The sequence below is a fragment of the Solanum lycopersicum genome, chromosome 9 (genome assembly GCF_036512215.1).
Source record: "Solanum lycopersicum chromosome 9, SLM_r2.1".
In the NCBI taxonomy this organism is placed as follows: domain Eukaryota; kingdom Viridiplantae; phylum Streptophyta; class Magnoliopsida; order Solanales; family Solanaceae; genus Solanum; species Solanum lycopersicum.
Window position 1 is genome coordinate 54,135,888 of NC_090808.1, and position 72,089 is coordinate 54,207,976.

The 72,089-nt window shown below is 33.4% G+C and overlaps 1 protein-coding gene and 2 long non-coding RNA genes across 3 annotated transcripts; all 3 read left to right on the forward strand.

Moving 5' to 3' along the window:
• Window positions 1-30,681: 30,681 nt before the first annotated feature.
• Window positions 30,682-42,923, forward strand: LOC138338221 (uncharacterized). The gene is made up of 2 exons (XR_011211654.1): window positions 30,682-31,056; window positions 33,842-42,923. It is a non-coding gene; the product is annotated as an uncharacterized lncRNA (long non-coding RNA).
• Window positions 42,924-49,447: 6,524 nt separating this feature from the next.
• LOC138338584 (uncharacterized) lies at window positions 49,448-50,130 on the forward strand. Its single transcript, XM_069289561.1, has 2 exons — window positions 49,448-49,686; window positions 49,791-50,130. The coding sequence occupies exons 1-2, from the start codon at window positions 49,448-49,450 to the stop codon at window positions 50,128-50,130; spliced, it is 579 nt and encodes a 192-aa protein (XP_069145662.1).
• Window positions 50,131-54,558: 4,428 nt separating this feature from the next.
• On the forward strand, window positions 54,559-56,654 carry LOC138338323 (uncharacterized). The gene is made up of 2 exons (XR_011211768.1): window positions 54,559-54,816; window positions 56,390-56,654. It is a non-coding gene; the product is annotated as an uncharacterized lncRNA (long non-coding RNA).
• Window positions 56,655-72,089: the final 15,435 nt, after the last annotated feature.

Here is a 72,089-nt window from a genome sequence, read left to right on the forward strand (position 1 = left end):
CAAGGACTTAAAGGTATCTTCAATGGGATTGAGATTCGGTTCAGAGATGTGGGATTTCATCTGCTTTGGGTATAGTAATAGTGTCATGTGTGTTGTTCATCTTGCATTCCAAACATACTTAGAATAAAACTTTGAACATCTTTGTAAGAAAACAAAGTTTAAGAACATTTTCACAACTAGAAAATTAAAAGTAGTAGCGAAACTAGAATCAGAAACAGATTTTAAAAAAAATTATACGAAACATTTTTCTTAAAGAAGAATTGTTATTAATATGTGTATAAAGAATATTACTGATTACAACAAACTTTGCAGAAACACGAAGTTACCAAGTTTAATGAACCAGTGAAGAACAATAGAATAGAAGAACTGGAATTAATTCACAAATCTAAATTTTGTAAAACATGTACCAAAATCTGGAAAAGTTTTAATAGGAAAAAGATCAAGTCCACTGAATTCACAGTGTCCCCTTAAGGAAATTATTCCCCTCTAGTATCCGAGGTTTGATTTGGAATATGACCTCCCAGGGTAAAATGATCTCAATCACCAAAGTATAGATATCAAAAACACCAGTGTCAGCGAACCACTCAACGGCAGTAAAATACACTCAGAATACTAGATTTAGTAGTTGAAGAAGAAGTCCATTAATTCTATTTAAAATGAGAGGAAATCCCTCAATATATAGAAAACAAAGGATAGTGCGAAAAGGTTCTTATTGTGCCTTACCAGAAAGGTCACAAACCTTTGGAAAAGTCACAATCTTTCAGAAAGGTCGTCACCTTTCAGAAAGGTCGTCACCTTTCATAAAAGTCACAACTTTCCATTAAAGTCACAACTTTTCATAAAAGTCACAACTTTTCATAAAAGTCACAACTTTTCATAAAAGTCGCAACAGTTCATAAAAGTCAAAACTCTTCATAAAAGTCGCAACTCTTCATTTTCCATTCACACCTTTTTAAAATCCAACAATCCCCGCATGAATGGGGAATGACTCAAATACAAAGAAACGAAAAAGTATATGTACTTTACAAGCAAGAATTAATTGCATCTGGATAAGTAGGTTTCTCCTTGGACTTTCCGAAGTGAACATATGTCGGATATACTCGGTCAATCGGTAGATGCGATATCTTTGAACCGTCGAACTTTTGTGTATACGTAGACAACCATATATCACACAATAAACCCTTTACCATTTATGGTTCTTACGGTTTTGTTCGTTTTAGCCATGAACATCTCCTGAATTCATGAGTGTGTAGAGAAATGGGCTTTTGACAGTCATCTTCTTTGAAGCGGCTTACACTTCACACTCACATAGGTGATTTCTAACCGTGTTATCGCGTAGATACACTATTTGGTCAACTCTGTCAAACTTAGCAAATCATTAAAACCATTAAGCTTTATTGACTCATTAACAAGCCTTAAAGTTGTATCTTTGTCCCTGAGCATTGTCTTCATCATGAGAATGGATTGAGTTTATTGACAACGCCAAACCGTCATTCACAACTTTGTTTTTCTCCTTGAATCTAGCTCTTGGGATCTCCAGTCTGCTAGATAGAGTTACCTCCATGATGACTTGTCCTAAGCCGTAAATTCATTCCCTTAGATGATTTTCTAACTTTCTCTCTAGTTAGGCCTTTTTGTAAGTGGATCCGATACATTATCCTTTGACATTACATGGTCAATTCTAATAATTCCACTAGAGAGTAGTTTTCTAACGGTATCATGTCAATGTCGTAAATGATGAGACTTTCTGTTATACGTCATGCTCCATGCCCTACCTATTGCATCTTGACTGTGAAAGTGTATGCATACTAATGCCAATGGTTTGAGCCAAAATAGAATATCTATCAAAAAATTACGGAGTCTTTGAACTTATTCACCGACCTTATCTAGAGCACCTAGCTCAAAGATCATTGTAGAGCTAGAGATACATGTCTCTTTTGAAATATTTCTAAGAGACTGCTCCTCTACCAATAGTAAAGACATATCCACTCGTGAATTTTACTTCATTCTTCAGATGATTCAATTTGTGTCACTATATCTTTCAAAATTGTTGGATATTGTTATAATGCAAGACATAGTTTTAAGTATTATTTTAAATACTCCAAAACTCTATTTATTGTCATCTGATGAATTTATTTGGCATCACTTGTGAATGGACTCAGTTTAAAATAGCAAATGCTATATCTGATCGCACACACTATATGATAAACATCATGCTTCCCAAAAATCTATCACAATCCAATTGTGGGTCACTTTTGTTTTCACTCTTTTGAAATGCAAAGCTCACATTTATTGGACACTTGGAAATATTGACATTCAAATATTTGAACTAGTTTATTACCTTTTCAATGCAATGAGACCGTGAAAATGCTAAACATTTATGGAGTTCTACGAATTCTTATATCTAAGATCGCATTAGCAACTCCAATAATTTTCATTCCACTTGCTTTATAGCATACGTTTAGTAGCATATATGTCATTAGTGTCTCTATTGATGATCAACATATCACCAATATACAAACAAACAATGACCTTATGAATTTAATGTGAACACATTTATCACTTCCATCATTCTTCAATCCATTTTCGACATGGTTTGATTAAATTATGTCATTGTTTTGGTGCTTCCATAATGTGACTTATCAAGTTCACATACTTTCTTTTATTTACCAGGTACCACAAAATCCTCGGGTTGTTCCATGTAAATTTCATCCTCCAATTCTACATTTAAGAAAGTTCTTTTCACATTCATTTGATGAATTTGGAGGTCATATACCACAGTAATAATTTTTGCATCCGAATGGATGTAATTCTAATTACTAACGAGTATATATATCGACAAGATCAAAATCTTATTTTTTTTTCTAAAGCCTTTGACACAAAGTCTTGCTTTATATTTTTCAACAGTTCCATCAACCGTTATTTTTCCTTCTAAAGATTCATTTTGAACCCAAAGGTTTATTTTCTTGAAGAAGATCAATTAACTTCCAATATTGTTTATTGACATCATCTTTCCAAAGGATGAGTCTACAAAAGACACAGAAAATGTTACAAAATCTTATTCGAAGGAAGTAAATGTCCTTTAACATTTTACTAAGCCTCTGAATCTCTTTATTAAGTACATTATCCTTTTCATTTTCTAGGACTTTTAGACCCTTCTCTAGACTACTCAAGTCTAATTTCTTACAGTCCACAGTCATAGGTCATATTTTAATTATTTTAGGAATAGGATCTTGGACTTTGACTAGATACCCCACACTTTTAAATATTTCAAGTTGGATTTCCTTTCTTTCCGTTTCTCGTATGGAAAAGATTGTATCCTGATCAAACAAAATTGTTTTCTTTCTAAAAGGACAAAACTTTTTGTTGATCCCTTTTGCAGTAAGGATAGTTCCTCCACACAAGTTTTGTGTAAACCCAAACTTATAAATAATGCATCCCTCATTTCTTTCAACGTTTGGTTTTTCATTAGATTGAGGTGAATATGGCAGTAGTTTGATATTTCAATTTCCAAACATATTTCTGCACAATGAGATTTATACTCTCCATTCTAATCACTTGTTATATATTTTTTCACACTGATTTTCAACTTTGATATTACATTGTCTAGAAATTTCTATTGCTTAATCCTTACCATTTAGCAAATAGACATGGTCATTTCTAATACAATTCTCAATAAAAGTAACAAATACATTTTACCAAATAAGATGATGTTAACTTCATATCATAAATGTCAGTGTAAATCAATTCTAAGGGATTAGAATTCCTTTCAACAGATTTATAAGAATACTCAACATACTTAGATTCCACAAAAACATGACATTTTTATTTATTGAACTCAAAGTTAGGCAAAACTTCTAAGTTGATCAGTTTTTCTTACAAGGTTTTGTATTTGACATGCCCCAAGTGTTCATGTCAGAAACATTGACTCAAGCAAGTTAGAACAAATAAAAACATTGAGTTTTAAAAGTTCTTCTCGAGGTAGCTTTTTCCTTAATAATATTTTGTTCCTATTTCTTACAATTTTGTGTGATACAATCATTGTTTAGATTGTCAAATATCCTTTTCAGAAGGACATTTTCATAACTTTCAATGTGATTGTTATAGAACTACCAATGAACAAAGTTTCATCGGGTTCAATAAAGACAATATAGTCCAACTGTTATTTTTTCAAAAACATAACAAATGACTATTCACCAATATTCATGCCTATGCAAATACTTTTATTATAATAGACATATCTTTTCATGAAAAATCACAACATTTGAAGTGGTTTTTTTTTCATAAAAGAACACAATTATTTTGAACAAGTATATATATTATTTGGATGTTTCATACTAGTCACACTATATACTAGTAATAGAGAAACTCAACAACCACAATACCAATATACCCCAAGAATTTTGTGGGTATAACATTATACAAGAGTATCATTGAATTATATATCTTTTGCTCCAAAGTTAAATTAGACACCAAGTCTAATCATAAGCAATAAACCCCCATATTCCAAATGTGATATCAAAAATATTTTTCAAGTATTTGAAAATATTTTTTCCACATATTTTAATGTTGGAAACATTATTCTACGAAAGAATTATAGTTCTACAATTCTCTTTGACAATGTTTACAGAATGTCAAAGTTCATTCCATAGAGACACAAAATCACAAATTCTAAGTCACCGGTATTTTTCCTCTATCATAAATAGACATACCACATATTATTTTAAATACTACAATAAAAATGTACAATTTATTTCTATATTATATTGAAGTTTATAGAAAATCAAAAGTACAACACTGACTTATTATGTGAAGTTTTCATATTCTTCAAACCTATTGCATACTCCAATTTATACAGAGTATAAAACTACAAAAGTTTTTAGCCTACAAAAATCAGACACATTAACATTTCTCATGGAGTACAAAACAGCAAAAGTTTTTTTTTTCTCCAAACAAAACAACACATATTCTTTATCACATCGAAATGTTTTTCTTATCAAATAGTCTTCCAACAATAACATTTTGACATACTATTTTATGAAACAAAAATATGCATCTCTCATTTTTACAAACTAAAGAATTTTAAAAGCAACAATATTTGTGAAGTAAAATTCATTCCACAACATATGGTTTGCAATTTTTTTTTCAAAGGTACACATAATAAAAAATAATCAAAGATGATTACTCTTAGAAACTATTTTCCTCCTTAGATAATTTAATAAGAAGGTTACCTGGTAATCTTTAAACGAAATACCATAAAAAAATTTGTTACATTCTCACTTCGACTTTGCTAAAACAAAGCAACGAATTATTGAGAAGTAATGCATTTATCTTCTACTTCCATGATCAGATTCTCTCAATCAGTACAATAAAAAAAATACTAACAGTATAATAATTTCCTTAAGATTGTTTCTCATCTTGCATTCCAAACATACTTAGAACAAAACTTTGAACATCTTTGTAAGAAAACAATGTTTAAGAATATTTTCTCAACTAGAAAATTAAAACTAGTAGAGAAACTAGAATCAGAAATAGATTTTTTAAAAAAAATTATACGAAACATTTTTCTTAAAGAAGAATTGTTGTTAATATGTGTATAAAGAATCTTACTGATCCAACAAACTTTGCAGAAACACGAAGTTACCAAGTTTAATGAACGAGTGAAGAACAAAAGAATAGAAGAACTGAAATTAATTCACAAATCTAAATTTTGTAAAACATGGACCAGAATCTGGAAAATTTTTAATAGGAAAAAGATCAAGTCCACTGAATTCATAGTGTCCCCTTAAGGAAATTATTCCCCTCTAGTATCCGAGGTTTGATTTGGACTATGACCTCCCATGGTAAAATGATCTCAATCACCAAAGTATAGGTACCAAAAACTCTGGTGTCAGCGAACCACTCAACAGCAATAAAATATAATTAGAATACTAGATTTAGTAGATGAAGAAGAAGTCCATTAATTCTATTTAAAATGAGAGGAAATCCCTCAATTTATAGAAAACAAAGGATAGTGCGAAAAGGTTCTTATTGAGCCTTACCGGAAAGGTCACAAACCTTTGGAAAAGTCACAGTCTTTCAGAAAGGTCGTCACCTTTCATAAAAATCACAACTTTCTATAAAAGTCACAACTTTTCATAAAAGTCGCAACTTTTCATAAAAGTCGCAACTTTTCATAAAAGTCACAACTTTTCATAAAAGTCGCAACATTTCATAAAAGTCACAACTCTTCATAAAAGTCGCAACTCTTATTTTCCATTCACACCTTTTTAAAATCCAACAATGTGTTCATCATATTGGTTAAAAACTAGTGGATAAGACTCGATATAAAAGTGTACACACGTCTAACTCAACTTTGATGATAAGTTCCTTTGTGATTTGAGTTTGGTAATGAGTACATTTTGATTTCTTGTGAAGGATATGGTAAGATCGATGGACAGGGTATTAATAATATGTCAAGATACATGAATACATAAAAGTTTTAAAGCTATGACCAAATATTTATATATAAGGGGATAGAATTACACAGTTTAATTCACAATTCAATTTTTGTTTATTTTTTATGTCTACATTAGCAATGGTATATTTTGTCAAGACATAAATTGGAAGATAAGCAATGATTTTTCAATTAGGTATTGAGTTTTGAAAGGACTTATGCATAGTTTTGGTCATGAATAAGTTTGTTACTTTTGATTTTTTAGGGACACAAGGAAAGGTTTCACTTTAATTTTGATTTAGAGTATAAAGTAAAATGTCATGGGGTTGTTTGTTAAAGGATGAGATCTGTAAGAGAGCTAGAGAAATTAACAAGATTCTAATACATAGATGGTCAAGATATTCAAAATTTTATGATGCATTACATAAACATTTGATGGACAACAAAGGTTATAAGCTTATAGTATATTGTATAGTTTGAGTGACCAAGAATTTCGCTTAGTGTTGGCATGATGTATGTGATGGTTTACAATGGTAGCTAAAGCATGATATATGGAAGTGGTGTGAAGTTGACTTTGGGTGTGATTTAATAGTTTTATCTTGACGGAAAAGTACTATAATGTTTTTAAATATTGCTATTAGCCTTGTTTGAAACCCATGTTTGTCATGAAATGCCTAAATAGAAAGAGAGATAGCTATAGTTTGAACATGTGTTTGATAAAAGAAACTTTTACACTAATGGTGGTTGGGGGTAAGGTCGATGATCGGTGTGGTTATTATGTTTTTTTAGTATTAAGATTGTTGACTTCAGTGGATGTGGAGTTCAATTAACTAAGTATGTGTGCACTTATAATAGAGACTATATCGGTGGGTGTGGGTAGTTAAAAGAATAAATCAAAGAGATAGAGTCAGATGAATAAAAATGTTTCATATGGTCAATATAAAAGGAGTATCTAGAGCTATTTGACCCTTATTATGTACATTGTTATGTGAACAACTACTTCATCTTTGTCATGATTTTTAGTATCTTTCACTTTCTCCATCCGTGTGTGTTTTTGCTTTTATGGTGAGTCCCTAGTAGTGGATCGGGTGTACCTATCTTGTGATGTTCTCTTAATTGGGTAGGATGTTAGGCATACTTTGTTATCTCAAATGACATATTTGATGTTGTACTGGAACTATTAACCATTCTATACGTAAAAATTTTCTTATGAGAATTTATAGGAGAGCTACCATGAAAATTTACTGTTATTTAGACTTAAGATTTATCTCATCATAATTATGATGTTTTGAAAACGTGTAGATCTCCAATTGAGTCGTTTATACTTTTCATCTAGGACCTTGGATTCTAATATTTGAAGGAATCATTGACAAACTACCCTTTCTGAGCCTCACCTTTTTTTTATCCTTCAAGGATGAATGTATGTACATTAGTATCTAATGTAACGACGCATTTGGTCGTTTTGAGTAGTACAATTTTGTATTTTATAAAATACTTTTCAATAGACTCTAAGTGGATATTTTGTACCATTCGTATCTACGTTTGTGAATTTAATGGGGCAATTTTTATAATTTATTTGGTTGTGGTTAAGAAAAATAAATGTAAACTTAATATTTGGGTAATTTCACAATTTTATAAGTTGTCTTATAAAATAATTAGTGAGAAAATATTTTGTAAAAAGAATGAGGGTTTGAGAACAGAAAGCAACTACATCAAAATCAATCGTGTGTCTTTCTGCTGATATGTTTCTTTGTAGATTACAATCTAATTCTGGAAAGAATATTGTACTACTATAGAATTAAATGGATGGAATAGATGTGTTGTGTATAGTTGGTACTTGGTCATTTTTTTAATTTAATAAGGGAGGGAAATTTGGCAATTTTGAAATTGAAATTTGGAATTTGACACTTAAGTTGGACGTTCTTTGACAATTTGAGGGGACATATGTTCGGACATTATTTGCTAATGATGGATAATGTTTGAGGTTAATGTTTAGATTAGCATGACTTTATTATATAGATATATGTTGTTGGCTAGATATTGATTAAAATTTGTTTCAATTTTATTTCTTAAAAGCTTAAGGACGTCCTATTATTCTCTGTTGCAGAGTTTGATTATTATGGGAACAAGATTGTGAGTAGATAATAATTGAATAACGATGATTAATTGAGGGTTATGGGCAATTATTAATTAGTATTTAGAGTATAGAGTATATCTTGCATCTGCAATTGTACTTTGGGATTGATAATAGTTAAAGAGTTCTAGTTAATTATTATGTGTTGTATTTTTATTATGGTGCTAGATTTTGATACAAGTATTGATATATTGGTATAGGTAATTAAATTTTAGATTTATTCATGTATTATATAAATATAATAAGCTTTAGTTATTTACATGAATTAAGACTTCACTCTAGAATTGCAATTTGAGAAATACTTACTTGATACATTAGTTGGTATCAAATTTTAGGAATTTGGTTATAGTAATATGAGTTTCTACTGACTGGTTTGCCTATATTTTATGCATACTTGATATTTGAAACATTCTGAGGCATTGAGGAAAGGAACGCGCTAGGGATGTTGCTTGATTGAGATTATGTTTTCGGTGGAGGTAGGTTATGATTTATTTTATTTGATAAATAGACTCTTAGTAGCCATTCATATGCATTGGGTGATATTTTCAAGTTCCCTATGAACTTGATTGTGCTGTTGTGTGTTCTGTTTCTAAAATCCTAAGACGGTGAAATTTATAATCTTGACATCTGTCGCTCGAAGTGATGCATTGAATAAAGAAGACTTGATAAAATATTGTTAATGCACTGAAAAGTGTAGTGATAATAAATGGTACATTAGCAGTATTAATGGATCGGAGTTTCACATTCCGTACAATATTATGGATAAGAGTGTAACTTTTCAACACAACATTATGGATTAGAGGGTCACGTTCCGACATGGTATTATGGATCAGAGTGTCACTTTTGACACAGTATTATTTAATTGGAGTGTCACATTCCAACATGGTATAATTGGATCGGAGTGTCACACTCCGACACGGTAGTATAAAAGGAAAAACATATTTTAATTAACTTAATGTATTCAATCTCAAAGAACCCACTTTTCAAATGAGTGTTGTGTAGACGCATGAGTCCCTATATGTGTGCTTGATATTATGATTGATTGTGTGCTTACTTTAGTGTTGTTGTCACTGGTTCATGCTGTTTTTTACTAGTCACCTGCTAAGTCTCATAATTGATTTTATATTATTTTTCACTAGTAAAATTACGCTCGCTTCACGCGGATATTAAGTATGACTGAATTAAGTATCACAAAATTTATAAAGTATTACTTATAACATATCCGACACTATAACTAAAATACCATATTATCTTACATGCAAGATTACATAGTAACAAACAATAATAATGTAAAGGAAAATAAAAATTATTACGTCTTATCATTTTTCCTTAATAACATAAGCATAAATTAATATTTATTAAAAGAGATACCAGGATTTGTAACATAAGCAATGGTGTTAGTAAGTCATTCAACAGGAGCAAAGTAAATAAATATTTAATTGTGAAGGAGGAGGAGGAGAAGAAGAAGAAGAGGTTTAGAATTTTCATTGTTTCAGATTGAGAGGAAATCCTTTTATTTATAGACAACAAAGGCTAGTGTAAAAAATATTCATTGTGCTTTATCAGAAAAGTCGCAACTATTTGAAAAAGTTGCTACCCTTTGGAAAGGTCACAACCTTTCATAAAAGTTTCAAATTTTCATAAAAGTTGCAACTCTTCGTCAAAGTCGCAACTTTTCATTAAAGTCGCAACTTTTCATAATAGTCTCAACTCTTCATTAAAGTTGCTACTTTTCATAAAAGTCACTACTTATCATAAAAGTCACAAATTTTTATCAAAGTCACAACTCTTTATTAAAGTCATAATTTTTCATAAAAGTCATATCTTTTCACGAAAGGGGAATGCTACTGTTGATAATAAAATAGATTAAAAAGGATTCTTGATTTGCGGTGGCGCCACATAGGCGGGCTTAAGATTATTTCTTTTATACATACATACATATATATATATATATATATATATATATATATATATATATATATATATATATATATATATCAAAGTCACAACTCTTTATTAAAGTCATAATTTTTCATAAAATTCATATCTTTTCACAAAAGGGGAATGCTACTTTTGATAATAAAATAGATTAAAAAGGATTCTTGATTTGCGGTGGCGCCACATAGGCGGGCTTAAGATTTTTTCTTATATATATATATATATATATATATATATATATATATATATATATATATATATATATATATATATGATTGTATATTAGTTTCTATTTTGGGTTGACCGATGATACCTATTCATTACATTTTTCTTCGTACTGATCCCTACTTGTGTTTCCTCTTATGGAGTGCAGCGAATGTACCAATGACATTGACTTGCTCTCAACTCTAGCTAGTCACCAGCATATTAGGTTCCAAGTTGAGCTACTCCTTCAAGCTCATTTTGGATTTTCTCGGTCATGAAATGATGTCATTAGATTTGGGATATAAACTATTTTTTTATTTATTTTTGTGTCATTAATACTCTTAGACTTAGTATTTGAAAATTAGATGTCCTTAATGTGATGACTTTTAGATTTTAAAAATTACATATAATACACTTTCATGGATTTGTGTTTCTTACACTAATAAGATTTAAACTTCCTTATTATGACTAGTATTTCATAAGTTGAATGGTAAATATAAGTTTGGGTTGGACTCATTGGTTCTTTCACGTAGGAGTTTAAGCGTGGGTTTCACTCATGATTCATTTTGGGTCGTGACACTAAGTAACATTTCTATAAAATAGGGGTGAATTAAATTCAAAACATACCATTAATGGGTTTAAACAAAAAAAGAGCTCTATAATTTTTGACAGAGATTGTTTGTGCATTTCAGAAAGGAGAATTCTTTTTTTTTTTAATTCTTCTTCCTAAACTGGTGAAAACCTTAATTTTTTACCAACTAAAAGGATTTGAGACCCATATTAGGATTGGATTGTTGTAGGATATACTAAAAAGAACCCTTGAAGGACACAACTTATTTCATGGCATTATTAATTGTTTTGTTTAAAAGATGTGAATGAAATTGAAGAGTTCTGACTTTTATAAATAGTTTGGACGTTCCTGAAGAGTTGAATTTTTTTGAAGAGTTTCCACTTTTCTGAAGATTTGATACTTTGATGAAAAGTTATGACTTTTTCATAAGGTTGTGAAAGTTTTGAAAGGTCGTGCTATTTCTGACAAGTCACAACAAGAAGCCGCTTACACTACCATCTATTCTCTATAAACAAATGGTTTTCCCTTATTTTTCAATAACAATTTGTTGAACTTCTTTCTTTTCTATAGAATATAGTATTCTAAGTGAATTTTACTGTTGTTGACTGGTTTGCTGACCGTGGTTTTAAGTATTAATATACCAGTGAGTAACATTATTATATTAAGAGAGGATATATTACATCAACCTTTAGTACTTGAGGGGACTAATTTTCATAAGAAAACCTTTTGCATTCAGTGGGGTCAATTTTTTTTTTTGATAAAATATTTTTTTTATTATTTTTCGTTTGTTTCAGATTCTATTTTCTTTATTTGTTTCAAGTTTCTAGTTTTGAAACTATTCTTTAAATTTTGTTGTTCCTTACAAAGTTCTTCTAAAAGTATTTTTTTTAAGTATCTTAGTCATATTTTCACAACAAAGGTAGATTTGATGTTTAGGTGTTTATGTCAAGCTTATACACAAACATTCTACTGATTAGCTTTGATGTCTCCTTGGGAGGATAGTGTTTTTGTAGCTCATGCCGACAGTTCTAGCATTTATCTTCATTTGAGCATAACTTCTTCAGACCAAACATTAGCTATCTTGTTTTCCTGGAGAATACGGCCAACTTTTTTTCTCTTCTCCTTTAGCTATTTTTTTCTCCGATATTTTATAGCAAAAATTGTTTGCTTTCTACTATGGACTTCAGACTTTTCCTTATTTTTATGGTTTCATTCTTATATTTAAATCAATAGAGTTAGAGTTTTCTAAGTAAATATCTGTCAAGGAGGAGGTTGGGGAGAGTCATGCACATGTTGTATATAATGGGATTGCTTCTAGAATTAGTGAAATTGGCTTTAACTTTATCATGTTGATGAGTCTGACTCTAGGGAAGGCTTACCATGTGCTCCTGTAGATTTTCCAAATGTTGGTGATAAGTGGGGTTGGCGGGCGGGGAGAAGAGTTTCAAGTTCAGGCAACTTTAGAGATAGATATTTGTATCATCCGAACAATTCTAAGGCTCCAAAGATGGAATGAAAAATGCTTTTCGAAGTAAGAATTTCGGTTGAAAAGTATCTCCAGTCTGAGTTTCATGACATGGATATAAACATATTTTTTGCCTCATTTAGTTAAATGATTCATTCGAAGAAGTCCCCAAGCTCAAAAGGTTAGCTTTTCTTTATATAGAATGTAGATATTTATTCGGTTGTTTGTGTCAATTAAAAAAGACACTTAACACATCCTTTTATTGACTTGATGCCAAATTTGTTTTCTTTTTAATTAGATTTTGATATTGACTCAGATATGATCGAGAGGACTATATCTTTAGGGATAGAATTGCAGTCCTTAATGTCTGATTCTCCTATAAGAGCCATTACTTGTAAGGCTAGTAACATAATTTGTAGCAGTTTATCAATAGAAAATCCTTTTCCGGCCATGGTTTGTGATATCTATTAGAGTGAGCCTGGTTTTTTTCCGAGGATGTTGTATCCTCTGCTGCAAAACGATCAGTTCGGACTATGATTGGTACAATTATGTTCCATGTGAAGCAACAATAGATGGATAAATATGTGGACATATGTCCCATCTAGAAGATGCTCTACGATCTTACATGGCTAAGAAAGTTGGAGGAAGCATCAATTTGGATGCACATTATTTATGTCGACACTGTGATTCAAGGATGGATTTGGTTCGACATGCTTTGAAGCTTATAAACACCTGCACATATGTTTCTTCTCGTGCTGACATTGAAAAGATTTTGAATATTGGCATTTGTATTTTGAGTAGCTCACAAAGAGGAAGTTGAAAAGAGCTATTGCATCATATTGAATCAATCAAGGCAATGTTATAGCTAATTGATGAATTGCACTTTTTTTCCTTATGATGCTATCTGTTTTCATTTTGAGGTTTAGAATTACTAGAATGACTAATTTGATAAACATATCATCTTACGAAAGGAGTCTGCATTCAAAAAGGAAGGTTGTGTGGATAGCACTTGTAACTTCTCCCCCTCTCATCATCTTAGTTGTGTTGATCAGTTACTTTGACTTGAATATTTGTATCTGGGAACGATATATTAGTTTGTGCAAATATTGTTCTGTTTCTATAAGTATTGTTTATTTCAGGACATAAATATATACATTTGTTAATTTTTTTCAAGTTAACTACTGTACAATTTAGAGGATTAGATTAATAAAACTTATTATATAAGGTGTAAATATATAAAAGACACAATTGATACAAATATTGTTTTAATTGTTCAATCACCAATGTCAGCATTATCAAGTCTCCTTGTTTTTCTTAGAGCTTAAATGTTTCAAATTAGATAAATAGCCTATTTTGAACTCCTTGACATGAAAGATTACAGTTCCCTTATTGGTAACATCCTCTACTCGTGTAATTTTCTAATCTATCCTTTTCTTTTGTTTTCACTAGTTAGATCTATTAAATTCAATGTTTTTCCAAGATGAAATAGTGAAGCTAGGATAAGTGTGTGATAACTTGTTTCCATCATTGGAAAAGTCATTCTTCTATGATGAAAATCAATCTTCCTTGATTTTTATGGGATGTGCTTTCCTTCTAGTAGGTTGCTGGCTCGTCTAGATTTCATGTTTACACCATTCAATCTCCTCGATTCTAATACATTCGTTTATCAATCTTCCTTCATTCTGGTAGTGTGTGACTTCCACCCGTGTTTAGATTTATGCTTTCTTTTCACAAATTTTTGATGTATCTCTTTTTTTTCTTGCAGAGATCATTTAGTATTAGTGTCATCATTACAAAATAGAGTTAATAGAGCTATCAATATGTATTATTTGGTTCTGCCTTAAGCTATACTACTCAGATTAATTGGAGAGTATCCATTAGGCTTTTATATCAAGATATTGTTGTTATTGTGCCTGTGATTCTTCTTACTAGGCTTGAAGTACAACCATATTTTATAAGGAGGGCGGCAGGGGAAGGGGGGGAGGCCCGTTTAAACTGATCAATGGTGAGAAATAACTATGTTGTATGCAAAACTCTTCCTCTTTCATTAGGTTCCTTTTGCATTTACTTTACTCGCGCCTTTCATTATAAATTTGCAGAACTAATGCCAGAGTGGGACTTTTTTGTATGCAGGTAGAAGCATTCCTTAGTTAATTAATAAGTTGAGTAATTCCTTTTACTCAGTTGGCTAACTTGTGGATTGTTAGAAACGTAGATTTTAGCTAGGATACTCCTAACGGTGGCTGATCATTTCTATTTTTGAATATCTTTTCGGAGTAATGGTGAGATCCTGTTTTTGGATCACCATTAGTTCCATCTAATATTTTCAGTCCTTATTTCTTATCAAAGATTTATGATGTGTTTCATACTCTAAAGTTGTATTAGAATTATCTTTATACATATGCCACCTGGTTTTTGGATATTCTGTGTTGTTCTTTTCCATCATTTGTGGCCTTCAACCCTTTTGGAGTCTCGTATATATGGGTGTTATTTTCGGCTAATACATTTTTTAGGGGGGGAGGGGTTGGAGTCTGTGCCATCATAACCTCGATTTTTGATAATGAAACTATGTGTTTAAGTTTTATAGGGGACATATTTTAAGAGACTAGAACAGTCTTATCTCCAATACCAACTTTCATTATTCGTTGAGAAGAGCAAATATTATATTGTTTATTTAAAGTAGAACAAATACGAAAACTCCATTCAACTATAGGATTTCTTTTAGTTCTCATATCCAACTATATTTCACTTTCATTAGGATGCAAATAGCATCAATAAATATAGAATATTAAATGTTGAATAACTGCATGTAGAGGTGTACATGGGTCGGTTATTATTTAAAAGACATAGAACCAAATTAATCAACTTTAAAATTAGTAAAACCAAACCAAATTCATATCCATCACCCTTCGTGTCCACAGTTTCATGAAGGCGCTGACCACCAAACTCCAAAAGGGATACCTCAAAAAAAAAGTTGCCTACCTACGGTAGAGTGAATACTACCTATTCTGGAGACTTCGAGGCTCTACCACATTAATAGCTAGCTTTTGCAGTGTGAAAGAATGAATATTAGAGTCCCCAAAATTTGTATAAGAAATAAATTGTTGTTGTGGGGAAATGGATAACTTTTGAGTCGGCTTAAGTGTGAATTCTCATTAATTTTCTTGTATATTAAAATGTAACATGGAAGCACAATGTATCGATTGCTATTTACAAATAGTTAATCTAGAGTTGGCAAATGGTTTAAACAGGGCGTTTAGTAAAATTATAGTAGGGGCAGAAAGATATTCAAAATATAAATTTTGAGATAAATACTACAATGTATACCTAAGATTTACATATATGATAAAACATATTTTGAACTCCATTTGCCTCTACACTTGTATCTTCCCTTACGTCAAAGGGGATTTAACAATTTTCATATAACTAGGAAGGTCATGTTTGCCTAATTATACACTATAATTTTTTAACTTAGGGGATCAAACTAACAACATTGTCAATACTTAGTTACACCTGATGCTAACTACTGCTAAGAACTTATTCTAAATGGAATTGTCTTCTGTAAATAGTACTTAATAGGTTTTATAAAATATGTAGGCTAAGTTGATTGTTTTCTTCTAAAATTAGGGCAGAAGTACGTTCAATAATAGTGCTAACTACTAACAGTGACGACCCATTTAGGCGTTTTGAGTATTAAAGCTTTTTATTCTCATAAAATACTTTTTGATAGACTCTAAATGAGTATTTTGGACTATTCATAACTATATTTATGAATTTAATGGGTTGTTTTTATAAATTTTTTAGTAGGTGGTTAAGGAAAATAAATGTAACTTAATAGTGGGTTACTTTCACACTTTTATAATTTGTCTTATATAATAATTAGGGAATAAATATCCTGTAGAAAAAACAAAGGTTTGAGAAAAGAGAGTGGCTACATCAAAATCAATTATGGGTCTTTCTACTGGTATGTTTCTTTGTAAATTACAATATAATTTTTGAACCAATATTGTACTACTATAGCATCGAATGGATGTATTTTTTAGTTGGTACTTGGTCGTTATAATTAAATTAGGATGGAAAATTTTTTAATGTTGAAATCTAAATTTGGAATTTGAAACTTTGGCATTACGTTCTTTGACAACATTAGCTCATACCTAAAAAAAAATTACTTAATGTATTTTAGCTTATCTTTGATCGCCTCTTCATTGACCCTATCATATCTTTTTCTAAAAATCTTATCGTACTCCTTACCAAATCAAAACCACAAAAGAACTAATCATCATACTCGAATTGAACGTCCGTACACTCCTTTCTCAAGTTTTATCCAATAGTTTATTTTTTTAATCAATCTATTGATCTTGAGACACTATATTATATCATAATCTGGAAGAAACAGGTAAAATCACTTGTCTCTGAGTCCAATTGTCCAAATTCCTGTGAAGATACATCCTCAACCCGTGCAAACAAAGTAAAATAGCCTAGTTTTATCCTCGCTCTGAAAGTTAAACTATTTACCACTAATTCTTTCCATTATGGCTCTAGCTCCTTTCAATTTTATTCGATCACATCCTAACTCCTTATAAAAGTTACCATAAAACCACACTACTTATGAAATAGAAACAACCATAACCTTAGATACTCAAAATTCATCATTACCAAAAAAAATTCTTTTTAACCAACACCCCTATCATATAGTTGCAATTCAATCATAATGCTTCATAAAATCTTATAATCATCATACTTAGTTCGTCATTTCCCTCACTACGAATTTAGCCTCGCCATTAACATGACAATACAAACCTAGCTATGCCAACCATCCAAGGTACTTACTCAATTTATATGCACTTTCTTACTAAAATTCTCAATTACATTCACACAAGTATACTTTTTGAGATTTCCTTTACTTATAAGTTTATCATCCATATTTCCACTTCCACGGAATGTAAGATGAAATCAACACTCATTTAAAATCCACAAAATACATTTCACAACCTGAACATATCAATACATACCAAAGATCCACCACTAAAAGCTTCCTTATAAATAATGCTTAACACATCCACTCGTACTAACAAGCTAGTTGGTATCTCGAATATGAATTTAACACCAAATCTTATCATATGAGCATATAATACAATAGATAACTCCTAAAGTAGTTAGAATTTTCACTTAACAATCAACATGTCCGTTTTCATGTACCACTAGTAACACATCGTGAAAATTCGTTACATCTACCACTAGAACATATCATATCTATTGAGAAAATCATTTCCAAATAGGTCACACAATTTATCCATCAAATAGCTGTAAAATATTACCAGATTAGTTTTGTATCTAACCCAAGCTATATGTATTCTTTCGTAAGCAAGGTCAATATCAAAAGTAACACACTCCATAATTCTAACTAAGTACCCATCAGTACCATTATAATAGTCGTATCATGACCTTCTTTGGTATACACTCAATTTGTGAAACCACATAAGGGATTATGACCTGAATTGGTGCAACATCATTTGCTAAGCAACACATTAATGGTATGACAACTATATCAATTGTATTTTTCAAGGTTACACAATTTATTATCTAGTTAATTCTTCAAACATTTAACTTCTAATTGTCGAACCACTCCATATTTTTCTTATACCAGATAATTACTATATTTATTATTATTATTTTACAATGATAACTAACCTTACTCAACTCTTTCAAATATGATCACGCATTCGTTCCATAAGTATATCATTTCCACCTTAATACCAGATCTAACATCAAACCAATACACGACATGCCAATGATTCACAAAAGTAACTACGCACGAGTCATCACATAAACGAGAGCGAATAGAGTGAAGCGATAAGAATCAAAATGGGACCAAGTATGCACTATAGTGATCCAAGAAGTGAAGATATTTCCTAAAAGTCACTATAGCCTCTCGAAGATAGGTACAGACGTCTCCGTACCGATCATCGAGACTCTATTTAGACTCGACTTGTACACACGTGAGACCTATAAACCTGGGACTCTGATACCATTTTGTCACGACCCAGAAATGGACGTGATGACACTCGTCTTATCCCACCAGGACAAGTCAGCATAAAATTCAACCATTACAATAAGTGCGGAAATAAAATATAAGTAACTTAATAAAAACCCCAAAACCTGATAGTGACGTGTACAAGCCTCTAAAATATTACAATTGATTCAATTGAAAACTCAAGTCTCAAATGAACTTGTTCCTAGAATAGAACAAGATCATAATTAAGGAGAAGAAAGTCTGCTGAGATGGAAACAGCTACCTCATAAATCTCCAAGAATCCTGGGAAAATAAGAGAATGACAAGTACAACAAAAATCCAGACTCATAACCAACAAAAAAATTTGTAGAAGCAAGGGGTGAGTACCAAACCACACGGTACTCAGCAAGTAAACCTCTAAACACAGGCTAAGGGGATGAAATACAGGTACTCCTACCACCCCCAACCGAACCTCCACAACTACAACCTACATTAAAATCAACCCAACCTAACAGCTCACAATTTACATAGCACGTATCTCAATAACAACAGTAAGACAAATTACATATCCTCAACAACAACACTTTAACAAATTACATATCCTCAATAATAATACTTCAACAAACTACATATCCGCAATAAGAAGCTCAATATTGAACAATCACAAGTTCCGTAGAAAGGCAATCAGAAGATCAGCAAAACACGATACAAAATTCACTAATGATAAGTATGTGCAATGCAATGGAATGCAATGTCAAGTATAATGATGCATGTCTGACCTAGTGATACACACCCGATGTCTCTCAGTCCGGGACCCATGGGGGACATATCTGTCCATGCATCTGTCGCGGCGCTTAACACGAACCTCGATATTAGTAACCATCGCGGTGCGCGATACTCCCTCGAAATATAGTATCCATCGCGGCGTGCGATACGTCCCTCGAAGTGGTACATCCTCATAAGTACCCATTCTTTCTGAATGCACATAACACTTGTCACAACCAATGCCTTAGAATAATGCAAATGACAAGTTCACACAAATAATAAGGAGATGACCATTTTCATAACATCGCACAATTCACAACCACACAAACATTAAGTTACATCAACAATGATTCAACAAGCCTTCAACCCTTTCTCAACACAACACACATAAACAATTAATCACATTGCCTTTTTGTTATCCCCATTTTTTTTCATCATTAGAATGAATCAATGTGGACAAGTCAACCCATCACCAATTCCATTACTCCCAAACATATACCACAAGGAAATACACACATTTCATACACTTAACCAGAGTTTAGAAATCCACTTGCCTCAAATAATCGAACAATGACTCCAAAACTTGAGCCTTCCTCTTTTGGTTGACTTCCAAACCAATAAAATCTATTCAAATAAATAACCACGATATGATTTCGAAACTAACAACATTCATATTGCTATATCTCTAGCTTAGAGCCAAAACTCATCCAAATTTATAATAAAATTTCTAAATCTTTATTCCAACCAATTGATCAAATCTCATATTTTCTGAATTTCAAGTTTATGGTTAAATCTTAATTCTCCGAATAACATAATTCTAATGATATTATTATAATATACTATACCTAATATTTAATTACCTATATCAATATGCCAAAACTTAAATTATGATAGAATATCTATAAGAATAATTCCAACCCAACATGAATTCAACTAGCAGTAACCCAGAACATAATCCTTATTTTAACATATAAATATAAAATTGATTTAATTAACGCATCAATAATGTAGTTGCTATAATCGATTTTTGTACCTATTTCGTCTAAATCAGTTAGTGGCACAGGCCATAAAGTCTGTATGCCAAAGAATTTAGAAACATCAAGTGCATTAAATTTTAAAATGCTAATTTTCTTTTGTTAAAAACATCAAAATCCTTACCTGAATCGATCCTTCTTCTTTGCAGGTTACGCCCAACCTTCAAACGCTCTTTTCTTTCCATTATTACTGATTCAATATTAGTAACCCTCACTACTTATATTACTTAATATAGGTTAAGTGTTATGGGCTTGACCCACTAAAGATCAATTAAATAAATTAATTATTAATAAAATATATATCAACTAAATAATCGTAGTTATCGAATAGTTTTAAATTCCAAACTAACTTTACAAACTAATCAAAAGTGACTAGGGATAACTATCGAGATGGGTAAACGATAATTTTGTAAAAAAAAAATAATCTAAAAATGACTTTCCTGGTCATTACAGGTTTGAGGTTATTGCTTAGGTTAGTATGAATCACTATATAGATATATGTTGTTTGCTAGAGAATGATCAGAAATTATTTAAATTTTGTTTCTTAAATGCTTAAGGGCAGTATGATTTTATGTTGTGAAGATTGATTATTATTTGAACAAAATCGTGAGTAAATAATTTAATAGCAATGATTAATTGAGGGTTATGGGAAATTATTAATTAGTATGTAGAGTAGAGAGTCGATCTTACTTATGCAATTTTACATACGGGTGGCTTGAAGTTAATGAGTTCTTAGTTAGTTTCGATGTAATAGATTTTTATTATGGTCCTAGGTCTTTATAGAAGTTTTTATATATTGGTATATGTTATTAAATTTTATGTGTATTAATGTATTATCATATATATATATATATATATATATATATATATATATATATATATATATATATATATATATATATATATATGTATGTATGTATATAAGAGAATCTTAGACCCACCTACGTGGCGCTACCACAAGCATTAATATTCTTCAAAATTTATTTATTTTTAATACTAGCCTTCGTCTTCATAAAAAGATGTGGTTTTTATGAAAAATTATGACTTCAATGAAGAGTTGCGATTTTATAAAAAGTAGCGACTTTTATGACGAGTTGGAACTTTATCAAAAGTCGTAACTTTTATAATATTTGCAACTTTAATGAAGAGTTGCAACTCTATGAAAAGTTACGACTTTAGGAAAGGTTGTGAGCTTTTCGAAGGGTTGCAACTTTTCCAATTAGTTGTAATCTTTCTCATAAGGCAGAATAAACATTTGTTCACACTACACTTAGTTGTCTGTAGATAGAGGGATTTCCTCTCATGTTAAAACAACAAAAGTTTTTATTTTCTTGTTCTACTGCTGCAAAATTGACTATTGATGTACTTTGATCGTGTTGAGTGACATATTGACACCACTCTTTTGTATCAATAAGTTGGACAGTAAAATCGATCCATCCTAAGAGGATATAATTTTTAAAATCTCTGGTATTTGAGGGGAATAGTTTTTTAAGGGGACATAGTTCATTCAGTGGACTCAATTTTTTTCTTTCTAATTCATTCTATTTTTACATATCCTGGTACGTTTTTTACTCAATAATTTATGCTTATCATATTAATTGTTGTTTTTGAGTGGATGTTTTAAACTCTCCAACTATGTTAAACATGTACACATATAGAATGTATATTCATTGTGCAGAAAATAATTTTTGTACTCCGTTCCAAGAATTCATGTTTTTATATTCTCTATGAAATTCTATAACTAAAAAGTACTATATATATGCTTACATATTATCTATTTTTACATAGATAAAAATTTCTTACTTACCAATTTATGAAACTTATTATGCAAGTTAAAAAGTTATAATTGAATCATGTTCAAGCGCAATATTTTTTAATATGTTAACAATTTTTTGAATTTTTACCAAAGACATATATCATAAGAGTATAATCTATGCAACTTAAATGTTTCGATTATTAAAAAATATCTTTATATATATATATATATATATATATATATATATATATATATATATTCTTATATTTTATTTATTTTCCTTATGATGTTTGTTAAAGAACCAATGATTTATTATTTTGTGAATAATTCATTCATTAGAGGTTCTTGAGCTATGTGATAATGACAAATAATCAAATTCATGTTAGAATATTATTTATATTTTCTAAAAAAATATTTTTTTCATTATTTTTAATGTATTGATATTAGTGCAAAATTATTTGCATGTTAACTGCATTTATTATTTATGAGAGCACGAAGCGCGAGCAAATTAACTAGTATATATATATATATATATATATATATATATATATATATATATATATATATATAAATATATATAAGAGAACCCAGTCCCTCCTACATGACGTCTCCATATACATGAATTTCCTTTTATTTTTTTATTTAAAAAACTATGCTTCTTTTTTCATGAAAAGTTTTGACTTTTATGAGAAGTTCTAACTTTTATGAAAAGATGTGACTACAGGTTTCTTCGTATAAATAAAGAAAATGAATTTTTGTTGCAATGTCACGTTACTACTTTTTCACCTCTCATTCCACAACTCATAACTTTATTGAAAAGGTTGAATTCATTAAATTTTCTTCTTTAGTAAGTAAAACGTTTATTTTTGTCACTACTATGTTAAGGTTTTTTTGCTATAGGGAAGTTGAATTGAAATCCATTAATTAAAATTATTATAAAGTATGTTTCATTCAACATATTTCATGAAGCTTAATCATTTACTGTAAGTCATAGTTATTCCTGTATTTACTTCAATTCCTATTTGCTATTTTGGTAACTTTTTTTTAACTCTATGAAAAATTACAGTGACGATGACTGACAATTTATTTTCACTTTTATCACTTTCTAAAAAATTTTGCATAGAATTTTTTGACAAATTGCTTTTCTATTGTGCTAAATTTGATAGCACACAACAACAAATATGTGATAACTAATCCGGAACCAATCATGAGGTTCTGTTAAATGCCTTGAATTGGACCTGTTACAACAGAAAGAACGGGGGTCTCGCACTATATATAGACGATATGGCAATTCTGTATTGGGCCCTTAATTATCTGACAATTTTGTATTTTGGGCCCAAGCCTGTAAGGGCATAGCTTAGCACTATATATAGACGCTATGGCAAATCCTATTCTATATTATGTTCTTGCCTCTCCATAATAAAACTGCTCCCCCTCTTCCCGTGGACGTAGCCAATTTATTGGTGAACCACGTAAATCTGTTGTCTTGTTTTTCGCATTTATATTTTCTTGTATTATCTCGAATTCCGCATAACAAATTGGTATCAGAGCCTCTCGGTTAATCGGTGTTCTTGAAGAATTCGAGATATCTGCTTTGAACGTGAAAATTGACAAATTCATAGGGAGGAACAGTTTCAGTTTATGGCAGATCAAGATGCGGGCTTTGTTGAAACAGCAAGACTTCTGGGCGCCGTTGTCGAAAGGAAAGAATGCTGTCGTTACTCCTGAGATGGCGATTCTTGAGGAAAAGGCGCACTCGACGATCATGATGTGTCTCGCGGATGACATCATCACGGAGGTCTCGGATGAAGAGACTGTTGCTGGTCTGTGGTTGAAGCTGGAGCGTTTGTACATTACAAAATCTCTAACCAACAAGCTGCTTCCGAAACAACGTCTATTCGGTTTACGAATGGCTGAAGGTACACAACTCAGGGAACATTTAGAGCAATTGAATACTTTGTTATTAGAATTGCGTAATATCGATGTGAAGATCGAGGATGAAGATGCTGCCCTGATTCAGTTAGTATCTCTCCCAATGTCGTTTGAGAATTTTGTTCAATCGTTCAATGTTGGGAAAGATATTGTGCCGCTGGAAGAAGTCAGATCGGCCCTTCGTAGCAGGGAATTATGGCATAAGGCTAACGGCACAAGTACGGACATACAGCCTTCCGGTTTGTTCACCAGTAGCGGAAAGGGAAGGAAAAACGGCGGAAAGAAAAATAAGTCGATGTCGAAGGGTGCAAAGCCGGATGATGTTTGTAATTACTGCAAGGAGAAGGGACATTGGAAATTTGATTGTCCGAAAAAGAAGAAGCAATCGGAAAAACAATCAGTTTCTGCTGCTGTTGCTGAAGAAGACACCAATTCTGAAGAAGACATTGCCCTAGTTGCGGATGAGCACACTCATCATTCAGATGTGTGGGTTCTCGATTCTGGGGCATCCTATCACATCTGTCCTAGGAGAGAGTGGTTCACGACTTATGAGTAAATACATGGAGGCAGCATCTCGATGGCCAACAGTTCTGTCTGCAAGGTGGTTGGGACAGGCTCGATCAAGATAAGGACACATGACGATAGCTTCTGCACATTGAACGAGGTCAGGCACGTTCCATTGATGACGAAAAATCTGATATCTCTCAGTTTTTTGGACAGCAAGGATTCAGCTAGTCAGGAAAAGATGGAGTCTTGCGGGTCAAGAAGGGTTCAAATCTGATTCTGAAAGGTGTCATGCGTGGTACTTTGTATTTTCTACAAGGTTCCACGGTTACAGGTTCAGCCCATGTTGCATCGTTAGAATTTCACCAGGAGGATATGAATAAGTTATGGCACATGAGACTTGGTCATATGGGTGAAAAAGGGATGCAAATTCTGTCAAAGGAGGATCTTCTTGCTGGTCATAAGGTTAAGAGCCTAGAGTTTTGTGAACATTGTGTCTTTGGAAAACTACATCGCAACAAGTTTCCAAAGGCCATTCACAGAACAAAAGGAACACTTGATTACATCCATTCTGATTGCTGGGGTCCATGCCGTGTTGAGTCTTTGGGAGGCAGCAGATTTTTTGTGTTCATTATTGATGACTACTCAAGGATGAGTTGGGTGTACATGATGAAGCATAAAAGTGAAGCTTTCCAGAAGTTCAAGGAGTGGAAAATTTTGATGGAAAATCAAACAGGGAAGAAGATCAAGAGGTTGTGAACTGATAATGGGCTGGAATTCTGCTGGTCTGAATGTGATCAATTTTGTAAAGATGAAGGGATTGATCGACATCGTACAGTCAGAAATACACCACAGCAGAACGGTGTAGCTGAGCGGATGAATCAAACACTTCTGGAGACAGCAAGGTGCATGCTCTCTAATGCTGGGCTAGATAGAAGATTCTGGGCAGAAGCGGTTAGTACAGTTTGCTACTTGATTAACCGCGGACCACATACAGGCATATAGTGTAAGACACCTATGGAGATGTGGTCAGGAAAAGCTGCTGATTATTCAAATCTGAAAGATTTTGGTTGTACGGCTTACTATCACATCAGTGAAGGTAAGTTAGAACCAAGAGCTAAAAAGGGAGTATTTGTAGGCTACGGAGATGGAGTGAAAGGTTTTAGAATCTGGTCTCCAGCAGAAAAGAGGGTTATTATGAGCAGGAACGTTGTCTTTGATGAAAGTTCTCTGCTTAGAACCATTGTGAAGCCTACAACTACGTCAGAAACTGGGAGTCTTGATAAACAGTTGGAGTTTCAAGTCATTCAGAACGAGAGCGATTTGAAAGAACCTGACAAGGAGGATCTAGAGCCACTGCCAGAAACTGATATTCCCGAATCTATGCCATCAGATATCCATCATAGTATAGCTCAAGATTGGCCAAGGAGGCTTGGAGTTCGGCCACCTATGAGGTATGGTTTTGAGGACATGGTGGGTTATGCACTGCAGGTTGCTGAAGAGGTAGATACATCTGAGCCGTCTACTTACAAAGAAGCCATTTTAAGTCCTGATTCTGAAAAATGGTTTGCTGCTATGGGAGATTAGATATGGGTTCTGGTCATACGCCCTTCGGGGAGAAAGATTATTACTTGCAAATGGGTTTTCAAGAAGAAGGAAGGAATATCACCAGCAGAAGGAGTCAAGTATAAAGCCAGGGTTGTTGCCAGAGGTTTCAACCAAAGAGAGGGAGTGGACTACAATGAGATCTTCTCACCAGTGGTCAGACACTTCCATCCGAGTGTTACTAGCGATAGTTACACATCAGAACCTGGAGCTTGAACAACTTGATGTGAAGACAACGTTTCTACATGGAGAGTTGGAGGAAGAGATATACATGACTCAGCTGGATGGTTTCCAAGTTCCAGGGAAGGAAAATCACGTCTGCAAGTTGAAGAAGCCCTTATATGGACTTAAGCAGTCTCCAAGGCAGTGGTACAAAAGGTTTGACAACTATATGGTGAAGTTGGGCTATACTCGGAGCTCATATGATTGTTGTGTCTACTACAATAGGCTCAAGGATGATTCATTCATCTATCTGGTGCTTTATGTAGATGATATGCTGATAGCTGCAAAGAAGAAGTATGACATTCAGAAGCTGAAGGGTTTACTTAGTGCTGAGTTTGAGATAAAGGATCTGGGAGCCGCTCGGAAGATTCTAGGGATGGAGATCATTAGAGACAGAGAGAGAAGGAAACTTTTCTTGTCACAGAGAAGCTACACTCAGAAGGTCTTGGCGAGGTTTGACATGTCTTCAGCTAAGCCTATTGATACCCCCAGTGCTGCCAATATCCATCTCACTGCCATGTTCGCTCCACAGTCAGAAGAAGAGAAGGAGTATATGTCACGAGTCCCTAATGTCAGTGCCGTAGGAAGTTTGATGTATGCTATGGTCTGTACAAGGCCAGATTTATCACATGCAGTCAGTGTAGTGAGAAGATTCATGGGAAAACCAGGGAGAGAACATTGGCAGGCTGTGAAGAGAATTTTTCGGTACCTTAGAGGTACATCTGACATTGGTCTCATTTATGGAGGTGATACTCAGTGCTTGGTTACTGGCTATTCTGATTCTGACTATGCTTGAGATGTTGACACAAGAAGATCGATGACTGGCTATGTGTTTAACCTTGGAGGATCTGTCGTCAGTTGGAAGGCAACTTTGAAACCTGCAGTGACTTTGTCTACTACGGAAGCGGAGTACATGGCCTTGACAGAGGCTGCAAAAGAAGGGATTTGGCTGAAAGGGCTGGTTAGTGATCTTGGTCTACATCATGATCAGGCTACGGTGTATTGTGACAGTTTGAGCGCAATTTGTCTAGCCAAGGATCAAGTCCATCATGAGAAAACCAAGCATATTGACGTGAGGTATCATTTTCTGAGAAGTGAGAAGAGAATCAAGGTGAAGAAAGTAGGAATTGCTGATAATCCTGCTGATATGTTCACAAAGCCGGTTCCACAGAGCAAGTTTCAACACTGTTTTGACTTGCTCAACATCAGAAGCTGTTAATTGCCCTGCGGGGCAATTCTGAGGAAGAGGGGGAGGCCTGGGACTATCATAGTGCGTCTAAAGAATCTATTTGGAGAATTCAAGTCAAGGTGGAGATTTGTTGAATGCCTTGAATCGGACTCGTTACAACAGAAAGAACGGGGGTCAATTCTGTATTTTGGGCCCTTAGTTATCTGTCAATTCTGTATTTTTGGGCCCAAGCCTGTTAGGGCGTACCTTAGCACTATATATAGACGCTATGACAAACCCTATTCTGTATTCTGTTCTTGCCTCTCCATAATAAAACTGCTCCCCCTCTTCCCGTGGACGTAGCCAATTTATTGGTGAACCACGTAAATCTGTTGTCTTGTTTTTCGCATTTATATTTTCTTGTATTATCTCGAATTCTGCATAACAGGTTCATTAAAAAAACGGATTGTTCTCATTAATTTGTTGCCACGATTAGTATATTATTTAACGACATATTTAGATGCTATGAATACGATCATGTGAACAGAGTATGCTAAACAGTGGATTCTGCGTCATGACACTTTGTTAATAAGGCCCTCTCTACTCTCGAGTACATGAAAGTGAATTTGTGTCTTATGTTATTTCAAAAAAAAGGTTCCTTCTAGACTGTTATTATCGTGTTCCTTAATAGAGTGGGAAAATATTATTTAAGTTGAAATTCTTAAACAATTCTATTACATTCTGGTTGATCTTCAAGATATTTGAACTTCACAAAGAACCAGGTGGAATGGTTATGTATCACCGAGTCAGATAAAAATCCATCTCTTATGTCGTTTCAAATGAAACTCTATTTGACTCAAGTATCAAGTCAATGTAGCAAGGCAAATACAGATAAATAAAAACTGATAATCCATGAAAAAAAAAACAATGTGATAAATCTTACTCTTCATAAAAAAAAAACAATGTCATCACATAACATGTAGTATTAACTAATGTTGTTGTTTTAGACTATATTATTTTTATTGATATTTGAACAATCACAACATCATTCATAATTGAATTATTTGTAATCTTCAACAATAATATTTATTAAGGGTAAATGGGAAATTTTTTTTTGGGATAATGCACAAATACGCCCTCAATGTATGCCCGAAATTTCAGTGACATACTTATATTATAATACGGTCTTATTATCTCCTGAACTTACTTAATAAATAATTTTCTACCCTTTTCGGCCTACGTGACACTATCTTGTGGGCCCAATGTGTGTTGACATCTTTTTTCTAGTGCCACGTAGGTCGAAAAGGGATAGAAAATTATTTATAAAATATGTTTAAGGGTAATAGGACCTTAGTATGATATAAGTGTGTCTCTGAAATTTAGGTACTTATGCATTTTTCCTTAATTTTTGCCTTGAACTTCTAAGACAATTCATTTTAGTTGTCATGTTTTTTTACGTCCCTTACAAAATCATTATCTAAAAAGTTAACTTAAATAAATATCATTATTTTGATCTCAACTTAATATATTACTGCTCTTTTCTTCTCACCACGTTAATCTCTCTCCGTAATACTTTAATGTGTTTTCTAAAAGAGTTTGATGGTCAAAAATACACTTAAAATATTTTTATTTTTTTGTTTCCATATTAGTAATTAATTCTTTTGATAAACTATGAAAAAATAATTGTCTCTTCTTGATAGGGAAAAGGGTTAAAAATGCCCTTAACGTATTGAAAATGGCTCAAAAATGCCCTTCTTCCATCTATTGGATCAAAAATGCCCTCTCATCCACCTATTTGGATCAAAAATGCCCTTAGAGTCAAATTTAAGCCTAAAATTACCCTTATCTTTAACAAATGCTGATGTGACAAATATATATCTTTTAGTTAAATGTGTGACATTATTTTATTGGTCCACATATATTAGACCCACTTTCATTCATAATCATACCCATTAACCCAAACCCAAATCCAAACCCATTTCCCCCACTTTCTTCATCTTTCTTCTAAAAATCATTTGGAATATTAATAAAATAATATTAAAACAATCAATACAAGAACATGATGTTCCAAGCATTTCTCTAAAAAAGTTCAAAGTCTTTCGTGAGCTAATTGAAGATTGAACTCCTCCTCAACTGTTAGAGGCTCCATTTTTTTTAAAAATGTGATAAACAACATGGCTTGATTTGATGAGTGTCTTGCTTCCATGGGAGATTGAATGTATGATTTTTTTTGTTCCCATTTCATCAAATCCACTCATTCTTTTGATACGTTTTGGGATACAAATTAAATTGCACTTATCTTCACTACCATAAAATTAGTAGGTCAATTAATATTTTTTTCGAGAGAATGATGATATATAAAAAATTTTATAACCTTTTTTTAAAGATTTGAATTTACCGAAAGAATTTGATAGTATTTTATTAATCCTCCAAATAATTTTATAGAAGAAAGATGAAGAAAGAAAAAGTAGGATCTTTTAGAAATGGGTTTGAATTGATGGATATGATTGAGAATGAAATTGGGTCTAATTACATGTGGACCAATAATCATAATGCCAACACATGAAATTTTAAATATTATTTTTGCCACATCAGCTTCTGTTAAAGGGATGGGTATTTTAGGTTGAAATTTTACTCCAAGGGCATTTTTGATCCAAATAGTTGGATGGGAGGGCATTTTTAATTGAATAGATGGAAGAAGGACATTTTTGAGCTATTTGTAATACCTTAAAGGCATTTTTTATCCTTTTCCCCTTCTTGATATGTTAAAAGTAACAAACAAAAATGAAAATTTATATTGCAAATGTGAACAAATAAAAGTGAATGAGGAAAAAAAATTTAAAATCGCTAGAGATATTTTAAGATTGAGTATTATTGGAGGTTTAAATACGAAAAAATCCATGGTAGATTTAGTACAATTTGTGGGAAATTCACTAAACGGGTAAAAATGTGTAGGAAACCTAAGAATTTTCCACAAATACAAAACAGGACAATCAAACCTTATTCTCCAAAAGCTAAAAAAGTTTGCAACCAAAATGGAGTCAGGGGAAAATGAAAAGACTTATCAAACCCAAATTGGAGCAAACTCATTAACCACCATTCTCAATTTCCGTCAACTTCGGTGCAAGATTTTTAATACCCAAATATCTGAAGCCTTGTATCCACCACCGCATGGGAGAAAACCGTCAAACTTCGCTGAATTTTCATCAACTTCAGTGAGCAATTTAATCTTGAAAATCTGTGTTCTGCCGGCAGAACCCGTCATTTAAATCTCTCAAGGCTTCCAGTTGAATCTCTCTTGAAATTTAGGTATTTTTTAAAATCTTGGCTTTCATTTCTAGCCCTAAATTTATAAAAAAAAAATCATCTTAGGGTATATATCGATAACAAGGAATGTACTCACCATAGGCTCTTGATGAAATTATATCGAGCTAATAGCAATCTTATGGACTGTTCTTTAGCTCTTTACTTTACAATGAAACTGTTATTGAGGCAAATGACTTAAATTGTCCCATTGAAAATTCCGGTGTATCTTTTTTCCTTGTGGGTTGAATCAATGGATTGATTTGTTTTACCGACAGGACATGAGACTTGTTCTTATGGAATCCAACAATTAAAAATTACAACAAATTGTCTCATCATAGATTGATACCAATTTCATATATGGTTCTCAATATGATGAGTTATGTGATGATTATAACGTAGTATGTATTGTTGAAGTTTACCAACATGGCGGTTATTCCACTTTTGAGGTCAAAATATATAGTTTAAAGAGTGATTCTTGGAGAAATATGGATGAATTAGGGGATAAGGTGCGTTCCAAGACTTCATCTATATTCGTACAATTGGAATCTTCATTGGACCATCTCTTGTGGTCTTGGTGAGCTTAGAGGTTGGGGGACCTAGAGCATCATTTCTATGGATATGCCTGATGAGAAATGAAGAAAGATAGAGTCGCCTTGCTTTAGAGAAGCAGATTTTGGTTTTAAACTATGAATGTTGGGAAATAACCTTTTTGTACTTGGTATGAATGTCCTCCTCACTCGCGTAAATATATGGGATAAGGAAGAGTATGGGGTTAAAGAGTCCTGCATAAAAATGTATGTCATCAAGTGTCTTAATGATCTTGACAGGCTCTGCTTGTTTATGTATTACCTGGGATGATACAGAATCAAGAGGATACACCATTAGTTATAAAAAAAAAAAGATATGCGATGAAGCGATTAAATATGCAGAGGGTACTAACTTTGGTCCCTGTTTGTCGAATAAAATCAACATTGAAAACCTTGTTTGTCCGCTTTCACAAAAACCAACAAGGGTTAAGCAACAATGAAGATTGCATATGCTAAGATCATCAACTATAATTGTCTAACTTATGATTTGTAAGTTTATACTCAATACATATCTTGCAAATGCAGTTCAATTCTTCTTCTATTGTCAAATATAGAAAAATACATTGCATGTTTATGGTTCTTTTGGATATAGCCTCTACCTTCTTAAAGGCATGGGTAAAGTCTGCATACATATTTCTCTCCCGAGATTCCACTTGTGAGAATACACTGTGCTTGTTGTTCCAACATTGCATGTTTAAGGGACATCATCACACAAGGTCTAGTTGAGATCTTCTCTTTTGCTTTTTTCTTTTTGCATATTCTACGAGACAACCTTTTTTAGAACATTAATTTAGTTGTAGAATTTGGTGTCTTCAAAACTTAAAAAATAAATAAAGTTGGAAATTGATTCTCTTTTAAAGCTACATTTTAAGGGAATGAGACATATCTTTAGTGTGAGTGACATGAAAATCATGCCAGGTGAATGCTCCAATAAAACTAGGCATAGCCATTGTCATTATGGTTTGATGTAGGATCTTCATTACTAGTACTCTTTAAAACACCATTAATAGGGAAAAGGAAACATGAAATAAGAGTCTGTGTCTAGTATAATATCTAATTTTAGTGGTTTCCTTCTGCTAATAGCTTAATACTTTTTTTCATTTTATTTATTTGGTTTAACAGTAAGTTGAATTTGCAAACTTTGTTTGATGGAAAAAGAAATTGAGTAAATATTTGGATGTTATGAATTATGGTCATGAGACTACTATGGGAGGTTATGTACCAGTATTTGGATGGCAGTGAAATGTTATTTTTTTTTTAAAAAAGGTTCCTACTATATTTTGTTGTTCTCTTGTTCCTTAGTTTTTTGTTTTGTTTTTTATTTTACTAGACAGGAACACGTGTGTTGAACGTGTGAGTCATGTTAAGTTATATCATTCTCTGTGCAGAGACATTTGTAAGGCAGTGTTGTCATGAGTGGGTGCATTATTATTGATGTAGTAGAAGCGTACATTGTGTTTATCAGTCTTCTGATGATTACATGAGCTCTTAGTGATCTCATATAGCGAAAAAGATTTCCCTTATGCATTTAATAATAAGTAGGAACGATAACATGCATTTAACATGAAGTGTCAAAACAGAAGTACTAAAATACTGTTAATTAATAATAATAATAATAATAAAACATTAGGATAGAATACAATATTAAGAAAGTTTATAATAGTACTCAAAGAACTATTTTGAATATGACATTAATGCATTGAAAAGTATGGGTCACTGAAAAATTCATTATATTTAAATAGGTTTGTTTGCGTCTTCTAAACCTGAAATTTAAAGCAATGTAATGTTGTTAGTATATGCTATTTGTAAATAGTTAATTATCTATGTTAGAATGTCCATATATGTATATGGGGTTATCGTACCTAAAAATTCCTTATAGACGATGTTCTTTGTGTATGTTCCCTTTTGATATTTGGGTTGCTCTATTAGGACAAGTACTTTTGTTGTGGACATAGATATCTCTATTGAGAGCGCCACGTACAATTGACCATGTGAGAAAACATGTTGGGGCAAATACAAACCAAAATTGTGAATTGTTTGACTTTGAGCTTTATTTATAGTCATTGCAAAGCAAAGGCGTATCGGGAATGGCTTTCGAATGAATTTAAATGGATATCTTTCATTTTCTGGTGTGATAGTTGTATTCTAGGAAGAAACACATGTTTTATTGCAGAATGATCACTTGATATTTTTGCATGTAGGACATTTTAGGAGAAGCCTCGACATATTATTCGTATGTCATTACATAAGCCACTTGAAGGGTCTAAATTCCTTAGCAACATGATAGGTATATTTTCCTTCAATTTTAACCTGCAATTAATAAGATATGTCAAAATCTAACCATTTTTATATTTTTACTACTTCTTGTAACTTGGAATGTATTATCATCGATACCTATGTGGCGGGAGATCGTTTGGTGTTAAAGTATTTAGATATTTTTCTTGGTAATAGTTGTTGGTGTCATCTTCTGCTGAGTCAAAGTTATTGAATATCTTGCTTTCACCTGGGAACTGGGATATTAACTTATCATTAATTTTATCCACATGGTCATTTCTGCTTGCTAAAATAGCTCTTTCAATGACATATTTTGTTCTAGCAGCGTTTTCTTGTAGATTTTGAAATATCTTTTTTTATTATGGATTCTTCTGGAATTCCCTCTTGAGAATGTTTGATAGTCAACTGTTCTGGGAGAAGGATTAAATTATCTCTTATTCTTGGTTCATCACCGTTACCTACTCGAAGTAAGAACTCACTGAATGTTGGATTTGTTCTTGCTCTCATATTTCTTGTAAATTGAAGCTTCTCCATCAAAGGCCAGAGATATGATTTTACCAAGCTTGCATTTATAATTTCTGCTCTTGTTGATTTTGGAACTACTGGTAACACCTGCCGAAAATCTCCTCCAAAAACCATGACTTTTCCACCGAATGGTTTATCGATGTCCATTATGTCCTGTCGACTATTTCTATTGTTTGTCGTCTGGCCATTGGTGCTTCATCCTATATAATCGTTTTTTCTTTTCTAATCAATTTGGAATCACCACTTTTCATTGACATGTTTGTCATAGTTGATTCATTTGTTTGAAGAAAGATCTCAAACCTCGAGTTTGTTGTACATCCTCCTAGTAAGATTGAAGCTGCTACGCCACTGGTTGTTGTTTCCAAACCTATCATACCTCTTGATCTAACTTTGGCACGTAATGCACGGTATATGTATGTTTTTCCAATTCCCCCAAGTCCATCCACAAAGAATATTCCAGTTGTTCTTGTTTTTCCAGTTCCCTCAGGTCCATCCACAAAGAATATTCCAGTTGTTCCAGCATCAATTGTTTTTATTTTATTTATGAAAGCATAGTGTTGTTATGGATTTATTTGTGATTGTGCATCAAAATCTTTTGTAGGTATTTGGATAGACATTTCTTCATTTATTTCTCTACGTTCTGATGAATTATCTTCGAGGAAGTTCTGATCTAGTTGAGGAAGGTCATATATGCATATGCTCTTGCCCATACTTTGCAAACAATTATTAATACTATTCATAGTAGACTTGAATATAGTATTGTGTGAGTTGCCATATAGCTTGTTGAAGTCCTCAGATTTATCCTCATAATATGTATCCCAGAGTTTTATAATATCTGTTGGGTTACAATGAACCAAAATTGTAGCAAACAAACTTTTCGGAGAGCTAATGGCATTTTTGAAGACCACAACCTCTCTTAAACATTCTGATATGTTGTTGTCGGACTCGAGCAACCCTTTTTTTGTTCGCTGCTTCTTTGAAGGTCTGACATTGCTTGCCATTGACCGTGAGTAAGTCATTGAATGGCAATGGTCCCCTTACATGGTTTAGTAACAACCGCCCATAATACCTATCCCCTTCTCAAGGATTAGCTATATAATATAATCAATATGTACTAATGAATAAGTTTAACAATTATCGATGTGTATGAATTTATAGTTTACTATATCTGGCTTACCAATTACAATGTGACCAATTACATATCTTGTGTTCCTTTTTGTCCAACTCTTTATGTTTGAATTCCAAACATAATACTTTGGGAATTCTCTATAAATGTATGTTTGTGCTTCAGTATCAATTGAGCACATTCTGAAATACTCGGTCAAAATTGTATGCTTGACACCATCCTATGCGATGACATTTTTTGAATTTTAATTTTTCCAGTAAAACACTATAATCTTGCTTTGAGTTAGTATTTTTATTTTGACTATTATAATTATTCTTAAAAAGAAAATGTATATTGTTATGCCTTAATATGTGTACCTGAATGTTTTCCTGGCAGATGTAGTTGAAGGTTGATGACTGTAGGTTGCATTTTAGGCAAGTTGAATTCATATATTCTCCATAGTGCTTCAGGCGGTGAGACCCATCGCGCATCTTGGAAGTTTGTATTTTGTCAATAACATTTTACCAACATTAGACTGAACATAAGTTACACATCGATCATGACCTTTATATATGTACTTGTATAGATATTTTTTTTCTTTGACTCCTGAGTAGACCTAAACATTAATGTGACAATTGTATCTTGTAAGCAGATAAGGGCTATAAGGTACCACCCATTCATTTGTCATATTCATTCCACAAAATTCTCTATTCTTCCATCCATTCTTCTTTTATAAATTGGATATACATCCTTTGGTTGAATCAATTTGTTGTTGTAAGTCCTTGGATAATGATATTTACATTGTCCATTTTGCATGCATATGTTTGTTGGACATTTGTTTCCACATGGAACATGCATCATATGTCTAAGCACTAATTTATACAAGATAGGATACTCATATTTATCTGGAATCTCTATTGAGATAAACCTAACATATTGGTCTCCTGATTTGATCGTGTGCCCTTCTTTTAATATGAGAAGGAGGTGTATGTGTGGTAGTTCCCGTTTTTGGAATTCTACCACGAATACATTAGCTACAACAATTCTATATTTTTCCTTCTTAAAAATTTAGTCTTTGAGATCCTGCGACTTAGCTCTGAATACACTTGTCACTAAGCCGAGTCTATCTTGAGGAGTTTGTTCGGGGCGCAATTCTTGTTGAATTTCAATCAAGTCAGGATTGCACGTCATTGTTATAAACATATCTGGCCTGCCAAAATGTTGTACCAAAGTCATCACATTCATTAACATTTTTTTATATCTTGTGGTCCCCCAATGAAAGATGATGGAAGTAGTTTTCATTGCCCAATTTTATCTCCCCTACATTCTCCTGCGTTGACACTATCAACAATACCATGATAAACCTCTATTCTAAAATTTGATTGTTCCTTTATGAAATATTCTAACCTCTTTGTTTCCAATTTTATGTATATGTCAACCACAAATTGTTGTACTAATCTTCCACATAGTAGTAATATTGACCTCTCTGTTTCTTGTACTTGTGGCTTATATCAATAGTACTCTCTGCAAGAAATATTTCCCTTTGTCTCGCGGCGGACATCTACAAATGTAAGAAATCATATTAATATTATTTTTATTTTATGTAGTTACCATATTGGTATAATAGAAAAGTGTATTTTCTTATAATTGTATTTTGTACGTCTTTTGTAGTATTAGTTTATATCGTGTATGTCTTTTTTATCAGCTGCTAAATTGTAAAGAACATGAAGTAATTTTTGCTATAAGAGGGCTTAAGATGATATATTTTACCTTGATCCTCGTTGGTTGATATTGCATCAGCTGATATGAGTGTTCGAATATCATTGTTTATAGTTGGGGAGTGAGCACCTCTTCTGTGAGGTAGTCTTTTGCTCTGTTTTCTTATTCCATAATGTCGTCCACCTTCACCTCTTGGGAATAGCAAAGGATATTGAAGAGGGTCATAACAACCGAAATAGTATTTTACTCTATGTTTGTACCCTGAGTGATCATGAACAATTATTTCTCGATCAAAAGGTGTATTTGGATTGTTTCCATTGATCCAAATTGGTGCTACTTGACTTACCAAGGGTGTGTTGTACACTCGTTGATCCAAAGACGCATTTGCAGCAATACGAAGTTGGAAATTGTGAAAACTTATTTGGTCTGCAATATCTTCTTCAACATGAGGTATGTCTGCATCTATTTCTTTCATTTTTTCATCATTGCTTAGTTTCTTCATCCTCTTGCTTCTCTGTTTTTTAATTGGCATTTTTAACCTTTGTTTGATCTGTTGAAATCTTTTTTGAACCTCATGCATTCCATAGCTATCACATTCATGTTTGTCTCAACATCTGAGAATTTACGATCAATCTTGACAAGGATACTGAATTCTTTCCCCTTACTCAATACCAACTTGTGATAGTATGTTGATTGTTCTTTTTGTGGAATAGGAAACCGTATATATTAGTCTTTCATTTAAAATAGGTTAACGTTATTTATATAGGCTAATATTTCATAGAGTAAGTGATTTACCTTTTCAAATGTAGAAAGAACATAATCTTTTACATCACAACCAAAATGTATTTTGCAGCATCAAACATTGTAATGCTTAGAAATTGATCCTCAATAGTGACATCAATCTTTAACTGATATCTAAACCAAATTGGAAGTTTTAATCAGTATGACACTAATTATTTGATAGCGATATACTAAATTCATTAGTTAATCATTAATTTTTTCATGCATCTGGTGGAGTAAACAATATTTGTTGTTGATTGTTTGCATAGTTTACCTCGCCTCATAGTCAACATCTTTAGTCCTACAGTAGGTACAAGTTGCACTACTATTTATAACAGTAACTCGTCTATAGCATTTCTTGCAAGCAGGATACCATGGGTCGGTGTTATTGTCAAAACCAGAAATCGTAGGATTGAACTTATAATACATGTCATATACGTAAATTCGGTAAATCACTTAAGTACATTTGAAACATATAATTGGAGTACATGATGAGTGTTGTATAGGAAATTACCTTCACAATGACAAGTGAGCCGTTTAAAATATTAGTAATTTTCACTTAAAGGACTGTTTGCATTAGTCTGCTTGGCATTAGACTTGTGTCAATCGTTTATGCCTTCATATTGTGATTTCCGAAATTTTTAAGAAATGAAAAAAATAGTTAATGACGCAGCATGTGGGTAGCCTCTAATAAGTATGATGAAACATGTACTACTTACCATTCGTGGAGATTGTTTGCTTTTTCAAATTGTGGATTTATAAGCAAATTACTAACAGGAATTGTGGAAAGGATAAAATCCCCTATTTTTACAGGAGTAATTAATTCAATGACACTTTTATGTACTTTGAAACTTGACTCAAATATATCAAGTGTGAAGATTTATACCTTGATAAATGGATGATTTTACCTCACAAAAGGCAAGCACTGGTTTGTCACTTTCAAGGCTTTGTAATATTTGACATTCGATTTCAGCAAAGTCTCCCCATAAAGTCATGACTTTTCGATCATACCTATACATGTAACAAAAAATATTTTTATGATAAACGTTTATTAACATGAAATATTTATATGTAGAATGCATAAAAAGTATATGTTACCTTTCGTTTGTAATGATTAATTCGCGTCTAATGCTTCGGCCTTCGCCAGTTAGTGCTTTTACTTTAAGTAGAATACACACCACATCTAAACAAAACAATGTGTTACAAAATACTTATTTTCTTTATGTATGGAACAAACAACAATTAATTAGTGAAATTTACCAAACAAACTCCCATTAGTGATTTTTTCATCTTCATCAAATGAAATAAATACATTTGAAAATTGTTCAATCTTAAATTGATTTTTGTCCTCAACGACCTCTGTGTTGTTCATAAATGCTAGTTCGAGCTCCTTATGCACAAATAAGAAGTTCGGTTTAGCTCCATTTAATTTTTCCATTTATAATGTAGTAACTTTGATTAAGTTGATAATAACATATAGTATTAAATAAATAGTATTATAATATTTACTGTGTACTAATCCTAGTCCTATTTCCCCTTTGCCGAGTGAAAAGAAAGAATAAGGGAATACATGGGAGATATATATAGGAGATATAGGAAGGAGTACTAATCCTAATAGGACTAGGATTAGTACACAGTAAATATTATTTAATACTATTTATTTAATACTATATGTTATTAGTTGAAAAGACTTGTTCTCTGCATAAACATCTTTATTTACAAGAGTTGTTTGTATTTTTGTACCCTATGATAAAGATCATAATCATTAGAATTGCGCAAAGAGGTCAAAATATTAAATAACGAATATAACAAAATATTAAAATAGAGTTACCTCTTCGTCGACTAATATCAGTTGCCAACGAATATGCTCACCATTTGCATTTTTATACTCTTTTGTTAAACTCCGTCAAATGACTAAGACTTTAAATAATCCATTATGTTGCATATTTCTTCAACTTGCTAATGGGTAGGCACTGCTTCTCGAGCTCATCTAGACTTGTCATTGTATTGTGTAATAGCTAGGATGTACTAATACAATATATATTTGTGAGTAAATGCTATTTATTTTTATATAATTAGTGTTCTTTTGGTCTAACAATAAAGATGCTCAAGAATGTAACATTAACCAAACATAAACTATTTTTTTAGTTTTCATTTTGAAAGTGAGCAACTTCAACTAACAATAGTATAAATATCACAGTAACTGAAGCAAGTTAATCCAAGGTGGAGAAATGTTACCAACTTTTGTGTTGCCGAAAGCAAGAAACCTGTTAAAAATATTAGAACATAAGAGATAATAAACGTAAATTCAAACAGAAGTAGATCAAAAATGTAATAAATTATTATAACAAGAATATTGCAAACATAGACTTCAAAATGGAAGTCCTTGGTGGAAAATTTGTTGGCATGTAATGGCAATAACTTTATTTTTTAATAAGCTTAACTGGACACAAATGCTATATTTTCTACTACACCATATATCAACAAAAATAAAGTTTTGGCTTGGTAATCCTATGTGCTTCATGAGTAAAATTCCATGGAGCAAACTGGAGTCAAGAAATCAAAATCACTCATTTTCATCATTTGTAAGGCCATTAGGTGTAATGTCCAGTATTAGAGGTTTTACTCCAAACTGAGATAAGAACATTTATAGAAAGAGATTAAATGTTGTGGGGGATAATTTCATATCTTAAGATAACTTCATCATCTTGCTAGTTATTTCACGTGGTAAGTATCCACATGGCATGAATTGAAGTTGCCTTAAAAGAAACATATGCAGCAAAATATTCTTTTATGTACCTTTTACTATCGCTCATTGTTGCCTTTTTTTTTTTCAATCAAAGTCTTATTCTGCAAATATGTGTCTCGCTCTTTGCATATGGGGTTCGAATTTGCAGGGAAAGTTGTATATACTGCAGTATGGGTTGCAGTGACCGTTTATTGTGGACTGTTTATTGAAGTGACCGTCACTCAAACTTTTTTTTTTATCTTTCATTTTATTGTTTCAGCTGGTGTTTGATATGACAAAATATTTTCCTAGAAGGAATTTTGTAGACAGAGTTAGTACTTTGGTATATGTATAGCGTGAGGTAGTAGGTACCTTATAAAATTAGTCGAGGCATAAGTTGATCTAAGGACCGTGATTGTAAACAATCAAAACTATTTGGTGTTTGATGAGTAGAAAATGACATATCCTACAAACCAATAGTGAGAATGTTCTAAATAAGATGCAGAAAAGTGTAAGAGTTTATTCAGAAGCACCTAGAAATTCAAAATAAATGCTCAGATTACCTCACGACCAGCAAGAGTGAGCAATACTGTCCCAAGACCCCCAGCTGTCAGCCAATTCTGCAAATATGTGTCTCGCTCTTTGCAGATGGGTTGCATGTATATACCTCACGACCAGCAAAAGTCAGTATATAGAAGAACTCAGCACACCCACAACCATAACCTCTATAAGGTTATAAGTTAATACTTTCTCAAAAAAAAAGGTAACAAAACTGATTCTTCTAATAGCATAACCGCCAACCTTACATAGTCTATTCCACTGATCAATTCGACTCCTTAAGTTAAATAGATAGCATTTTGAAATATTTATATCTACAAATTGTTTTCCAGTATATGACACTTAAAAATTATTACCTGCAATAGCGTAACCTATCACTAAACTTCAAAGTAATGCAGGCTAGAAAGATAAGTTCTTATGTTTGTATTGTTTGTAGCCATCAGAAGCAGCATTGTTACTGTCGGGTTTTGTAACTTGGTTAAGGTATGCGCGTATGACAGTGCCCGACAGATGGTTTACATTGATCTTTACTCAGGTGCAGGGAAGAGCAGCACTCGGTTGAACATCGAAAAGGATATATGCGGGCAAAGTACTTCAACATGACATTCTTGTAGAGTATGGATTAATTTGAGAGTTCGTTTAACAGTAAAATACTATGGTAGCAGTAAGAAAAAAACTCGTCAACCTACTTTCATATAAAAGTATCTAATAGCTATCAAGTAAAATTGATCGCAATGTGCAAGGAAATTAAGGGTCTAAATATATTTTTGATTAGCATCAAAACAGAGAAGAAGCAAAGCGCCAAGGTTAGGAAAGTAGATTAAACTTAAGAAAGCCCCCTTGCCTATTGTCCCCTACAGCAAAGTAAAACACCTGCTGTATTTGAAAACAACAAAACAACATTTAACAGAAGTTAATGAAAGTTAAAAGAACAGTCGAGAAGATAAAAGGAACTGAAGACTACATAAACTCCAATATATGTTTTCCATGGGTTGTTCATATCATCCTGGATAAAACTTTCTACAATAGGACGTCTCACGAGTGTGATTGAATGTAGTCGGCCATTCAGGCCAAAGTGGAACGATACAATTGGAATCATATTTCAGCTAGCTTTGAACAACTACCTGTTTTTTCATTGCAAATTAATTTCAAACATCGGTCACTATTTCTAAGTCCTTCAAAACATATTGCTGATTTATTGAGCTGTTGGATGAGGAGATGTGGGAGCAAGAGCCAAAAAAAAAGTGGAAAGTAATCCCAGCATGCATATGGTGAACACTGTAGAGAGAGGGGAATTAGAGATATATAGATTTAGTTCCATTCATAAAGTTAAACAAAATTGTATTGTATCCCTTTTATTTTGGTGTAAAGAGGAATGCATATGAAGTTGAACACATAGTAGATCTTTTAGGTTACTTGTAATAGTTTCTCCTAGTTTGTAAATCTATCTTAAGGTTGTAAAAGTATATATGAATTCTTGCAGTGAAGGAAGACAAAAGGAGGAGAAAATTCACTGTATAGTACAGAAACACAAGAATCAAGAAAAAAATTTGATGATCAATTTATGAATAGCAAAAGATCTAGTTCTGATTAATCCTTTTCGTAATATTTTTCTAAATGATTCTTTTTTAATCTTTATGCTGAACAAAGTAACTAAACAGTTGTATGCAATACAAGAAAGTGTCAATTATCAGAATAAGAACAACAGTTGCAATAACCCACTGAAATTACATTATGTACATATGCTTAAATTGCTCATCTTTTATGGTCTACTTGATTCCAAGTCATGGACAAACTTTTTGATGTGAGACAGTGCAAGAAGCTTTCCATTTCTCAAAAAATTATTAAAACCAAACATGACACACAGTTGTAAAAATTAACCTCTTAGAGCCAATGTGGACTTAAGTGAGAAGGTATAGATGAATTGCATTGTTGGATTTTCGATGCCTTCGTAAGTTGCTTTACAGCTTGTGCAGATGCATGATGAGAACTCTTAATATTGGAACTTATATCATCTGGAAGATTGGTTTTTAGGATGTTAGGTTTAGTAATAAGGTTAGTTATAGTTGGAACTTCGGAGGAAGAAGGACAAAGGATCGGATCAGAGAGATATTGGCTAGCCGAGCATAGTTCCTTGTTTAGTTTACCAATCTGCTGCTGGATTTCTAGTAAATTCTGGATTTTACCTATTATCGGCTATATTATTAACATTCAACAGGAGCCTGATATTTGTTTTAATTTGTTATAGGAAAAATATGTGATGTTGTTGAAGTAGGTGGAAAGAATGTGATGTCAACATCATCCACCGTGACAACTGAACTTGTTTCACAAAAGTAAAGCTCAGTCTGATGAATTCTACTGGTTATATCCTTATTTACGAAGTCTAGTCTGATCATAGAAATACTGCTCTGTCAAGTATCATCTCGTGAAAATTAACTAAAGCATATTAGACAGACTTAACTAATTGAACATGCACTATGTTAGTTATGTGGTGTTTACTGCTCCTTTCAGATGTTGCTGGAAATTCGCTAGACATTTGACCAAGGATCTTCCGCTATGACTTTATATTCTTGGTTACTCCCCCCAAACAATAAGTACATGCAACATAATATTCTTGTTTGTATCGATGTGCAAACCAGTTTAATAATATACCCCTACTGCAATTGCAGGTTGACGAGAAGCAAAAAACTGTCTTACTTACAGAGCAGGGTTTATTACTAAAGGTTTTTGATATATAGGCAGAATCTAATGTTATCATTTTGCTTCTCAACCAAGAGAGTTAGTTAGAGTAAAACTCTTCTAATGAAGTGATCGTAATGTGTGAGTTCATGTAAGACATTCTAAAAGCTATCAAGTGCAACTGATCGCAAGGTGCTAGGTAACTAAGGGTGTACATAAATTTGCAGTAAGCAGCAAAACCGACAAAAGCAAAGTGTTAAGGTCAGAAAAGTAGATTAACTTTAATAAAGCGCCCTCGCCTATAGTCCCCCACAACAAAGTAAAACACCTGCAGTGTTTGAAAACCACAAACAACATTTAACAGAAGCGAATTATGAAAAGTAAAAAAGAATAGTTGAGAAGATAAAAACGAACAGAAGCCGGCATAAACTTCAATATATGTTTTCCATTACATGTTTTTCATATCATTCCGGAAAAAACATTCTACTTGAGCACTATAAGAAACTATAGAGGATGTGGGAGCGTGGGATGGCTTAGCATGGTGATGAAAAACAATACATGGAACTGGATTAATCTAACGGTTATCATCCTTACGATCCGAATGGACTCTTTGATTGTCCTCTCCTTCGTTGATGATCACGCTTCTGTTGAAAGTTAAATGTAACTATTATGCAACAAAAACAGAGCACCAAAAATATTTACATGTATTACATCCAGGCAAAGAAAAGAGAAGCAGTTTAATGAACAATAACATGTGATTCGAGACATTTATACAAATGATGAGAGTAGCTGAAAAGGTTTTTGAAAAAGGATAATGAAACTTCATGACCGTTGCAGAAGAGAAGTCAACACCAACTATAGATTGTTACAGCGATCGGGCATTTCAGAATAATTAAATTAGGGTAGTCAACAAATTAAATTTATAATAAATTAATATGAAACTAATATTTTTAATAAATTAATATATAAATAATATTGTAGGGTTAAAATGGTAAATCAACTTTGATGTTAGGAGGTTCATGCTTATAATAATATATGATTTTAATGAACGTTAAGAGGGTCATGGGCTTAGCAACACCACCATCTCTTAGCATATAATCAAACAAACAAAATAGACCAGGAGGAGGACATAAACCTATCCTTCAATCCTAATAAGGCTTATCAACTTGACCCTAAAATCTATTGAAAGAAATCTAGAATAATGTACCTAGAAGAAAGGACTCCTTTCAGTACATATAAACTAGGATATCATAAATAAGGGAGACTCTTCCCTTAATAGAAAAAAGAGCCTAACCAAAAACTAACCTCTTCCTAGAAGTTGTATCTATAGTATATATCTTAAGGGATGAAGTTGTACAAAACGGAAATGAACAAATGATAACTTGTCCCAGGATACTGATCATCCATCTTCCAGGGCTGTTATTTTTTTATCCTTCTCAACTTTTTCCTTTGAAGCATTTCATGCATTCTATAATTTTCAGCATTAGAATTTACTGTGCTACCAATTTCACCTAGAATATAATGTTAAAATACATCAAAACTAATATCAATTTCTCCATGACTAGTCCACACACTGTATTCTTTTTGAAACCCATCGATAGAGATGAAGCTCAACATCATCTGGTTTTTCATTATTCATACATTCACATTTACTACAAGGACACTTAATCACACCATTACGTTGAAAATGTTCTAGTGTCTTTGCATACTCCACAAAAGCAGTGACACCTTCTAAACATTTAGATCTTAGCCCCATTCAACCAAAATTAGTTTATACATCCTACTACGGTCCATCTACACAAATATTACAAAATTTGACTTTGTAAAACATTAAATTTAAGTAGTAAATTACAATCCTAGAAATCAAATTGTATCATTGTATCTATGTCTTTTATCTTAAGTTCATTAGCTATACAACTACTTTAACCAAATTTTCATGAATTTGGCATTATTCTGTAAATTTCTTTTACGATATATGTTAGTCCAACCAGTTGCTATTAACTATTCTTAAAAGTTATTGCCATCCAAAGATTGGTGTTATTCTAACTGCTAATTTTGATTTTTTATAACACCCACGAAATCCATGACCTGTAATAGAGCCCAATATGTTGCGTAATAATAATTTTAGACCTAAATAAGTATAAACAACTTGTTTGAGAAGTACTGGATCCATAGGATTAAAGAGAAGTCTTAACGTCCGGAAACTAGCGAAATTCAACTATGTTGACGTCCCTATGTTTGGTGAAGGTTTCGGAGGGTCATATGAAGTCTAATACTTGTAAAACGACTTTGGTTAGGTAGAGTTTAGTATAGAGAGTATAAACGTCCGAAAAAAGCACCCCAAGGACCTCCATAAGGGTCTTGGGGAGGACCCGAAGTTGGGCGAGCAAGCTGCCAAGGCAGCTTGCGAGCAAGCAGATTCTGGTGGCTGCTGCGGGTCGTGCCGCCATCATGTGGGAATATGGAGTTGGCCTCTCAACTCGGGGATGACACGTACCGTACTGCCTCATCTCAAAATTCAAAAATAATTGTGGAATTAGCCTCGCTACGCGCACCTACTTCCAAGTTATCGTAAAAGTCGTATTTTGGTGTTTTGACTTCACAAATAAACCCATTTAAGTAAGGGGTCTTTTGATAATTTAATGGATGAATATATAATGTATTAGGGTCAGTTTTAGATCCATTCTAACACAAAAATCAAGTTTCACAAGTTGAAATAAAAAATCACTCTCTCTCTCTCTTTCCCAAATTCTCTCTTCCTCCAAAACTTCATTGAAGATCAATAGAGCTCCAAAAAGAAGATCAAGCCTTCAAGTTTTCCAACCCAATTTTGTAGATCTCTCGTCAATAAGGTATGGTTTCTTTCACTCTTGGGCTTCCATTCCCCAAGAGGTCCTTCAAAAGATGATTTCTAAATCTTCCAAAACAAATATTTTTCTCCTCACATTGATCTTCTTTCTAAAATGAAATTGTGAGTTAATTGTGATGAGTTATGATGAATTAATGTTGTTTAAGTATGAATTGATGGTCAGTTGATGAATTCCTATGAGTTTTCCCTTGACCCATGTCTTTTCTCCAAATCCCTAATTTCTTGGATTGATTAAGATGAATGGTTGAGGGTGATGAACATGTCACTTGTTTACTTTGATTTTAGTTTTGTTACTACTTCATGAATTGACGCAGTTGCATATGTTGGTTGTGAATTCTTGGGTGTTGAAGGGTGAAGTCCCATGAAGGCCAATGAGGTATGATATTGATTCTCCTTTGATCTCAATTATGCAAGGTGAAATCTGCTTATGTGATAATGATGTTATAACTAATTGTGATGTTGGTGACAAGGATCCCTCATGCCTAACCCTATATTTATGAATTAGCTATGAAGTATGTAATTATGTTATGTGATCAGTATATGAGAGAATGTAGTTTCTCATGAGCATAATGTTGTGTCTAAATTGAAAGGATAGTTTGAACATGTGATCACTATGAGCTATTATGATAAGAGGTTTACCTAAGGGTCTAGAAGAGACTAATGTGAACTTATACGATGTAATAAGATGATTACTAAAGGGAATAAATGCTTAGCACTTAAAGGGCATGTAAATGAGATAGAGGTCTCACATTAGTAAGTTTGATCTCTCACATGGGTTTCCTCATGTTAGTAAGTCCGGATTTCCTAATTATGTGTTGTCTTATGAGATGGAAACCTCCAGTTAGTAATTCAAGGTTTATAGCATTTATCTCCTTGACCCTTAACTATATGCCAACATAGTACTCTAGCTTAGTAGATCCACCTAGATAGATACGTACGAATGGTTGTAACTTAGGCAAGTGTTAACCCTCTCTTTTTGGTCTGGGAGTTGAACATCGGGTTCCATGTATCTCACATGGTCTCGTGTAGGTTATTGCACTTCTTTTCCTAACGTAAAAGTAAAAGAATAAGTTATGTCAACTCTTATTAGGGTTGTGCTGGGTAAGGGAGGGTATGAGACTTCTCTTACTCATTGCACATGTGGGGTCCTAAGGGATGGTCCTAGTAGTGTTCTTTTATGATTATATTATGATTATGATTATGGTTATGTTAATAAGATATGATTAAGTATTGATGTATACGCATGTTATGAAAGAGTGTTGTAAGTATAAAATGGGTTGCTTAATGTGATATTTAGCCTTGGATAGGATCACGGGGTTCTATCTTTGGCATTGCACAAGTATTGCTTGGGTGATCTACATGTTGGGTTGCTATTATGTCGAATTGACTTATTTTGCTTTTTATATATGCATATTAAGATAAATTGATAGAAAGTTTGAGTAATTTGTCCTTTTCTCATGCATTGATGATTTTATGCATAGGAGCCCTACTTAGTACATGTGGTTTGTACTAACCCATATTTTCTCCCCTTTTCCCAAACATTTTAGGTTCAGGCCCTTAAGGAGATTTGTGGTTATTGAAGAAGAGGACTTGACTCTTTCCTAAGTCAATTGGTGAGTCCTCTTGAGTTCCGAGGATAAAGCCACTCATTAAGACTTATTGTTTTGTCTATGTTTTGAGACAATTATTTCATTTTCATGTTGAGACTTTCCTTGTAGCCTATATGGCATATTGTAATAGACAAAAGGTTATGCCCAAACCATTGTGATTCATTCTTTGGATGGTTTAATGTGAGACACAGTATTATACCAAATTCCTATATGTTGTGTGTTGTTTTTGTGAGAAGCCTATGTATGCTTCCTATCTAGAGGTCTATGTAAACTTCGTGCTATATAAGCAAAAAAATTTAATTTTTCCGTATTTTCTTACCTATAATGTGATATGAAGAACGCTAAGGGCTTGTATTAGTCCTCTTAGAGGACGCCGACTCAGTAACGACTAGGGTGTACTTTGGATCGTTACAAACTTGGTATCAGAGCATTAGGGTAAAGTAAATCCTAGGATTGATGTCTAACTAAACCATGTCTATGTAGGGTCTTATTCATAATTCTGAAGCGCACCACACTTATGAATGAGAGACTATGTGATGCTTAGGAACTTTCACTCTCTTGTTAGTCCTTGGTTGTGCCTAAGAGTCATAACTCTATTTAATCCTTTCTTCAAACACTTTTATTGTCTTATAGTCAATGAATAAAAGGAGGAACAATGCTTGAAGGGATGGAGAGGAGAATTTGCATGAGGTAACTCCCCATCAAGATCCTCAAAACCCTCAAGTTCCTATTAAAGAAGGGGATATGTCTAATGTTCAGATAAGGTCGGCCATTCATAGCTTGACTCAATGTTGTCTACCCAAGTTGCTAGGGATACAAGGGTGCAAGTGAACCCCAATGCTAACACCAACCTTCAAGGATAAGGAATTTCACAAGGATGAATCCCCCTAGTTTCTTTGGTTGTAAGGTGGGGGAGGACCTCTAAGGGTTCATTTATGGAATGTTCAAAGTCTTGATGATATGGGTGTTTCTTCTCAAGAAAAGGGGGAACTAGCTGCCTACCAACTGAAAGATGTAGCTCAAATTTTGTATGAGCAATGGAAGGATGTGAGGCCGGTTATAGAAGGCCAAATTACTTGGGGAGCTTTCAAAATGACTTTCCTTTATAGGTTATTTCCCTTGGAACTAAGGGAGAGGAAAATGCAAGAATTCATCAACCTTCGTCAAGGGGGTATGAGCGTGAAAGATTATAGCCTCAAGTTCACTCAACTATCCATGCACGCTTGACTATGGTTGCGGATTCTAGAGCCAAGATGAATAAATTTGTTATGGGAATATCTGATCTTGTGTTTAATGAGTGTAGGTCAGATATTTTGATTCCTAGCATGGACATCTCTCTCCTCATGGTTCATGCCGAACAAGTTGAGGAGCAAAAACTTAAGCAAGTTGGTAGGGAGTTGAAGAAGGTAAGACCCAAAGATGAGAATTCTTCCAAGGCTAAGTTTGAGGTACAAGACAAACCAAGGTTCAAAGGGAGGTTTTCCAATCAAGGCCCTTCTAATTCCCCAAGGGTCAACAAGAGTAAGGTGCCTACTCCTAAGCCCCAAGAGGGGAAAGGTGGAAGATCTTATGTTGAGAAGCCTCTTTGTGGAAAATGTGATAAGAGACATGATGGTAAGTGCTTAGTTGGCACGGATAATTGATATGGTTGTGGAAAGAGTGGTCACATGATAAGAGATTGCCTATGATGAAGTCTCAAGGAAGGGAAAATGCTCAAGCTCAAGCAAGTGCCCTAAATCTGGATGTTCCTAAGAACAACCACTTCTGTGCTTTCCAATCCCGAAGTAATCAAGAGAGCTCACCGGACGTAGTCACCGGTATGTTAAATTTATTTTTCTTTATGCTTTGTTGAATCCGGGAGCTACGTTGTCATTTGTGACCCCTCTTGTAGCCATGAAGTTGATATACTAACTGATATATTAGATGAACCTTTTTTGGTTTGTACCCCGGTTGGTGCTTCCGTGGTGGTTGATAGTCTATAAAGGTTAAACTATTTCCTTACCCTATAGAGTTACATTAGTTGACTTGATAGAACTTCATATGCTAGATTTTGATGTCATATTTGGAATGGATTAGTTGCATGCTTGCTTTGCTTCTATTGATTGTAGGACAAGGGTAGTAAAATTTCAAATTCCAAATAAACCCGTTTTTGAGTGGAAGGGAAGGAACTCAAATCCTAGAGGTAAGATCATTTCATGTCTAAAAGCTTGCAAGTTGATTGCAAAGGGTTGTCTTTACCACATAGTGAGAGTTAGGGATCTTGAATCCGAGGTCCCTCCAATAGAGTCGGTACCCATAGTGAGGGTATTTCCAGAAGTATTTCCGATGATCTTCTCGAAGTTCTTCCCGAATGGGAGATTGATTTCGGCATATACTCATTGCCGGATACGCAACCTATTTCAATCCCTCCTTATCGGATGGCTCTGGCCGAATTAAAGAGCTAAAGGCTCAACTCAAAGGTGTGTTAGATAAGGGCTTTATTCAATCGAGCATATCGCCATGGGGTGCTCCGGTGTTGTTTGTAAAGAAGAGGTCATTCAATTAAACAAAGTCACTATAAAGTATAAGTACCCGCTCCCTATGATTGATGACTTGTTTGATCAACTCCAAGTAGAGAGTTACTTTTCGAAAATCGACTTGATGTTGGGTTATCATCAACTTAGGGTGAGCTAAGTTGATGTTCAAAAATGGCATTCCGAACAAGATATGGTCATTTTGAATTCCTCGTGATGTCATTTGGTCTAACTAATTCCCCGGAGGCTTTCATGGACCTCATCAATCGAGTTATTAGAAAGTATCTTGATTTGTTTGTGATTGCTTTATTTATGATATGTTAATATACTAAGGAGTGAGGATGATCATATGGATCATTTGAGAATAGTTTTGCAAGTTCTCAAAGATAACCAACTTTTTGCTAAATTTAGTAAATGTGAATTTTGGTTGAGATCGGTATCTTTCCTTGGTCACATTGTCTCTAGTGAAGGGGTATAGGTTGATCCAAGGAAGACTGAAGTGGTCAAAAGTTGTCCTAGACCTTTAAGTCCTGCATACATTTGGAGTTTTCTAGGGTTGGCCGGTTACTATATGAGGTTTGTTGAGGGATTTTTGTCTACCGCATATCCATTAACAGAATTAACCCAAAAGAAGTCAAAGTTTGAATGGTCAAATTCTTGTGAGAACAACTTCCAATTACCAAAAGATAGACTCACCTGTGCTCCAGTATTGACCTTATCGGATGGTACCGATGGGTTTGTGGTTTATTGTGATGTATCCCGAGTGGGTCTAGGATGTGTGCTCATGCAAAATGTCAAAGTCATAGCATATGCCTCTAGACAACTCAATCCACATGAGAAGAATTATCTAACACATAACCTTGAGCTTGCGGCCGTGGTATTTGTTCTTATGATTTGGTGACACTATGTATATGGGGTGCATGTTGACGTGTTTACAAAACCTAAGAGTCTAGAATACGTGTCTCATGTGGTTTATGAGAAGAAAGAATTGGTGAAGGTTTTTCATCGGTTGGTACAGTTGGGTGTCCGATTAGAAGAATCTTCAAAAGGAGTTTTATGGTTCGTCACAACTCCGAGTCGTCTTTGGTGGTGGATATGAAATCTAAGCAACGACTTGATCCCTATTGATGGAATTGAAGAAGTTGATCTTTATAAAGAATAATGAATTATTCTCCCAAGGGGAGGATGGGGTATTAGGTACCAAGGAATGTTATGTGTTCCGAATGTAGATGGTTTAAGAGAAGATCATGGAATAGGCTCATGGCACCTGATATTCCATTCACCTGAAGACCACCAAGATATATCATGATTTGCGTAATATTTATTGGTGGAATGGAATGAAAAGAGGGATAGAAAATTTTGTGTCTAGATGCTCGAATTGCCAACAAGTCAAAGCCGAGCATCAATTGCCGAGAGGTATTACAAAAAATATTGATATTCCCATTTGGAAGTGTGAAGATGTCAACATGGACTTCGTGGTAGGTTTACCTCGTACCTATCGACAACATGACTCAATATGGGTCATAGTGGATAGATTGACCAAGTCAACCCACTTCCTTCCCGTAAAGGTTTCTTACTCGGCGAAGGAATATTGAAAATTGGATGTTAAGGAAATCGTGAAGTTGCATGGGTCCCCTTGTCCATCATATCGGATAAGAGAACTCAATTCACTTCATATTTTTGAAAATCTTTCTAAGATGGACTTGGTACGCAAATAAAGCTTAGCACCGCTTTCAACCCTCAAAAGAATGGACAAGTGGAGCACACTATTCAAAATCTCAAAGATATGTTGAGGGCTTGCATGATTGATTTCAAGGGCAATTGGGATGATCACCTACCACTAATCGAGTTATCCTACAACAATAGCTACCATGCAAATATCGATATGGCACTTTTTGAAGCGCTTTATGGTACAAAATGTTGGTCCCCGATTGGATTGTTTGAAGTGGGTGTGTTTGCTCTTTTTGGTCCTGAGTTAGTGTATGAATTAATGGAGAAATTTTGACTGATAAGGGAGAGGTTTAAATTGGCTTTTAGTCTGCAAAAGTTTTATGCCGACAATATAAAGAGAGACCTTGAATTCAAAGTATGAGATTGGGTCTATTTGAAAATATCACCCATGAAATGGGTGATGAGATTTGGAAAGAAGGGGAAACTTAGTCCCCGTTATGTGGGCCCATATGAAATTTTTTAGCGAGTTGGGAGTGTTGCATATGAGTTGAGGTTGCAAATGAGTTGTCCATGATTTATCCAGTGTTCCATGTTTCTATGCTTAGAAGTGCATAGGTGATCCGGTTTCCATTCTTCCTCTAGAAGGTTTAGGGGTAAAAGAGGACCTTTCTTATGAAGAGGTCCCGGTTTAGATCTTGGATCGTCCAGTTAAGAAATCGAGGAATAAGGAGGTTGCCTCTGTAAAAGTTCTATGGAGGAACGACCTTGTTGAGGGCGCAACATGGGAGGCCGAGGTCGACATGAAGTCCCGCTATCCTCATCTTTTTCCCCTTACTCCTAGTCAAGATTGAGGTTAGTAGTTCCTCATATGGCTATTATGAATAATATTGTTCTTATCATACTTTTCTAAACATATGCGCATATTATAGTAGAAATTCATGCTTAATTTGAGTTCTTTTCTTTCCATGAAAAATATTTATTATGTTGGCTTTCACTTAAGTGTGTTGTGTGCTATAAGAACTCATGGAAGATTATAATGAGAATGTTTTATGTGGTTTGATAAGAAATCAGCATGTCCACTTTTCATTTTCATATTGAGCTCATATTGAAATGGAGAAGGTAGTACCTCCTTAAGCTATACGAAAAGTTGAGCTTTTGTTATGATATGTGTGGATTAAGTTCCTATTTGTTTATGCCATGTTTCATGTTGAAGGGAGTTGAAATGTCCTCCTATGATCAGTGACTCATTATGATTTTGGTTGTGATTAGCTGCTAGTCTTGAATCCTTTTTTTTCCCAATAGAAGGTTTAAGGTGTCATTCGGGGACGAATGTTCCTAAGTGGGGGATAATGTAACACCCCATAAATTCTTGACCTATAATATATCCCAATAGTTGAGTAATAATGATTTTATACCTAAATAAGAATAATCAACTTGTTCTAGAAGTATTGAAGCCATAGGATTAAACAAAAGTCTTAACGTCCGCAAACTAGCGAAATTCAACTATGTTGACGTCCCTATGTTTGGTGAAGGTTTTAAAGGGTCATATGAATTACAAAACTTATAAAAAATACTTTGTTTAGGTAGAGTGTAGTATATAGAGTCTAAAGGTTCGAAAAAAAAACACCCAAAGGACCACTGGAAGGGTTCTTGGGGAGGACCCGAAGTTGGGCGAGCAAGCTGCCAAGGCAGCTTGCGTGCAGGCAGATTCTGGTGGCTGCTGCGCGTCGTGCAGCCATCACGTGGGAATATGGAGCTGTAGTCTCGGAGAGGGGATGACACGGATCCTACTGCCTCAGCTCAAGATTCAAAAATAAATTGTGGAGTTAGCCTCGCGACGCGCACCTACTTCCCAGATATCGTAAAAGTCATATTTTGGGTGTTTTGACTTCACAAATAAACACATTTAAGTGAGGCATATTTTGGATAATTTAATGGGTGAATATATAATGTATTAAGTTAGTTTTAGGTCCATTCAAACACAAAAATCAAGTCCCACAAGTTGAAATAAAAAATCACTATCTCTCTCTCTCTCTCCGAAATTCTCTCTTCCTCCAAAACTCCATTAACGACCAATAGAGCTCCAAGATGAAGACCAAGCCTTCAATTTTTTCAACCCAATTTCGGCGGTACCTCATCAATAAGGTATTTTTTCTCTCACGCTTGGGATTCCTTTCCCCAAGAGGTCCTTCAAAAGATGATCTTTAAATCTTCCAAAACAAGGGTTTTTCTCCTCACATAGGTCTTCTTTCTAAAATGAAATTGTGAGTTAATTGTGATGAATTAATGTTGTTTAGGTATGAATTAATGGTCAATTGATGAATTGTATGATTTTTCCCTTGATCCATGTCTTTTTCCCAAATCCCTAATTTCTTGGATTGATGAAGGTGAATTGTTGAGGGTGATGAACATGTCCCTTGTTTACATTGATTTTAGTTATTTTAATACTTCATCAAATGCTCCATTTGCATATGTTGGTTGTGAATTCTTGGGTGTTTATGGGTGAAGTCCCATGAAGGGCAATGAGGTATAATCTTGATTCTTTTTTGATCTTAATTATGCAAGGTGAAATATATTTATGTGATAATGATGCTATAGCTAATTGTGTTGTTGTGATGTTGGTGACAAGGATACCTCATCCATAACCCTAGATCTATGAATTTTCTATGAAGTATGTAATCATGTTATGAAGTGATCATTATATGATTGAATGTAGTTTCTCATGATTATGATGTTGTGTCTAAAGTGAAACCATAGTTCTCATTTGTGATTACCTATGAGCTATTATGATAAGAGGTTTACCTAAGGGTCTAGAAGAGACTAATGTGAGCTTATATGATGTAATAAGATGATACTAAATGGAATAAATTCTTAGCACCGAAAGTGTATGTAAATGAGATGAAGGTCTCACGTTAGTTAATTTGATCTCTCGCATGGGTTTCCTCACGTTAGTAAGTCTGAATTCCCAAATTATGCGTTGTCTCGTGAGATGGAAACCTCCACGTTAGTAAGTCAAGGTTTCTAGCAACAATCTCCTTGACCCTTAACTATGTGCCCACATAGGACACTATCTTTGTGGATCCACCTAGATAGCTACGTACGAATGGTTGCACCTTAGGCAAGTGTTAACCCTCTCTTTTCGGTGTGGGGGTAGAAAACCGGATTTCATGTAGCTTACATAGTCTCATGTCAGTTATTACACTTCTTTCCCTGACGTAAAAGTAAAAGAATAAGTTAAGTATGTGAACTCTAATTAGGGTTGTCTTGAAGGCTTCTACATATGGTAATGGAGGGTATGAGACTTCTCTTACTCATTGCACATGTAGGCTCATAAGGGATGGTCCTAGTAGTGTTCTTTTATGATTATGGTTATTCTAATAAGATATGAGTAATTATTGATGTATAAGCATGTTATCTAAGTATGCTGTAAGTATGAAGTGGGTTGCTCAATGTGATGTTTAGCTTTGGATGGGATTATGGGGTTGTATCTTTGGCATTGCATTAATATTGCTTGAGTGATCTACATGTTGGGTTGCTATTATGTCGATTTGACTTATTTTGCTTCTTATATATGCATGTTAAGATAAATTGATAGAAATCATGGTTTTGAGTAATTTGTCCTTTTCTCGTGTATTGGTGATTTTGTGGATAGGAGCCATACATAGTAAATGTGGTTTGTACTAACCCATATTTTCTCCCTTTCTCCCAAACAATTTAGGTTCGGGCCATTGAGGAGATTGTGGTTATTGAATAAGAAGACTTGGTTCTTTCCTAACTCAATTGGTGAGTCCTCATGAGTTTCGAAGATAAAGACACTCATCAAGCCTTATTGGTTTTGTCTATGTTTTGAGACAATTATTCCATTCTCATGTTGAGACTTTCATGTACCCTATATGTTATATTGTAATAGACTAAGGGCTATGCCCAAACCATTGTGATTCATTCTTTAGATTGTTTAATGTGAGACAAAGTATTAAACTAAATTCCTATATGTTGTGTGTTGTTTATGCAAGAAGCCTATGTATGCTTCCTATGTAGAGGTCTATGTAAACCTCCTTGCTATATTAGCAAAAATTTTAATTTTTTCCGTACTTTCTTGCCTATAATTTGCTATAACGAACGCTAAGGGCTTGTCTTAGTCCTCGTAGAGGTCGATGATGCCGGTATGGGTCGTGACATTTTTCTCCTCCAGGTTTTCACCTATGTTGTTGTATTTACTATTTGTGTGTGCATTCAAGTTCCTTAACTTTTGTAAGTATGGTTGTCGTAGTTTATATTCTTTCATTTGCATATCTTTTTATTTATTCGTTATTATTAGATTCATCTATTAACTTAGCTCGATTTTCTGCATTTATTTTGCTCATGTCCCCTGTAACGTTATGTAAAACTGTTATATCTAAGAAAACTTACCATGTTTAAAAAGATTCACATCTTCATATTACCATTAGTTGTGAAATGGATACTTTAAAAATATAGGCTATTAGATCACTCTAAGTGGAAACGTTCGGAACAAAAATGTTCCTTAAGTAACAATTCTCATTCCTTTTTTTTCTACTCCGTTTGGAATATTCTTAAGAGTCTGAACAATAGGCTTATTATTCACATAAGTAGCATGCAATTATCCTCTCCATTTGTTCCATACCTCATTCAACCATCCAAATATATGATGACAATGATCATTAAGTAAACACTCTCAAATATATTCTACAATAATTAATATGTGAGTTTAAATAATAGAGGAGAGTGAACATTGTGCATCTACTATACAAAAAGTATGTACAAAATTGATCAAGAAAAAGATGTGCAATAATGGTTAATTGTTACTTAATTAATGGATGCCCACATGTGGTCCAACCTCTGTTGGTTAATGTCACTCCATGATGATATTCCCAGTGGACACATATTATTGTTACAAATTATTTTTCCTAAGTACCTCGAGGAAAAATGGTATTTTTTCCCAATCATTGGATTATTGTAAGTGTTGCTTGTTAGGTTGTGGATCCTGATTAATATTGGATGTACTGACAAATTTTAAGCTGCAATATTTATTCTCCATTTATTCTCTGTAACCTAAAATACTCTGAATTATTAATATATATACCCACCGCCGTGGAAGTTTACTCAAGGATTGTTACCACGAAAGATTGATTTTTCTCTTTCGATCTCTAGATCTCTCGTCTCTTTCTCTCTAAAATTCTGGTATTCTACATTAATCAAGTGTGTGTGTGTGTGGATTCGATCCTAACATTACTTTCAGCTTCTTTTCAGCTTCAACTGACTCAACTCTTTACATTTGTTCTCCCTCGTACTGTTTCTATCTTTCTAATATTAGATGATCCTATAGTTATATAATTTAGTTAGAAATGTAGCAATAAAACTTAGTTGGACAGATTGATAGTGCATGGATTTGTAAATTGTCATACCTGTTTCAGTTGTTTGGGAGGCTTGCAAAACTTGATCAGTAGACAAAGGGATTTGGTTTGCGTGTTTTTTTCTCAGGGACCAGGGTATTCTTATCGATGATAGAAATTCATGACAAGATTTCACATTATTTTCATAAACTCCTAGAGATGAGGAGAAAGATCTAGGTGTTTGCTCCCGCCCCTTTCCTATTGCATCTGAACCAAGAAATCATATTATAAAAACGTTGGCATATATTTTCTCTTTTATATAGAATAAAAGATCCAACAGATCTTTAAAAACATACTTGTTTCAACTTCATTGGTGCATTGCTTTACTTGATTAGTAAATGAAGGAAAGGGAGTATGAACTTGACTAGAAGACATGGTGGAGCTTTAATCTCCATCACCTCGTCCATTACCAATAGCACCTGAAAGATTACACATTACAAGTAGAGTTATGTTATAAGCAGCGGTTGTAGTAAACTTGCCATAGTAGAAAGATTACAGAAAATTGGGATATTAGTAGGCCTCTCAAAAGATTTGACATTAAATTCAAATTTCAACCTCATGGACGTGGCAGATGGATGAAATGAAGTATTAATTTCCATAAACTCTTTCTCAAGGCCTAAAAATTGAGGCTACCAAGAAACAAGGAAAACATTTTCTAGTACATGGTGAAAGGGATGGATGTTGGCGTTGTTACAAGGTAAAATCATTGCTTGAGGATGCAGGCCAGAAGGTCACTGCCCTTGATTTAGCAGCCTCTGGCATTGATTTGAGGAAATTAGAGCAACTTAACACACTTCATGAATCTCTTCCACGAGAAGAGAAAGTCATACTAGTGGGGCATAATCTTGGTGGTATGAATTTGTGACTTGTTATGGAAAAATACCCACAAAAGATGTATGTTGTTGTTTTCTTAGCTGCCTTCAGCCTGATTCTATTCACATCTCCTCCTATGGTTTGAAACAGGTGACTATAATATACTACTAAATCCTTCCGTTTATAAGAGAATGACCTAGTTATTTATTTTTTTTATATATGGTAATTAGTAGACAAGTAAAAATGGATAAAATGAGTTTTAATTATGCTGTTCTTGCCCTTTAGATCTGCCATTGTGCATATATAGTTACATCAGAGAAGCACATATATATTTTAGGTAATAGATACAGCTTGACTTCAGTTCAATCAATCAATAATTTTAAGAAATGACAACAATAATTTAAGTAACATAAATAGTGTCATTTCAGTTTCTATATAAGGGAAAATTACCATTCGATGTGATGTGCTGAGTACTTATTTCAACTTCTTTGATGTATTGCTTAACTAGATCATTAGATTGAAAAAGTAAACTTTCAGCTGGATCTTTTGCTTTCTATGTCAACGATTTAATCCCTCGTCCTCTTCCAATTTCCCCATGCGCAATGAGTATCTGATAATACTCTTCATAATTGATCCATCCTCATTTTCAGTTTTCATATTAAACCTGCAAAAAGAGGCAAAAATATAAAAATTATAAGGAAACTTTATATCTAGTAAACTCAAGAATAGAATAAAGTCACTAGTAAACCGAAGGGAAAAATCAAAGTAATCAAGAATAGAAGTTTTTACAAGTTAGTTATTATCAAGAATCAAAAGGAGAAATGAATCTCCCCCCCCCCTCCTAAAGAAGAATCATGTGTGAACATGTAGTATTTAAATAAATCATGTCTATCAGTTCATAAAAGATACTTCACCTCATCAGTTGTTTTTCGTTTCTTTTGAAAAGGACCTTCTACATCAACTACAACATGATCATCATTCGTTTGTTTCCCCATCTCATAGAAATCACGAGGTTAAGTCTACCTCATTACATGTCAACCTTTGTTTTAATTATCATTAGCATAAAACACTTGAGATGCTTGACTCGCTAAAATAAAAGACTCATTTGTTTTCAAAAGTCTAGTCGGGTTCACACTCACAAAGTTATACTCATCTCTTTTAAATCCTTTTATTTTTTCATATGCATCAAACCATTTACACCAAAACTAAATCAGTCTTCTATTCATAGTAATCAACATTCTCACTATCTTTATCATTCTCGCCAACTACAACAACACCACAATTTTGAGTCTTTAACATTTGATCATGATCTTCTACATGAAATCTATGCACATCAACAATGAAGACATTAGAATGTGTTGAATATTTTGTAGGACCACGTGAAAGTAAGAGAAGATCATTCATAAGCCGACTATTATTCGTTTTATGCAATTGTGCAACCCAGAAACAAGATCAAATTTAATACATCACAATGTTTAGTAAAAATTTAAAATCTCAAATATTTTATTTATGTATTTCTCACCCTATCTTTAAACCATTCAATAAATTCGCAGTCCCATTTTGCATCTGACAAATGTTGAGAAGTATCTATATGATTTTGTGCAAACTCTCTATAAAATTGAGGTTAACCACAAATTTAATGGAGAAACGATATCAGTATAAAGGAAATTAAAAACAATAAGATGATAGAACAGAACTCTCCTACTCAAGATATGTAGGACTTCATCACCAATTCTTCATAAGGATGCTTGTTCAAATTCATTAGCTTCAAGCTCAGATGGATCTTTAGCTCCCAAATTTTGTCCAGGTTGACAAAATATAGATAAAGTCCCATTTGATGTTTTTAAGCCGCCATCATAATTTATTTATGGACGATTGAATTTTGTGTCAATGCTATGCAAATACCTTGAACATAAGGTCATGTATTCAATTTCAATGTAGACCTTGTCAATACAACCTTCTGGACATGCCCTATTACCAATGACATATTTGAAAATATAACCAACGCGCAATAGGATACATCAACCGATAATCAATAGGTCAGGCAATCTCAGCTTAACCGGCTAAATTAATGGGCAAGTGCACCATGACATCAAAAAAATCGATGGGAGTCTTTTCTCAATTGTATCATCAAATGACTTCTTGTGATTCAGCCATCTGTGATCCTTGGGAAGTTAATGTCAATGACCCATAAAGCATTTTTTTCCTAAAATTAGACAAACGCACTGAGGTAGAATCTTTGTTACAAGATGGACATGTCAATTTTCTATTTTCTTTTGGACTCAGCTCGTTGAATTGCCCAACATGCCAAATTTCAACGCAGTTTCCAAAATTCAAGCCCGCAGCGCCCTGAAATAAAAATCAAACTACACACTTATGCAACTAAGCTAAGACCGATTTGACCCATGCCACCAGGTACTCAAACTTTCCACAATTATGCCAAAATTGACCATTTGATGACTTTTTCCCTTAAGAAAGATGTCAAACGTCCATCATTGGGAAAAGTATGTCATTTATCACAATTGGGGTTACTCATACTTCACTCATCTAGACCCAACAATAATTTATCGCAATCCAACAACTTATAATTAATTTTAAAGATTAAAACTCACGAAATCAATAATTTAATCAATTTAGCACAATTATGAAACAATGATAGACAAAATTAGCACAATACTACAATGTCAATACAGGCCCACAAGATTTAATTAAACGCATTTGAGTTTAACCTCTATTAAAGAGTTTGGGGTTCGGAAAATTACATTAAAGCTGAAATAATAGCTTGAAACGCTAGACGACAATGTAATCCAACTCCGAGCACAAGATAAAGAGAAAAAAATAATAAAAATTAGAAAATATGAAGACTATATAGTGTGGGTGCAAGTGTATGTGTCTAAAAATAAAGGAATATGAAAGATTTTGAAAGATTAAACTGTTTGGACTTTTAAATAGTTCAGTTCGCAACCCTTTCCGCAATATTAATCTTCCTCGCCGACTCATGGGTGATTGTATCAACCACTCACATGCTTCTCCCATTAGAGAAAATGGGAACAACCTCAACCAGTACGATTTCTAAGATATGTTATTAAAGGAGAATCGTCCACAAACATCATTAAAGTTCTTGATGTGCTCATGAGGCCAACCCTCCAAACAAACCCTTCACTTGTAGGAGCTGCAACATGGTGCTTGTGATGTGAAACACATTGTTCCTTTAGACGGAGGCAAATATAGCACCAACACCACCCATTTTGTTTGGGTCATTGACATTTGGGTCATTTACTTCATTGAGATTCATAATATACTCTTAGTGGCCCACATAACTACCATTTCTACCGTGTACACTCATCTCCTTTGTTTTAACAAGAAACACAAAACCGAATCTAAAAGTAAGTGGATTCATCAATAACTAAAAAGAACACAATTCAAATTAACCAAAAGAATTTCAAACGATACCACTCCCGGCAGCAGCACCAATTTTATTAATAATGTTTCAAAGACACTACTTCAAATTCTAAGTGTCAGGGATCGTAAATAAGTATAAAACTAAAGTAAATGGGTAGGGTTCGAATCCTACAGGGAGCAGTACATGTTTAAGACTCAATTGGTAAGTATAAATGTGGTCAAACCAGTAATAGGAATAAAAATTATCTAATAATGACTTTCATTCAAGTAAAAGGGTGACACGGATGTCAAATTAGGGGGGGGTGGATTTTAGATTATCAGCTAAAAGTAGTCACAAAAACTAGGAGTTAACAATAATGAAACGGATTCATGGGATATGATCGATTATAGGAAAATGTTGTCATATGGGTAATTGCAACTATTGGAAAATAGCTGGATATCAATGAGTAGGCTAAGACTATAATGGAGGTAATTTTCTCTCGAACAATTACCCTAAATAAAGTAATTTTTTTTAACATCAACAAGCAATCCAATTAAGAGTAGCCTATCCCTTAATCCATTCACTCTCTTGAGCTGAATGTGTGGGATAGGGTTTAAGATTCAAGCTCTCGAGCTAAACCCAGGTAAACCAAATACCACAAATCAATCAATAATTTTAACTCTAAAACCTCCCTCTCGAGAAAGCCAAAAACACAAAAATAAAATTTCATTTGCAACTACAAACTTAAATTAAACCACAATTAATGATTAAATTAACTTTTAAATAGCATTTAAACTAACAATTAGCAATACTCATAAACTAAATCAACTCATAATCACATGATCACTCCCCCAAGAATTGGAGTTTTAGCTAGACATTATAAAAAGGTAAAAATAGTTACCAAATTGATTATCCATCAATTGGTAAGAGGAAATTCATTCTGACAATGTTTCAATTTGACAAATCTCAAAGAACCGCTTCTAATTTCTTAAAATTGAATAGTCTTCAATCCTTCATTGCTAAAGAAAAACTCTAGAGAGAAATGTTCTAAGAGTTCATATAGAAAAATAATAATCAATATTATATCCCAGATAACTTGATTAATTTCTTAACTAAATTTTCAAAACCTTATTTATTGTTGCTAAAAATATGTTGTGAAAGCCCAATTGGCGAAGTAAGTCGGGCTAGTCGAACCACTCGGCGATCCACCCTTTGATCTCTTCCATTGCCTTTTCACCTTGTCATTCAGCATCCTTGGATTCTGTAACTTTAGGCGAACTATCACTATATCGTGAAATATTCCATGATTCGCTGAATGCTCCTTCTTGTCGCTGATTTGGTTTCTTCCCTCAGGGCTACTCTAGATCTTTAGGTTGTCGAACTTTCCCTTTGGCGAGTCACCAAATACTCTTCTTTCCTTGCTTCAATTCTTCAGTTTGTTTTGTTTCATTATGCATGTTAATGTCCTTGCTTTGTTCCTCGATTCATGTACCTAAAAATCAAGTATTTTTAATTAGTTTAAGGCACAAATTAAGAATTTGAGGACGCTAAATCTATATAAACAAAGACCTAAATGAGTCCAAATCTCGGAATCAACAACTAGCGAGACTCCATCTACATCATCATGAATAACGTTTAGCTCATTAGTGCCTAAATCTTTATCATTAAAGCCTCCATCGTGACCATTAGTACCTACATCTTTTTAATTAACACCCTAATCTTGATCAGCAATTTGTTCATTTGTGACTCCAACTTGTTCCTCGTAATGCTAAAGCAACGTTACTTCATTTCAGTAAGGCAAATCATCATATCTCTGTGACAAAATACTCATTCATATCATCACCTTTCAAGTCTCAATTCACAAATTTGTTAATTAGAACCTTACAATTTCTTCAAATTATTTCTAATTTATCTTCTTTGTTCTGCCTGCGCGCTGCAATCTGGAGAAATCACAATTTTTTGTATATAAAAAGAACAGAACAAAATCTTCTTATTCATAAAAATCAAATACTTCTTACATTTGGCACTCCACACCGGGTGCAATAAGAATTGTAGAATACATGCATCTACAACTTGATGATATATATCGTCATGTGGTAAAATGAACATTTAACCTGCATATGCATACAAAGACGGCATAATCATCTGTAAAACTCAATTTCCAAATGTATGTATGTGTGTATATATATATTCGCCAATAAAGAGACCTTCTTGAACGTTTGGATCCTGTAAGATATACAAGACATAAAAATTAAGTTATAAAAAAATATTATTACTAGTTTTTTTGGAAAAAAATGAAGCAGAGATGATGGGAATATCCATACTAAGCTAAAAAAATCCTAGACGAATCCAAGTTGAGTTTTGTAGACACAACAGAAAATGCAATAATGAAATAGCAGATCGTTGTATTCAAGTTTATTCTATCAACTTTGTTGATCGAATCAAGAAGTTATTATTGGGTTTTAAAAGACTTGAATGGAAAATGATATTGTTGAAAATATGCACAAGTTGTCCATCCAGGGATGGATAAATTGCAATTTTTACACGTGGATTGCTATGATCAAGCAAGTAAATTAACATAAGCCAACTTGTTTATAAAATATGATTTGAGAGCATGACTTTCCAAGGCATAAGCTAAGTAAATTGCAATAACTGCATGAAAATTAGATGAAAACAAAATTTGCGCATAAAGCCTCATGAAACCTATTAATACTCATTATTGTTACTCACTAATCCTGAATTTTCTTATAATGGTTGAATTTCATATTAACCTTATCTAAATTGTGTCTCGTATCTCATGGTGCATCTTTGGATCTAGGTTGGCTCGCATTGTGGTGTCAAACTCTTAGTCATGCCAGACCTGTCGCTTAAGCCAAATGTCATTTTCTCACTCACCTATATATTGAGATTCATCATTTGTATGCTATATAGATTGTCACAGCTTGGTCCTACACCTTGGGTGTGGTCGACACTCAAAAACTATTTCTGGTCACAGGTGAACCCTTGGACTGGCTGACTTATGAACGGAAATACTGAATTGACTCACTGACTTTGTCTATCTATGAAGGTTCTACTAACTAAAGATCGGTGCCAGGGAAAGACTCATCACTACTTGAATATTCAACTAACAATTCTTAAAAATTAAATAAACTATAATAACTAAATTAGATCCCCCCCCCCCCCGTCCCAAAATGAGGAGGTCTCACCAAATGATAGTGGAAAGTGACTTACTAAACGACTGCTAGCAATAGTACCTGAAATTGCATCATAAAATATAGAATGTATGGTATGTAATACAATAGAATGAAATAATTGAACTAAAAATAAACCTAAAGTACCCTGACTTAAAGTAAAACATGAACACAATATGAAATCATTAAAGATCTATAATGAGATATGCAATAATAGCAAAATACTAGAATAATATACTTTATTTTTTGCAGGGAGTTTCAGTAATCAAAAACCATCACTATGAGCCTTTATATAATACAATGTCTATCACATGTTGCTAGTCATCCTATACCTTGCCAAAGTATTGGAAAAGAAATCTTAACCTACAGATTCATCTAAAATCTCTCAACAAGTCTTTGGGGAGTCACCCAAATCTACGACATGATCCTATTGACATTGGCAACACAATTTATGGGTTTCTAGTTATTAACTTTTATCCAAATCGTGCTCAATAGTACTCCCAAAACATGGAATAATTCTCATACGGTAAAGATGTACCCCTTTAGGGGAAAAACTGAAACTCTCATACTTTGAATTTATGCTCAATAATACTTCTTTAAAACTGAATTGAACTGAACTTAAATGAACTTGACTATTTTTTTATGAAAATAATATTTTGACTCGATATTTTGCATATTTTATTATCAATGCATTGAGCTTAATTTAAAGACTTATTTAGAATCCTTTCTCTAAAACTGATTATGCTTTGTTTAAACTTGCCTTGTTTCTTCAGAACATAGTGCATAAGTACTGATATATCTGTTGTTTATCTTGTATTCCTAATATACTTAGAATGAAACTTTGAAAAACATGATAAGACACAACAAAGTTTAAGAATATTTTCACAACTAAAAAATCAAAACTAGTAGAGAAACTCGAATCAGAAATACATTAGAAAAAATATACAAAATATTTTTCTTACAGAAGAATTATTTCAATCTGTGTTTAAAAAGATCTTACTGATTCCAACAAACTTTGCAGAAACATGAAGTTACCAAAGTTTAATGAACTAATGAAGAACAAAAGAATATAAATTAATTCACAAATCTAAAATTTGTATCACAAACCAGAATCGGGAAAAACAGAAAGAAGATCAAGCCCAATGAATGCATAGTGTCCCTTAACGAAATTAATCCCCTCTAGTATCGAGGTTTGATTTTGAATATGTCCTCCCAGGATAGAATGATCTCAATCACCAGTGTATTGATACCCCATATTCTTGTGTCGACGAGTCACTCAACAGCAGTTAAGTACCTTAGAATACTAGATTTAGAAGTAGTAAAAGAATTCTAAAAAATCTATTTTTTAAATGAGAGGAAATCCCTCAATTTATAGAAAACAACAGGTAGTGCAAAAAGGTTCTTATTATTCCTTACCGGAAAGGTTACAAACCCTTGAAAAAGTCATAATCTTTGAAAAAGGTTGTCACCTTTAATAAAAATCATAATTTTTCATAGAAGTCGTAACTTTTCATAAGAGTTGAAACCTTTCATAAAAGTCACAACTCTTTATTTTTAATTCACACCTTTTAAAATCCAAAAATCCCCCGCATGAATGGGGAATGACTTTAAGACAAAGAAACTGACAACTATGTGGACTTTACAAGCAAGAATTAATTGTATTTGGATAATTAGGTTTCCCTTTGTACTTTCCGTAGTAAACATATGTCGGATATACTCGGTGAATCGATAGATGCGATATCTTTGAATCATCGACTTGTGGTGTATAACTAGGCAACCGTATGCCACACAATTAATACTTTACCATTTATAATTCTTATGGTTGTGTTTGTTTCATCCATGAACACCTCTTGGTTTCATGAGTGTATAGAGAATATGCTTTTGACAATAATTCTCTTTAAAGCTTCTTACACTTCACATTCACATAGGTGATTTCTAACCGTGTTATCACGTAGATACACTATTTGGTAAAATCTGCCAAAATTAGCAAATCATCAAAAACATTAAGATTTATTAATTAATTAACAAATCTTAATATTGTATCCTTGTTCCTGAGCATTGTCTTTATCATGCGAACGAATTGAGTTTGTTGACAATGTTGAACCGTCAGTCACAACTTTGTTTTTCTCTTTGAATCTAGCTCTTGAAATCACTAGTCTCCTAGATAGAGTTACCGCCATGATGACTTGTCCTAAGCCGTAAACCCATTCTCTTAGATGATCTTGAAACTGTCTCTCTAGTTAAGCATTTTTGTAAGTGGATCCAACACATTATCCTTTTAACATTACATAGTCAATTCGAATAATTCCTCTAGAGAGTAGTTTTCTAACGGTATCAGGTCTATGTCCTATATGACGAGACTTTCCGTTATACTTCATGATCCATGCCCTACCTATTACATCTTGACTATCAAAGTGTATGCACACTGATGCCAATGGTTTGGGCCAAAAAATAATATCTATCAAGAAATTTTGGAGTCTTTCAACTTATTCACCGACCTTATCTAGAGCACCGAGCTCAGAGATCATTGTAGAGATAGAGATACATGTCTATTTTGAAATATTTCCAAGAGACTGATCCTCTATGTAAAGCCCAAGCCCAAGGATTGGTAGTGTAATGCGCGAGTTCCTTTGCTCTCAAGCCTTGCTTTCAGGTGAAGTTTCAGTCTAGAGGTTAGGAGTTAGGAACATTCCCTACTAATATGCGCAGCTGTCGATGGACAAAGCCGGAACGTCGACCGCAAACGAAGGATGGCCAGGCCCGGTTCCCAGGGTTAGGTTATTCCCTAATTATGAGCCTACTCAGATGGGTTGGTTATTCAGAGCCAGCAATTGGCTATCGGATTTCGTCCCGTAACTAGAAGAAGATCGTTTTGGAGTCACTGTGGTGTAGTTGAATATAGAGCAGTCCGGCTGTATTAAATACATATCCACTCATGGATTTTACTTGATTTGTTTGGTGATCCAATTTGCATCACCATATCTTTTCAATACTGCTGGATATTGTTATAACGAAAAGGCTTAGTTTTAAGTACTTTTTAAATACTCCAAAATTTTATTTATTGCCATCTAATGAGTTTGATTGGGATCAGTTGTGAACCAACTCAGTTTATTAATAGCAAATGCTATATCTGATCGCGCACAATTCATGATATACATCATACTTCACAATACTATAGCACACTCCAATTGTGAGTCATTTTCACTTTCATTCTTTTTGAAATACAAAGCTCACATTTATTAGAGACTTGACAATACACATCCAAATATTTGAACTAGTCAAGTACCTTTTCAATGCAATGAGATCGTGGAAATGCTAAACATTATGGAGTTCTAAGGATTCTTATACCTAAGATCGCATCAGCAACTCCAAGATTTTTCATTCCAAACTTGCTTTCAAGCATATGTTTAGTAGCATTTATGTCATTAGTGTGTCTATTGATGATCGACATATCACCAATATACAAACAAACCATGACCTTGTGATTTTAATGTGAACATATTTATAACTTCCACCATTTTTAAATCCATTTTCCAACATGGTTTGGTCAAATTTCTTATGTCATTGTTTGGGTGCTTGTATTAGTCCATAATGCGACTTAACAAGTTTGCACACTTTCTTTTATTTACCGGGAACCACAAATGTAACATTCTAGAAAATATACCCATCTAGTAAAGAGCCTATTAAGTTTTAAATAATAGGTATTAGGGGTAATAGGCATCCCAATGCCCAATATTTAGAAATATTGGGCATATTAGAAAATATTGGTTTGAAGGGTGTTAGCCAGTTTTCTATGTTTTAACAAGCTTGTCAAAGAAATGTACCTACAATGAAGACCCTAAGCTAAATATTTTCTAGTATTTTAACATTAGGTGTGAGTCATCCAAGTGTCAAGCCTAGGCACCATAGCACATGACCAATTAAAATGGACATGTAGATTAAGCAGTGACCAAGGACATAGTGAATATCCTTGGGACAATAATTAAACAATCCAAATGAACCCCCAAGAATAGTTAGTAAGGAAAGTAGGCACAACAAGAAATGAACAGCAACACATGTGCAAGAATTCGGTTAGGGTGGTTAGGGCGGTTAGGGGCAGGCGCACATGTGGGGGTAAAACCATGTGAGGCTGAGCTTCCTAACCAACTATACGCTCTAAGTAACTTACCTAAATATATAACTTACCTATGAATAACCAAAATAAAATAACAAAGGGACCTGACAACCTAAGACACAACCAGGTTACACTAACCTAGTAACTAGTTCAAGAAACATCCTAGTACCTAACCTAGGATGGTCCAAAGGGTTAGTTATGGTTTTAACGACTTAAGGGTACTTTATTAATTACCCTAGGTCACCTAATTAATTAAATTAACAATTTTATTAATTAATTTAAATGGGAAAACCGAAATCCTTACACTAGACAAGTAATTAACTAAGAAATATCCTAGTACCTAACCTAGGATGGTCCAAAGGGTTGGTTATGTTCCTAAAAACATAGGGGTACTTTATTAATTAACCTAGGTAACATAATTAATTAGATTAGGAACTTAATTAATTAATTTAAATGGGAAAACCGAAATCCTTACACTAGACAAGTAACTAACTAAGAAACATCCTAGTACCTAACCTAGGATGGTCCGAAAGGGTTGGTTATGGTCATAAAAACTTAGGGGTACTTTGGTAATTACCCTAGTTTACCTAATTAATTAAATTATAAACTTAATGAATTAATTTAATTGGTCAAAATCGAAACCACTAAGCAATTTCTAGATTTCGGTTAAGTCAAGTGTTCTTCTAATTCTAGTCAATCTGGAGGGGCATTTTTGTAAATTAGATAATTGATTTATTAATTAAGTAAATTAGTCTAATTTAAATTACTAAATATCAGTTCCTAAAACCTAGAAATTTACAACCAAAACAGAAAACAAGCGTGAGAAAAACAGTGAACAAAACGTAAGAAAAACAGAAAATTTCTTAGGCTATTTCAAGGTATTCTTCAAGGTTTTCGTGCAAGATTGATCTTCGTAGATTCAATTCTACATAAGATATGGGTTTTATATCCTGGATTTCTTTCTCAAAGAGGATTTTCAAACAAACTCATGAATTTCAAAACTAGAGTTGTTCCCAATGACATTGTTGAACGTCCATCTCCCTAGTTATCCTTGTTTCCGATTCTAATAAGTACGTAGATGTAAATCTCGAACATGTTGTTGGTATGTATGTGCTAACTGATTTTATGTGTAATTTTCTTGATTTGTTAAGAACTAATGAGGCCTATAGATTGGATTCGAATGATTTGAGGGTTAGTTATACGAATTAAGGAATGATATAATGTTACTTGTGTTTCGAGAATATGAAGTTATTATGAAGCGGCTATGAAGTTTAGTTACTATTAAAATGTTAAAGTTTCGACTTGTTCATGTTGAGGAATAACTATATTACATTCATGAAACTTATTTATTTGGTAAGTGATAACATAATGAAAATATTTTAAGTAAATTTTGGTTCACGCTAATAAATTGCTAAGTCGAATTGGCTTATAATGTTATTTTTAAATAATGAAAAGAATTGGTCAATTACTAAGCCATACCAAATTAAGCATGGCCAATGAAAATTATGATGTTTCTTTTAATGCAAAAAGTTGGTTGTTCAACATGATAGATTATTATAATGTATTTATGAAGTAATTGGCATGACTAGTGATAATGTTATGACAAGTAACTAGTGAAATTGTGATTTATGCCAACAAATTGGCAAGCAAATCTATGTCCATCATATTACTTTCAAATCATATAGAGTCATACCAATCTCTACATAAATGAACTCATAACATAGGGTAAGCCAATCAATGGGACAAGTCCCAACATACCCTATCCACACGAACTGATGAACGTAATAGCATTGAATAAGTAGTTATAACTTTCATAAAAAAATCAAAGCTAGTAAATGAATCTACAATGCCAATTCAACTTCATAGCTTGTCCAAACCAAGCATTGAATTGTTCTTATAAGTTAGTCAAAGGTTAAAAGTTCAAGTGTTTAATGAAAGTTTGGCTTATGCCAATAAATTGGCCTACAACATTATTTTCAAAATATGTAATAGAATTGGTCAATGACTAAGCCATACCAAATTAAGCATGACCAATGTAACTCATTGAATTCATAACCAAGGGTATGTAAATCATTGGTACAATTCCTAAAATACTTTTTCCAAATGAACTATAAACAGAGTAACTACATTGAACAAAGTTAATAAATGTTTATAAAGAATGGTCTAAAGCTACCAAAAGACATGAAATGACATAAGGTGAGTAATAAAATAATTAAAAGTCTTTGACTTATGAAAGTGACCAGAATGGGGTGTAAAAGGAAGTGAGATAAGTCTCACTTACACCTAATACAACTATGTTAAAGATACTCACAAAAGATGGTGTTAATAATCGTAAGACAAGTCTCATTAACACCAAGATGATAATGTAAATTTAAATTCACATTTCATCAAGTAAATAAAGGAATTACCGGTTATCCAAAGATTTAAGTAAACCTCATAACTAGAAGCAAGCTTCCATAATGTTTAAGTAAACTCTAAAAGTTGTAAAGAAAAAGAAGTTGAGATAC

Bases quoted from the DNA above. Each gene is read 5' to 3' on its own strand.
- LOC138338584 (XM_069289561.1), top strand. From the start codon at position 49,448: ATGGGTGTTTCTTCTCAAGAAAAGGGGGAACTAGCTGCCTACCAACTG. The intron at 49,687-49,790 runs GTTCACTCAACT...TAATGAGTGTAG, and splicing joins GTGAAAGATTATAGCCTCAA to GTCAGATATTTTGATTCCTA.